The sequence below is a fragment of the Bombina bombina genome, chromosome 4 (assembly GCF_027579735.1).
Source record: "Bombina bombina isolate aBomBom1 chromosome 4, aBomBom1.pri, whole genome shotgun sequence".
NCBI classification, from domain to species: Eukaryota; Metazoa; Chordata; class Amphibia; order Anura; family Bombinatoridae; genus Bombina; species Bombina bombina.
Window position 1 is genome coordinate 426,872,140 of NC_069502.1, and position 72,089 is coordinate 426,944,228.

General features: G+C 39.2%; 1 long non-coding RNA gene across 1 annotated transcript; it reads right to left on the bottom strand.

The window, feature by feature from the left end:
* Window positions 1-7,241: 7,241 nt before the first annotated feature.
* Window positions 7,242-53,245, bottom strand: LOC128656377 (uncharacterized). The gene is made up of 3 exons (XR_008401999.1): window positions 52,962-53,245; window positions 52,127-52,866; window positions 7,242-7,272 (listed from the first exon to the last, which is right to left on the bottom strand). It is a non-coding gene; the product is annotated as an uncharacterized LOC128656377 (long non-coding RNA).
* Window positions 53,246-72,089: the final 18,844 nt, after the last annotated feature.

Consider the following 72,089-nt stretch of genomic DNA (forward strand, 5'->3'; position numbering starts at 1 on the left):
GGGAATGTTATCTTAGTTTAGAGTCTGCTAGCTGTGTAAATCCTGCTGTACTCACTTTGATCTAATGTGCAGACTGCATGGCCTCCTCTCTGAGATAGTATTATTACATGTTGGTTAACAGCATGACTCTTTGCAAAAGCCATTATGGTGCATCTTTGTTTTCATCTAGGGGGCCCACATCATGTTTTGACTCTGATGCTAGTTGTTAATTAGAAATATCAATTTTAATGGCAGATAAGAACCAAATGCCCCACTGAGTCTACCCATATTTCCGTCAAAAGTATAAAGTTCGTCTTATTCATATCTTAGGCATTCTTGAACCTACATACAGCTTTCTCCTCACCAACTCTAGTGGAAGTTTAGTCCATGAATCCACCACCGTTTCTCCAAATTACTTTTGATCTTACTAACCTCCATCTTGTGTTAATGACCTCTTGTTTATTTATCCATACACATAGTGATGCACACACACTCTCCAATGCTGCCTTTTACTGTCTAGCAAGGCCCATACTAATTATTTGCGCTCAGGACAGCTGTCTCACTTAGTAGATCCTTCTTCAGCCCCAGTGAGCCATTCACACATATCATAATCTGAATGAGCCTGGGAGCTTGACTTTGACTGTGTGTTTAACACATTAGCTATGAGGTTAATCATAAATTTACAGATAAAATGCTTAAACTAAAGAGGGCATTTTTAATCATGCTTTTAAAGGGACAGTAAACACCTTGTGATTTTTATATAAATTGATTAGTAATTGGTAATAAAACAATTTTACAATATATTTTCATTATTTATTTTTCCTTCTTTTCATGTAATTTAGCTCTGATAATAGAGCAATATCTAATTCTCAGAATTTAAAATGCACTCTGTTTACTTCTCATGGCTAACCCTGCCACATATGTCTCTAATTGGCTAAATCAGATAACAACTGCAAAACAATACACGTTATACTAACTTGACCGTAGCTAGCCTTGTTGTCTGTGGACTAAAGCCCAGATTGGCGCCTCCAAATCAGAAAAATGGTATTTGGAGTTTGGCTATTGGAAAGTAATTGCAATATAAAGGATGTTCGTTTGTTTTAAAAACATTTAGACTTGGCAGATGTTATTCTATAGCTACAAAACAGAAATGGCTGTTAATTACAAGGTGTTTACTTTCCCTTTAAATCTTTCTTTCTTTTCTTTCTATTTCCATGCATCATCAGCAACTTCCTCTTTTAGGGCATATGCTGTCAGGTCTGTGGATCTCATCCTTGCAAAGACCTTGATCACCCATCCACATCAGTAGCAGGTGCTGAGTTGTTCTTACGCGAGGTCATGGAAGACAGACATTCCCAAAATTCAGAGGCAGTGACCATGAAGCAAGATTGGTTGTTTGGGTTGGGAGCAAGACTGTGACATCAGTCTCCAGTGTAAGAGATCCTCAAACGAAGAAACACAGGATGTAATATTTATATCTGTGCTACTGTTCTATGCTTGCAATTACATGAGAATATTTGTATGAGCTCTGCCATAACAAATGCAGAAAATACTTTTAGAGCATTTAGAAGCAACCTACGACAAACAAAATTGGTCTTCTTAGTGCACATGTAATAGATCCATTCAGTTAGAGCAGAATGACCCAGACCCAGTGCCATGATACAAATTAGGCGTCCCTATTTGTATGCTTGCTCTGAAAATTTCTGAAGTAATGATATACAACAAGATAGTTGCAATTTAAGTTGAATTGACTAAAATGTGTACACACTTTATTCCTGATTTTAGTTACACTTGAATGTGTTGTAAAAGATAACACACACACACACTCATATACAACACACACACACTCTCATACAACACACACACACCACACACTCTCATACAACACACGCACACCACACACTCTCATACAACACACGCACACCACACACTCTCATACAACACACGCACACCACACACTCTCATACAACACACGCACACCACACACTCTCATACAACACACGCACACCACACACTCTCATACAACACACGCACACCACACACTCTCATACAACACACGCACACCACACACTCTCATACAACACACCACACACGCTGATATATAACTCACACTCTCATACAACACACACACACACACCACACACTCTCATAAAACACACCACACACACTCATATACAACACACACCACACACTCTGATATATAACTCACACTCTTATACAACATACACTCTCATACAACACACACACACATACAACACACATACACACTCATACAACTCACACACACTCTCATAAAACACACACACCACACACTCTTATATAACACACACACCACACACTCTTATATAACACACACACCACACACTCTTATATAACACACACACCACACACTCTTATATAACACACACACCACACACTCTTATATAACACACACACCACACACTCTTATATAACACACACACTCTCCTACAGCACACACAAGCGCAACCCAGTAAACATGGTAACATGGTGTTGCAACCCAGTAATGGGGCCCGAACTGTGGTTTGAAGAACCCTGAGTTAGAGCACAACGAAAGTATTACCACACAGTGTCACACACACACACACACATATATATATATATATATATATATATATATATATATATATATATATATATATATATACATACATACATACAGTATGGATGGATAGATAGTGGACCGTTGTATACATAATGGAGCAGAAAACATAGAAGGAATAAGCTATAACAAGTATGTATAAACTTGTAAAATTGGTGTTTGTTTAAAAAAAAAATACCTTTGAAATATGTCTTTTAACTAAGATCATACTTTTTACATGCCCTTATATTTGTGTATTCAATCATAATAAAAAGAATATTGAATGCTGTCCAAGCTGGTTATATGCAGAACATGGTTATGTACGTGTGCCCAGTAATATGGGTGGCAGCTAAGTCTGTGTTATAGCTTTTTTAATATTTGTTATCTTTCCTTTTCTACCTGTTAGAATCTAGCTGTGTGTTTCTATGTCCATAGTCACCCATATCACCAATGGTATGTAATTAAAAAAACTATTACTCACGTGAAGTTTATGGGAATCTTTGCATCATTGTATTGTTTAATGGAACTTCAAAATTTGTTTCCCATTCATGTGAATTAAAAAAAAATATACCGCTTAATAAAAAAAGCTAAGATACCTCTTGTAGAAATAATTGCAAAACCCACTGCTCTCTCCCTACCATCCTAAAACACTATTCCTAAAATATGCTAGAAGCAAACTTAATAGGATATCCTCCAGTTAGAGGTGTTTCGCCTTGTGGGTAAATGGTAGCGTGCAGCACTTTTGTTGTTTATGGCTGTGTATATAGCAGCAGGCTGCCCATCATGGTTAGCTTATTAAAGAGTTATCCAATTCCTTTATCTATTGAGAAATATAATACCTATTATTTTACCTGTATGAAATGAAGTAAAATAATTTAGTTGCTTACTTTTATCCATCTGGTTAAAATAGCATAAAAAAAAATTCAATTACCCATTAATCCTGTAAGGCCAAATACGTCTGTAACCAGTGATTTTTTTTTTTCATTAGCTTAAACCCTTTTAGACACTCCCCAAGCAATAGTGTAAAATTATACTCTCAGATTCTGTAGTCTCAGCTCTGACTGTCAGATTATACCTGCAGCTATTACAAGTTATATAGAAAATAGTTTTCCCACGGGAGTTATTTCCACATTTGTTGGACATCAAGCAATAATTTAATCTGTAGACTGGAATACTTCAGATCCATTTAGATCAGTGATTATCAGGCCAGGTCATACTAGGATGTCACAGCCCCAGGTGACTGTCACAGAGAATTAGCGAAGAAGTTAAAAGTTGCTTGTGTCTGGAGAATTATAAGGAAACATTAGATGATCTCTAAGAGGTAGTTTTCAATGAGATAATAGCAAATATTGTAATTTTGACATACAGCAAATCTGTAAGATTTTGTGTTCAGTGAAATCAACAACTCCTCCCATATTTTTCCAGGCATCAACCATTTTCATTTTACTGTTGACTTTATGGTGCATATGTATCAAGCTCCGTATGGAGCTTGATGCCCCGTGTTTCTGGCGAGCCTGCAGGCTCGCCAGAAACACCAGTTATGAAGCAGCGGTCACAAAGACCGCTGCTCCATAACCTGTCCGCCTGCTTTGAGCAGGCGGACACACATTGCCAGAAATCAACCCGATCGAGTACGATCGGGTTGATTGACACCCCCCTGCTGGCGGCCCATTGGCCGCGAGTCTGCAGGGGGCGGCGTTGCACCAGCAGCTTGTGAGCTGCTGGTGCAATGATGAATTACGGCGAGCATATTGCTCGCCGTATTCAGCAATGTCTGTCGGACCTGATCCGCACTGTCGGATCAGGTCCGACAGACATTGATAACTAGGGGCCTATGAATATATTTTTTTTGTATATATTGATTAGCATATTAATATAGTATATTTTCTTTTTTTCCATACAGGTGGTGAGAGTCCACAATCTATTACTCCTGGGAATTACTCTTCCTGGGCACTAGAAGGAGGCAAAGGTTTCCAAACCCTAAGAGCTCTATAATATGCCTCCCACCTTACTAGAAACTAGTCTTGTCTTTGCGCTGCTGGAGGTAGTTGAAGAATTAATGTGCTCCAGATGTTCTTTTGTGAGAGAGGTTCTCCGACTGAGTTAAGGCCCAGTTTCCCCTTAGAGTGCTGCTGATTGACGGGCGGATGTATTGGGAGTATTGGGTAGTGGCACAAATACACCTATAGTATACACCTTCCATTTCCTCTGCTCTTAATGTTTCAGCACTGGTTTGGCTTTTTACTAGATTTCACTTTATCTTCCAGTAGCTGGGTGCCTATAGGTAAGTATATTTTTTTATTTATAATTCTGGCACTTATCTAAGCCTATTGGGCTATTTAGTTTATACTTTATTGTACTTTATAAACTAGGGACAATATGTAATGTATATTTATATTTTGACTCCCTTAAGGTTATAAGGCTCAATTCCCCTTTACATTTTTTGCTCGCGCGTTGGCTTATTGAGTTTGCGCGGCACGTCTGTTTTTTGCTCGTCAGCTTATTGGGATATTGTACGTTGGTTTTATTTCACGCACAGGTATCTTGGCACTCTTCTGGTCTATTTGATCCTGTCATTAAGATGTGTGTTCCTTTGCTTCAAGAGCTCTTTCAGGGTGAATATAGCCTTATGGTTGTGTTTTCTACTTTGTTGTAGTTTTCACTTATTATAGAGCCTTCTGTGTCTGTCCCTGAAATGTCTTTAGAAGCTATCTCCTCTGAACACTTTGCTACCAATGTGAATTGTGTATATTGTAAACTCGATGTGTTGCCTCCAACTCGTGTGCAATTCTTGTTTAAATGTTATTTTGCATTGTTATCAGACTAATGCTGCTCTTGCTTCTAAAGGTATCTGCCCTCCTACTGTTTGTTTGTTCATTGGTTTTGTATGCTCCACTGTATCTGAAATGCTGACTGCTTTGTTCCTTTAAGTAAGCGTAGAAGGTCAGTTCATGATTTACCTTCTACTAGCTCTAAGCCTGTAGGATCCTGGTTCAGCTGATTCGTCCTCAGAGGGTGAGTTATAATCTGATGATCAGGGATCTTTTTTGTTTTTGTTTGTTTTTTAATGTTGATTATATTTAATCCATTTTGAAAGAGGTATTATTTTACTTTTGGTTTTCTGTATCCTAAGGTATCTTAGGACAAATCTGTTAAGCATTTGGATTTGATTTTTAAACCTACTGCTAAATCTCTAGATGTTTTTCCTGTGCCTAATGCTGTCTCGCAGATAGTTTCTAAGGATTGGTTTAAGCCTGGTGGCTATTTTAATCCTTCGGTTAGTTTAAATGGCTTAAACTTTGGCAAAAGAAAAGCTATAGCTGTTTCTTTGGCATCTTGGCTTAAGCTTTTGATTCAAAAGGCTTACTTGGAGGTGGGTCAGTCTCCTCCTAAACAGATTACTACCCATTCTACCAGATCAGTTGCCACATCTTGGACCTTTAAGAATGAGGCCTCTGGATCATATTTGCAAGGCAGCTATATGGTCTTCTTTGCATTCTTTTACTACATTGTACCATTTTGATAATGTTTTATTCTTCTGATGCAGTCTTTGGTAGGAAAGTCCATCAGGCTGTTGTTTCTGGTTGATGTAGTTTTTGCTAGGTCCTTTTTGCTTAATGTTCATGAAAAAGAAATATAAACTAAACATGATTATATATGATACTTGTCTTAGCTTCAAATAACTCATAATTTATGCTTACCTGATTAATTCATTTATTTCATGATGGTGAGAGTCCACAAGACCCCACCCTGTTTTTTATCTGGTGATAGCTTTATATTTTATTTCTTGCATATTTTCCCCTGCTCCTTTTTTTGCTTATTACTTTCCTATTTATATGTCAGACTAATTTCTAGTAAGGTGGGAGATGTTTTAATAAAGCTCTCTGGGTTTGGGAATCTTTGCCTCCTCTTAGTGGCTAGGAAGAGTGATTCCCAGTAGTAATGGATTGTGGACTTTTACCACCATGAAAGAATTTGATTTATCAGGTAAGAGTAAATTACGTTTTTTTTATCTTTTTACTGCTTCGTTGCAAACTTTGGGCTACCATGTGGATTTTAAATATTAATAGGAGATCCCATATTAATTTTAGAAACATATTAGGTGTATCACAAAGCACAGCAGGTTGAATTATGTTGATTTTTTTTTCTTTTGTTAATATAATGATGCTTCACATAGTAAACCTGCTACATATCACTTCCTAAAATTACTTCAGCATAGATAATGCAATAAGGAACTGCAAAACAAAAATTGTTTTGTTAACATAATGACTGTGGCTCGCCTTGTCTGTTTTAGTAAAAAGTCCTGGCTCTTCCAAATAAGGCAATTGGTGCGTGAAGTTTGGCTAATGAAAAGTAACAAGATATTTATGCATTCAGAACATTTTTATACTCACCCATTATGTTAATTTAGAGGGATATGAAAACAAAACATTTTTCTTTTGTAATTCAGAAACAGCATACAATTTTTTTAAAAATTTTCAATTTACTTATTTAATTTTATAAAATTTGCTTCATTCCCATTGTTATTCGTTGTTGAAGAGATACCTAGGTAGGTGTATGGAGCACGCATTTTCGCAGATCCCACATGGGATACTTTGTGATTGGCTGTAATGCCTGGTGGAGGCGTTGCTGGTTCAGGCAATTACATGCCTGATGGAGGCATGCTGTCTTCATTTCACAAGTCCATATTGGCACTAAATATATCAGAAAAATATCAGTAACATGTCTTATTATTCAAAGCAAAGGATTTGTCACATGAAAAATACAGCAGTAAATCTAGGGAACTAATCCGTATTTAACCTGTGCTGGAAGGAAACAATGTTTATTGCAACCCACAGGGGACTTACCATTTGGTGTGCAATTACAGAAAAATACTTGGCACATTTAAAAAGAACAAATGTATGGAAGTTCACGAATCATATGGGTGGGAGTACTGGGGAGCTGGGTGATGTCACTTAAAGGGACATTAAACACTATGAGATGGCAATATAAAATGATAAATCTTATATATAAAAAAAAACACTCTGCAATATACTTAATTGTTTATGCTCCCCCCTTTTCCTGTAATTCCATTCTGAAATTGCGCTAATACTGCTGAAAATCAACTTGTAATGCGCCCGCGATAGCACGCTTATTACAAGTTGAAAGTAAAAAATTAGCACAAGAGCAAAACCCTGCCCCTGCTAACTGTACGACTTCAGATATTGCGACTCCGCAAACTTCTCCACATAGACTTCTATAAAGAGCGCAACTTAAAAACAAAACTAACACCTATCGCTCACGTGCTAACCCGACACTGTGTTAGACCTTCAGGGCAAACCCGAAGTGAGTAATATTTTATATTCCTATGTTCTTTACATAGGATAAAATGTTCATTTTATTTATTAATTTTTCTTTTTATCTATATCTGATGTTTTTGTAAATAGCCTTTTCCATTCAAATGCCTTGTCATATACCTTTAACACTTATAACTTTTTAAATTAATATTTCTATGAATAGGTTTTATTAGATAGTGTATATATGAGTGTAACACATTATTTTGATGTATTTATGTTGTGTTTGGTGCAACTTTTTATTTAGCCCTAACCCTTTACACAAGGTCTTCAGTTGCGCTAACCAGAGGAGCGCAAATTTATTTTGTGCTTGTGCGGTCGCATTTACTTTCAACTTGTAATATTGGAGCAAGTTAACGAGCGTGTGATATTGCAAATATCGCCCCCGCGTTAAGAATTCCCGCGCCACTTGTAATCTAGCTCAAAATTTTTAGTTATACATGGTGAAACAACTTTGCATTATACTTTCATTATTCAGCTTGCCTTTTCCTGTAATATCTGAAAAATGTAGTTTTTCCACTGCTTCCAGAGGCTAGAGTGCTTTTACAGTGACCACTTGAAATGCACAGTTGCTGAATTTATTGCTGTCCCTAAATTGTCACAAATGAGAAATTATAAACAACACTCAAGATGTTTTTTCAAGAGGTTTGTTCCTGGACTGCAAACCAATGGTAACAGAACAATAATTTAAACTGTGCAGTGACTGTTTTGTGATGTGCTATATACAAAACAATGACTTTAATGTCCCTTTTAAGCAAACTTTTAAAGGTCCACTGTAAGCTCAATTTAACTTTAGCTTTTTACATTTCTACAATCTGTTATAAGCATATTTTCCATAGGATGTCATTATGATTTTTTTACCTAATCGCTGCAATCGTCTTTATTAAATATTAATTTTTCTGAACTTACTCCGTGTGTATCTGCCACTTCTATACAATCCTGTGTGACAACCGCAGTTTAAATATGGCAGGTAAAATTTCTCACTGTGCATGCGTAAGTTTGCGCAACATCATTGACAAAATCAGCTCTTTTACCTGTAAATAAAAAATACAAACACCCCCCCAACAGTAAAACCCACCACCCACACAACCAACCCCCCAAATTAAAACCTAACTAAAAAAACCTAAGCTCCCCATTGCCCTTAAAAGGGTATTTGTATGGGCATTGCCCATAAAAGGACATTTAGCTCTATTTCAGAAGCCCAAACCCTAATCTAAAATTAAAACCCACCCAATAAACCCTTAAAAAAGCCTAACACTAACCCCGAAGATCCACTTACAGTTTCTGAAGAGCCGACATCCATCCTCAACGAAGCGGCAGAAGTCCTCATCGAAGCCGGCAGAAGTCTGCATCCAAGCGGCCGAAGTCTTCACCCAGACGGCATCTTCTATTTTCATCCATCCAACGTGGAGCATTCTCTTGTTACGACGTCTTCTTCGGATTGAAGGTTCCTTTAAATGACATCATCCAAGATGGCGTGCCTTAGATTCTGATTGGCTGATAGAATTCTATCAGCCAATCGGAATTAAGGTTGAAAAAATCCTATTGGCTGTTGCAATTAGCCAATAGGATTGAGCTCGCATTCTATTGGATGTTTGAAATAGCCAAGACAATTTTTCAACCTTAATTCCGATTGGCTGATAGAATTCTTGGATGACGTCATTTAAAGGAACCTTCATTCCGAAGAAGACGTCGTAAGAAGAGGATGCTCCACGTCGGATGTCTTGAAGATGGAGCCACTCCGCGCCGGATGGATGAAGATAGAATGCCGTCATGGTGAAGACTTCTGCGGGCTTGGATGAAGACTTCGGCCGCTTGGATGAAGACTTCTGCTGGCTTCGATGAGGACTTCTGCCGCTTCGTTGAGGATGGATGTCAGCTCTTCAGAAACTGTAAGTGGATCTTAGGTGGTTAGTGTTAGGATTTTTTTAAGGGTTTATTGGGTGGGTTTTATTTTAAGATTAGGGTTTGGGCAGCAATAGAGCTAAGTGCCCTTTTAAGGGCAATGCCCAAACAAAGGCAATGGGGAGCTTAGGTTTTTTTAGTTAGGTTTTTATTTGGGGGGGGTTGGTTGTGTGGGTGGTGGGTTTTACTGTTGGGGGGGGTGTTTGTATTTTTTATTTACAGGTAAAAGAACTGATTTCTTTGGGGCAATTCCCCGCAAAAGACCCTTTTAAGGGCCATTGGTAGTTTATTGTAGGTTAGGGTTTTTTTATTTTGGGGGTCTTTTTTATTTTCATAGGGCTCTAAGATTAGGTGTAATTAGTTTAAATCTGATCATTTATTTTTTATTTTGTGTAATTTAGTGGCGGCAGATTAGGGGTTAATAAGTATAATGTATATGGCGGTGGTGTAGGGGGTGGCAGATTAGGGGTTAATAAATATAATGTAGGTGGGGGCAGTGTAGGGGCAGTAGATTAGGGGTGTTTAGACTCGGGGTATATGTTAGGGTGTTAGGTGTAAACATAACTTTTATTCTCCCATAGGAATCAATGGGATATCGGGCAGCAGCGAACATGAGTTTTCGCTGCTTTCAGACTCCCATTGATTTCTATGGCATCCGCCGCCTCCAGGGCGGCGGATTGAAAACCAGGTATGCTGGGCCGGAATAGTGGCGAGCGTACCTGTTAGATATTTGTTAACTAGCAAAAGTTGTCAGATAGTGCCGAATTTGCATTCGGAACATCTGTAGTGACGTAAACATCGATCTGTGTCAGACTGAGACCGGCGGATCGTATGTTATGTCACTAATTTCAACTTTTGACGGTCTGTAGGGTTTGATAACTAAGGGGAATCAAGCTCGCCACAATTACGCTGCAGAATTCCAGCGTATTTGCGGTTGACAGCTTGATAAGTAGGCCTCTAAGTATCTAAATCAGATATTAGCAAAATAATTAAATAAAAAACTATTGAATCAAGATATATATAATTATCAGATATACAGTATTCAATCTATATTAATTGTAAAAATATATAATGAAAAAAGGTATCAATAATAACTGCACCAACTTATAAAATAAAATAAAAATTCAAACAGTAATTTTGTTTTTTTTGGAAAAATTGATATAATATATAAGGCTTATTATATAAAAAGTACATACTTTAATGATGTTGAGCATATTAAATTTATTTGTTTATTGAAATCGATTGTATGTAAATAAGGTTTTACAGCAAACCTCAATACACAAATTTCGATGTATATATCATCTATCTAAAATTATAGAATGTTATTTGCACATCATTCATGATGACCACATTATATATATATATATATGTGTGTGTGTATATGTGTATGTATATATATATATATATATATATATATATATTTATATTTTGCCACTAGAAGAGATAGAGTTCTATATATTACTATAAGAACCAAAGAAGGACAAGGCTGCACTGGATGTCACTTAAACTAAACGTTTATTAAAGAGGTGGTAAAGACACCAGGTCTGCCTTTACAATTATAAAATATTATATACCAGATAAAAAGTGAGCCAGATGAATGACCTCCACAGTACAAATAAATACAATACAAAAATCCCCCCTACATGCTAGGGGAGAACCTACACTGCAGAAACTATTTATTTATTTATTTTAGAAAAATGTTTTTTTTTTTTAAAGTCTTTTATTTTAGTACTGGCAGACTTTCTGCCAGTACTTAAGATGGCAGTGACAATTGTGGGATGGGGGAGGGAATAGAGCTGTTTGTGAAGGGTCAGGGGGTGGGATGTGTCAGGTGAGAGACTGATCTCAAATCAGTCAGGTGAGAGACTGATCTCAAATCATCAAATTTGCTTAATTTCCATGATATTGTGTGTGGAAGAGATGCCTAGGTAGGTATCTGGGGCACCGCAAGGCAGGAAATAGTGCTGCCATCGCAAATTGATACCATTCTTGCAAAACTGCAAAGCTCCTAAAATGGGCCGGCTCCTAAGCATACGTCACTGCTTTTCAACAAAAGATACAAAGAGTTTGAAGAAAAATTGATAATAGAACTAAATTAGAAAGTTGTTTAAAATTGCATGCTCTATCGGAATCAAGAAATAAATTTGGGCTTCATATCCCCTTTAATGAAGACAGTTATTAGAACAAAAAGGTTAATTTCCTTATTTTATTTAAAGAGATATTACATGTATGGATGAGGAATCAAGATAAATAAAGATGTATTGCTAGTATGGACAGCATCTTTAGTTTACTTTTGTACGGTCTGCTGATGAAGCTGCAAGGTGGAAAACAACAAGCACGATAAAAACAAATATATAAGTTTAAAGACTAGAATTCCTGAATCTGACTAAGAACAACTTTACCTCGGACTGGTTGTGTTGTTAAACCAAAATAAATATTAGCACATTATATATCCTACACTGTTCTCTGACAATAGTACTAGAGCAGTGCTGTATAAATAATAAAATAGCCAAGCACTTAAAAGATAAATGGAAAAGAACATACATGCTGGTGGAGGAAACAAAATAATGCTGCTGTTTACAAACCTGCAAGCTGACCTAACTTAAACCTGCATCCCCCTCATCATCACAAACTTTGATCCGGGTCTGTATCTGCTGGATGTACCTTCCTAATCCTTAACATGAATTGTAATGGTCTTTGTATGCTGCCATTAAAGGGGCCTGGAAGTCAAATTAAACTTTCATGAATCAGATAGAGGATGCAATTTTAAAAGACTTTTTAATTTACTTTTATCAAATATACTTAATTCTTTTGATATAGTTTATTGAAAAGCATAACTAGCTCAGGAGTAACAATGCACTACTGGGAACTAGCTGGTGATTGGTGGCTATACCTATAACTCTTGTCATTGGCTCACCACGTGTTCAGCTAGGTCCTAGAAGTGCATTGCTGCTCTGGAGCGGATTTTAAAAGGACAGCAAACATATGAATTAATGTCATATAATTCTGCTCTATATGCAGAATTATGTAACATTAGGCTAGCTGCACCTAAAATTAAAAAAATAAAGCTAACACCCCAAAATTTTACTTACCTTACCTGCTCTGCTGTTTGTTTTTCAATACCGTATCACAGGTTCTCTGTCTAATCACAGTGTGCCCGATCGTGCCATTGAACTAAATGTAGTATGCTCCCATGCTGGGTAAAGCAGTCAACAACTGCGAATAGTCAGTGAGCCCATTGCTCAGTACTGAAAATCAGGGCTATCCTAATGTTACATAATTCTACAGAATTATGTAACATTAATTCATATGTCCTGTTTTTTCCCCTTGCGCAATAATTTAACACATAAGAAGTTTTATGTCCCTTTAAGCTTTGGTTAAGAGTCAGTTTTGGTTGAAAGGAGAGAGCATACACTTTTGTGATTGATTTTTAGAATGAGCAAATGGTTATAATTTTTTATATTATTTGTCCTATGCAAAATCTAACAACAGTCTCCCAGAGCTGCAAGCACTAACCCTCCATTTCTTTCACCACCACCCACCCAGGTGTTTACCTTAAAGGGACAGTCAACGCAGAATGGGTTCTAACTCATACATATAGACTTTCAAACAATTATTATTTTCCAATGTAGCCCAATTTTCCACAATATTTCATTAGCATGTAAAAAGACTTAATATTTTCGACTGTGCTGTTAAAAAATATCCGCCTGCCCCCTCCCCTATTTTGTCACCAGTCTGTGCTCGCATTAATTTTTCTATTTTACACGCTCCCAGCGTTTGCGGATTCGCAATGTGCCAATTTTTCGTCAAGGGGGTACTTTTGAATCTGGAACTCAGTACACAGCTTGTACCCCCTTGACGAAAATTGGCAAATGTGCAAACGCTGGGAGCGTGTAAAATAGAAAAGTTAATGCGAGCACAGACTAGTGACGAAATAGGGGAGGGGGCAGGCGGACATTTTTTAACAGCACAGCCGAAAATTGTAAGTCTTTTTACATGCTAACTAAATATTATGGAAAATTGGGCTACATTGGAAAATAATTGTTTAAAAGTCTATATGTATGAGTTAGAACCCATTTTGGGTTGACTGTCCCTTTAATATATAATCACCTCCTAACAGTAATTAGGTGCAGCTGTCACTAATAATCCAGGATAGAGAAACTACTTCATATTCACAGCCTCTGTACTGACACTTTGCCTTATTCTGTTACACTTTTTTTTCTTATTTTTTTTCCCTATGTCATCACTCACTCTGTTTACCCTGCCTTATATCAGACTAATTTCCCTTCTCCCTTATGTTCTGTGTCCATTCCCTTTCCCGCTCCTTTAGATTGTAAGCTTGAGAGCCACTCTACCTGTAGGCCACTTTGTATGTAAGTGAACTACTACTGATTGTGATGAAGGGCGGGGCATTTCTCTCCTTTTTGTATTACTCAAATATTGCACCTACAAATGTATTGTACCCCTACTGTTTGTGTATTTAATACATCGCTGTGATGTTTTATTCTTTGTATAATGCTGCGTAATCTGCTGCCGCTTTATAAAAAAATAACTGATATAATAATAATGAGGAACTGAGGCGTCTGCAGCTCTTATATACAGTAGGTGTCACCACCTAGAACATATGTTATCTGCAGACCAGCTGGGGTTCTGTGAGATGAAGGCAAAATTTTCTGGCACCAGAGATTATTCTTTAATTCAGATGCAAATCTTTGGGGTATCAAAATAATGTAAATCACTTTTATATCTTTGTTATACAGGGCTACTCATAATAATTATTACCATGATATAATGTAAATCATAGCATATATATGTTTAGTTACTATTTTGTTTATAATTATCTATAGTCTTATATATACAGTACGTTTCGAGTTTTATCATTTCTTCCATTTTCGGTAAAAATATGCACTTAGGTAAGATAAATGTAAGTAAGTAATCATAAATGAATTTGGTAATTTTAAATTTTTACCCTTTATAATACTGCATGAATTTGTCTTAACTTCCTGCTCAGTCCTTATGTAGTTACCTTCAAACAGTAACAAACGTGTTTTATATATGATATTTAAGAACAATAGCTAGCTTTTTAGAATAGCAATAAAAAAGTGGGAAAAAACATACTTTAATTTTTGCACTATTCACTATGGAGCTATATGTGTCCCCCCCTAAAAAAAGGGGTTAAATACAGATAAAGGCCAACTCTGTAGAATTAAGATAACTACTGGTCTAAACAGGAAACGGCTGATGAACCAATCAGCAGCAGCAGTCACAGAACCCTGCCAATCACCTGCTGTGTTCAGAGCTGGACTTTACCTATGTTTTTAAACACATACGGCTAGATTTAGAGTTTTGTCGGTAAAGACCCGCGTAGCTCACGCTGCTTTTTTTCCCAACGCACCCTTCCAACAACGCTGGTATTTAAAGTTGTCTGAGGGGCTGCGTTAGGCTCAAAAAAGGGTACGTTGAGCCTAACTTAGCTCCACTTCAACTCTCAATACCAGCGTTGCTTACGGTAGCGGTAAGCTGGGAAAATGTGCTCGTGCACGATATCCCCATAGGAAACAATGGGGCTGAGCTGGCTGAAAAAAAAACTAACACCTGCAAAAAAGCAGCGTTCAGCTCCTAACGCAGCCCCATTGTTTCCTATGGGGAAACACTCTCTAAGTCTGCACCTAACACCCTAACATGTACCCCGAGTCTAAACTCCCCTAACCTTACACTTATTAACCCCTAATCTGCCGCCCCCACTATCGCTATCGCTGACCCCTGCATATTATTATTAACCCCTAATCTTCCACTCCAGACACCGCCGCAAACTACATTATCCCTATGAACCCCTAATCTGCTGCCCCTAACACCGCCGACCCCTATATTATATTTATTAACCCCTAATCTGCCCCCCTAACGTCACCGCTACCTAACCTACACTTATTAACCCCTAATCTGCCGACCGGACCTCACCGCCACTATAATAAATGTATTAACCCCTTAACCGCTGCACTCCCGCCTCGCAAACACTAGAATAAATTGTATAAACCACTAATCTGCCCTCCCTAACATCGCCGCCACCTACCTACAATTATTAACCCCTAATCTCCCGCCCGCACCGTCACCGCTACTATAATAAAGTTATTAACCCCTAAACATAACTCTAACACCCCCTAACATAAATATAATTTATATTAAACAAAATAATATTCCTAAAATTAACTAAATTATTCCTATTTAAAACTAAATACTTACCTATCAAATAAACCCTAATATAGCTACAATATAATTAATAATTACATTGTAGCTATTTTAGGATTTATATTTATTTTACAGGCAACTTTGTATTTATTTTAACTAGGTACAAAAGCTATTAAATAGTTAATAACTATTTAATAGCTACCTAGTTAAAATAAATACAAAATTACATGTAAAATAAATACTAACCTAAGTTACAATTAAACCTAACACTACACTATCATTAAATTAATTAAATAAATTACCTACAATTAAATAAAATATTCTATAATACAAAAAAACAAACACTAAATTACAAAAACATAAAAAAGAATCATAAGCAGTTTAAACTAATTACACCTAACCTAAGCCCCCTAATAAAATAAAAAAGCCCCCCAAAATAAAACATTCCCTACCCTATTCTAAAATACAAAAGTAATGAGCTCTTTTACCAGCCCTTAAAAGGGCTTTTTGCGGGGCCTTGCCCCCCCTTGAAGACGACTCAAGGTAGGGAGATCTTCAGGGGGTTAGTGATAGGTTTTTTTTTAAGGGGGGTTTGGGTGGGTTAGAGTAGGGGTATGTGGGTGGTGGGTTGTAATGTTGGGGGGGTATTGTATTATTATTTTCAGGCAAAAGAGCTGATTACTTTGGGGCAAGACCCCGCAAAAAGCCCTTTTAAGGGCTGATAAAAGAGCTGATTACTTTTGTATTTTAGAATAGGGTAGGGAATTTTTTATTTTGGGGGGCTTTTTTATTTTATTAGGGGGCTTAGGTTAGGTGTAATTAGTTTAAACTGCTTGTAATTCTTTTTTATTTTTTGTAATTTAGTGTTTGTTTGTTTTTGTATTATAGAATAGTATATTTAATTGTAGGTAATTTATTTAATTAATTTAATGATAGTGTAGTGTTAGGTTTAATTGTAACTTAGGTTAGGATTTATTTTACATGTAATTTTGTATTTATTTTAACTAGGTAGCTATTAAATAGTTATTAACTATTTAATAGCTTTTGTACCTAGTTAAAATAAATACAAAGTTGCCTGTAAAATAAATATAAATCCTAAAATAGCTACAATGTAATAATTAATTATATTGTAGCTATATTAGGGTTTATTTGATAGGTAAATATTTAGTTTTAAATAGGAATAATTTAGTTAATTTTAGGAATATTATTTCGTTTAATATAAATTATATTTATGTAGTAATCAAAAGTCCACAGCACCAGATATGAATATATAGCTTCTTTATTTAATAGTTAAAAGCATACAAAGAACATATATTTATGTTAGGGGGGTGTTAGGGTTAGGGTTATGTTTAGGGGTTAATAACTTTATTATAGTAGCGGTGACGGTGTGGCCGGGAGATTAGGGGTTAATAATTGTAGGTAGGTGGCGGCGATGTTAGGGAGGGCAGATTAGGGGTTAATACAATTTATTCTAGTGTTTGTGAGGCGGGAGTGCGGTGGTTTAGGGGTTAATACATTTATTATAGTGGCGGCGAGGTCCGGTCGGCAGATTAGGGGTTAATAAGTGTAGGTAAGGTAGCGGCGACGTTGGGGGGGGGGCAGATTAGGGGTTAATAAATATAATATAGGGGTCGGCGATGTTAGGAGCAGCAGATTAGGGGTTCATAAGTATAACGTAGGTGGCGGTGATGTCCGGTCGGAAGATTAGGGGTTAAAAAAAATTATTAGAGTGGCAGCGATGTGGGGGGGCCTCGGTTTAGGGGTACATAGGAAGTTTATGGGTGTTAGTGTACTTTAGAGCACAGTAGTCAAGAGCTTTATATTCCGGCGTTAGCCCATAAAGACTTGTCGGTAGAGGCTTTACCGCTCACTTCTCCCAAGACTCCAAATACCAGCGTTAGGCAGATCCCATTAAAAAAATAGGATACACAATTGGCGTAAGGGGATCTGCAGTAGCCTGGAATCGCGGTAGGGAAGTGAGCGTTAGACCCTTTCCTGGCTGACTCTAAATACCAGCGGGCGGCCAAAAGCAGCGTTAGGACCCCTTAACGCTGCTTTTGACGGCTAACGCCAAACTCTAAATCTAGGCGATAGAGTTTCACTGTGAATAGTGTAAAAATGACACACTCTAAATTATTATTTTTTATTACAATGTCCTTTTATTTTCATATAATAAGCACTAATTGTTACTCTCATACACTTTTTTTCTTTAGAACAACACACTAATTCTTAACCTATAAATTTGATTTTCAGTAGCAGTTCCACCCTGTTACTAGAGGACACAATTCAGAAGTGTTATTGAGGAGACTACAATTTAAAATATTAGATAACATTTTATTTCAACAACAGACTATAGTTGCAGATTAAACATCTACAGTGACACAAAACCAACAAGCAGACAAAGAAGCAGTTGTTATCATGAACACTTATGACTGTGTAATCAGACAAAACATACTGGCAAACAGGGGACCAGGACCACCAGTAAATTTACTTCTAGATTTAAAATTCTGTTCAAGACAGGCTGGCAGAGATTATATCATCTAAACCAGCGGTCGCCAACCAGTAGTCCATGGACCACTGGCGGGCCACGAGAAGATATTGGTGGTCGTTGACACCATCAAGCAGGAATTAATCTCCTCTGATGGTGTCATCCCCATCGTGCCACAACTCCCTACAGTGCCAGGCTGGAAATCAGTGAAAACCAACGGAGAAGTACAATTACAATCTCCCTAAGCACGTTGTGTAGTACTGCTCAACTTGCGTAGCTAGATTGTATTTTTAACTCCTCCTGCCCGGCGTGCTGCTCGGAGAAAGATGCTTCCATTCTAAAGCCAGCAGAGGTTGGTATAGTCTTGGCTTGAAATAGTGGAATTAAAGTATATAAAAAAGAATTTCTCCAACATAGGTGTGTCCGGTCCACGGCGTCATCCTTACTTGTGGGATATTCTCTTCCCCAACAGGAAATGGCAAAGAGCCCAGCAAAGCTGGTCACATGATCCCTCCTAGGCTCCGCCTTCCCCAGTCATTCTCTTTGCCGTTGTACAGGCAACATCTCCACGGAGATGGCTTAGAGTTTTTTGGTGTTTAAATGTAGTTTTTATTCTTCAATCAAGAGTTTGTTATTTTAAAATAGTGCTGGTATGTACTATTTACTCTGAAACAGGAAAGAGATGAAGATTTCTGTTTGTAAGAGGAAAATGATTTTAGCAACCGTTACTAAAATCGATGGCTGTTTCCACACAGGACTGTTGAGAGGAATTAACTTCAGTTGGGGGAAACAGTGAGCAGACTTTTGCTGCTTGAGGTATGACACATTTCTAACAAGACTCGGTAATGCTGGAAGCTGTCATTTTCCCTATGGGAACCGGTAAGCCATTTTCTTAGTTTAAGTAAAAGAATAAAGGGCTTCATTAGGGCTTAAAAAACTGGTAGACATTTTTCTGGGCTAAAACGATTACTTTACTAAGTATATTTGGCAGATTATTACTTTTAATAGTTGTTAAATCTTGGGGATTGTTTTAATAAAAACGGCAGGCACTGTATTGGACACCTTTTTCACTGGGGGCCTTTTCTAGTCATAGACAGAGCCTCATTTTCGCGCCTCTAATGCGCAGTTGTTTTTGGAAAGCATGGCATGCAGATGCATGTGTGAGGAGCTAAGAACCACTGAAAAAGCTTATAGAAGGCATCATTTGGTATCGTATTCCCCTCTGGGCTTGGTTGGGTCTCAGCAAAGCAGATACCTGGGATTGTATAGGGGTTAAATGTAAAAACGGCTCCGGTTCCGTTATTTTAAGGGTTAAAGCTTTCAAATTTGGTGTGCAATACTTTTAAGGCTTTAAGTTACTGTGGTGAAATTTTGGTGAAATTTGAACAATTCCTTCATACTTTTTCACATATTCAGTAATAAAGTGTGTTCAGTTTGAAATTTAAAGGGACAGTAACGGTTTTATTGCAAAACGTTTTTTGTGCTTTGTTGACAAGTTTAAGCCTGTTTAACATGTCTGAACCATCAGATAACGATGTTCTATATGTATGAAAGCCAATGTGTCTCCCCATTTAAATATATGTGATATATTTGTGTCATAATGTCCAAACAAAGTAGGGATAATAATGCCATAGATATGATATTGCCCAAGATGATTCCTCTAATGAGGGGAGTAAGCATGGTACTGCATCATCCCCTTCTGTGTCTACACCAGTTTTGCCCACACATGAGGCCCCTAGTACATCTAGTGCGCCAATACTTATTACCATACAACAATTAAATTCTATTGCATGCATTTTTTTCCAAAATGCCTACTTATCAGAGAAAGCGTGATTGCTCTGTTTTAAACACTGAAGAGCATGAGGACGCTGATGATAACTGTTCTGACATACCCTCACACCTATCTGAAGGGGCCAGGAGGGAGGTTTTGTCTGAGGGAGAAATTTCAGATTCAGGGAAAATTTCTCAACAAGCAGAACCTGATATTGTAACATTTAAATTTCAACATCTCCACGCCTACTTAAGGAGGTATTATCTACTCTGGATGATTGTGACAATTGGTCATTCCAGAGAATTTAGGTGAGATGGACAAGTTCCTAGAGGTTCCGGTGCCCCCCGATGTTTTTCCTATACCCAAGCGGGTGGCGGACATAGTAAATAAGGAGTGGGAAAGGCCCGGCATACCTTTTGTCCTCCCCCTATATTTAAGAAATTAGTTCCTATAGTCGACCCCAGAAAGGACTTATAGCATACAGTCCCCAAGGTCGAGGGGGCGGTTTCTACTCTAAACAAACGCACTTCTATTCCTATAGAAGATAGTTGTGCTTTCAAGATCCTATGGATTAAAGGTTAGAGGGTTTGCTTAAAAAGATGTTTGTTCAGCAAGGTTACCTTCTACAACCAATTTCATGCATTGTTCCTGTCACTACAGCTGCGTGTTTCTGGTTCGAAGAACTAGAAAAGTCGCTCAATAAAGAATCTTCGTACGAGGAGGTTTTGGACAGAGTTCAAGCTCTTAAATTGGCTAACTCTTTTTTATTTTAGATGCCGCTTTGCAATTAGCTAGATTAGCGGCGAATAATTCAGGGTTTGCTATCGTGGCGCGCAGAGCGCTTTTGCTTAACATCCCTTTCAAGGGTAAAACACTGTTTGGCCCTGACTTGAAAGAGATTATTTCAGACATCACTGGGGGAAAGGGCCACGCCCTTCCTCTGGATAGGTCTTTTAAGGCTAAAAAGAAGCCACATTTTCGTCCCTTTCGCAGAAACGGACCAGCCTCAAATTCTACACCCTCTAAGCAAGAGGGTAATACTTCTCAAACCAAGCCAGCCTGGAGGCCGATGCAAGGCTGGAACAAGGGTAAGCAGGCCAAGTCACCTGCCACTGCTACCAAAACAGCATGAAGTGTTGGCCCCCGATCTGGGAAGGATCTGGTGGGGGGCAGACTTTCTCTCTTTGCTCAGGCTGGGGCAAGAGATGTTCAGGATCCTTGGGCGCTAGAAATAGTTTCTCAAGGTTATCTCCTGGAATTCAGGGAACTACCCCCAAGGGGAAGGTTCCACGGGTCTCAATTATCTTCGAACAGGCATTCTTACACTGTGTAGAAGACCTGTTAAGCATGGGAGTGATTCATCCTGTTCCATTAGGAGAACAAGGGATGGGTTTTTACTCCAACCTGTTCATAATTCCCAAAAAAGAGGGAACATTCAGACCTATTTTAGATCTCAAGATTCTAAACAAGTTTCTAAGGGTTTCATCATTCAAAATGGAAACTATTCGAACGATCCTTCCTACCATCCAGGAAGGTCAATTCATGACCACGGTGGACTTAAAGGATGCGTACCTACGTATTCCTATCCACAAGGAACATTTTCGGTTCCTAAGGTTCGCCTTTCTGGACAAGCATTACCTGTGGCACTTCCATTCGGATTAGCCACTGCTCCAAGGATTTTCACAAGGGTACTAGGGTCCCTTCTAGCGGTGCTAAGACCAAGGGGCATTGCAGTAGTACCTTACTTGGACGACATCCTGATTCAAGTGTCGTCTCTGTCAAAAGCAAGGGCTCATACGGACATTGTCCTAGCCTTTCTCAGTTCTCACAGGTGGAAAGTGAACATAGAAAAAAGTTCTCTGTCCCCGTCAACAAGAGTTCCCTTCTTGGGAACAATAATAGTTTCCTTAGAAATGAAGGTTTTTCTGACAGAGGCAAGAAAATCAAAACTTCTAAGCTCTTGTCAGGTACTTCATTCTGTTCTTCTTCCTTCCATAGCGCAGTCCATGGAAGTAATAGGGTTGATGGTTGCGGCAATGGACATAGTTCCTTTTGCACGAATTCATCTAAGACCATTGCACCTGGGCATGCTCAGACAGTGGAATGGGGATTATACAGACTTGTCTCCGACGATACAAGTAGATCAAATAACCAGAGATTCACTCCGTTGGTGGCTGACCCTGGACAACCTGTCACAGGGAATGAGCTTCCGCAGACCAGAATAGGTCATTGTCACGACCGACGCCAGTCTGGTGGGCTGGGGCGCGGTCTGGGAACCCCTGAAAACTCAGGGTCTATGGTTTCGGGAAGACTCTCTTCTCCCGATAAACATAATGGAACTGAGAGCGATATTCAATGCTCTCAAGGCTTGGCCTCGACTAGCAAAGGCCAAATTCATAAGGTTTCAATCAGTCATCATGACGACTGTTACATATATCAACCATCAGGGGGTAACAAGGAGTTCCCTGGCGATGGAGGAGCATCCGGGGGAGTGGGAACTCCATCTGGAAATCTTTGCCCAAATAACTCAATTATGGGGCATTCCAGACTTGGTTCTGATGGCCTCTCGTCAGAACTTCATGGTCCCTTGTTACGGGTCCAAATCCAGGGATCCCAAGGCGACTCTATTGGATACAATAGTAGCACCTTGGATCTTCAACCTAGCTTATGTATTCCCACCGTTTCCTCTCATTCCCAGGCTGGTAGCCAGGATCAATCTGGAGAGGGCTTCGGTGACCTTGATAGTTCCTGTGTGGCCACGCAGGACTTGGTATGCAGACCTGGTGAATGTGTCATCGGCTCCACCATGGAAGCTACCTTTGAGACAGGACCTTCTTATTCAGGGTCCTTTCGAACATCCGAATCTGGTTTTCCTCCAACTGACTGCTTGGAGTTTGAACGCTTGATTTTATCAAAGCGTGGGTTTTCAGATTCTGTAATAGATACTCTTATTCAGGCTAGAAAGCCTGTAACTAGAAAAATTTACCATAATATATGGAAAAAATATATCTGTTGGTGTGAATCTAAAGGATTCCCATGGAACAAGATAAAAATTCCTAAGATTCTTTCCTTTCTACAAGAAGGTTTGGAGAAAGGATTTTCTGCGAGTTCTCTGAAGGGACAGATCTCTGCTTTATCTGTTTTACTTCACAAAAGGCTGGCAGCTGTGCCAGACGTTTAAGCGTTTGTTCAGGCTCTGGTTAGAATCAAGCCTGTTTACAGACCTTTGACTCTTCCCTGGAGTCTTAATCTAGTTCTTTCAGTTCTTCAAGGGGTTCCGTTTGAACCCTTACATTCCATAGATATTAAGTTATTATCTTGGAAAGTTTTGTTTTAGGTTGCAATTTCTTCCGCTAGAAGAGTTTCTGAGTTATCTGCTCTGCAGTGTTCTCCGCCCTATCTGGTCCATGCAGATAAGGTGGTTTTTACGTACTGAGCCTGGTTTTCTTCCGAAGGTTGTTTCCAATAAAAATATTAACCAGGAGATAGTTGTACCTTCTTTGTGTCCGAATCCAGTTTCATAGAAGGAACGTTTGTTACACAATTTGGACGTTGTCCGTGCTCTAAAATTCTATTTAGATGCTACAAAGGATTTCAGACAAACATCTTCCTTGTTTGTTGTTTATTCTGGTAAAAGGAGAGGTCAAAAAGCAACTTCTACCTCTCTATCTTTTTGGCTTAAAAGCATCATCAGATTGGCTTATGAGACTGCCGGACGGCAGCCTCCTGAAAGAATCACAGCTCATTCCACTAGGGCCGTGGCTTCCACATGGGCCTTTAAGAACGAGGCTTCTGTTGATCAGATATGTAAGGCAGCGACTTGGTCTTCACTGCACACTTTTACCAAATTTTACAAATTTGATACTTTTGCTTCTTCTGAGGCTATTTTTGGGAGAAAGGTTTTGCAAACCGTGGTGCCTTCCATCTAGGTGACCTGATTTGCTCCCTCCCATCATCCGTGTCCTAAAGCTTTGGTATTGGTTCCCACAAGTAAGGATGACACCGTGGACCGGACACACCTATGTTGGAGAAAACAGAATTTATGTTTACCTGATAAATTACTTTCTCCAACGGTGTGTCCGGTCCACGGCCCGCCCTGGTTTTTTAATCAGGTCTGATGATTTATTTTCTTTAACTACAGTCACCACGGTATCATATGATTTCTCCTATGCAAATATTCCTCTTTTACGTCGGTCGAATGACTGGGGAAGGCGGAGCCTAGGAGGGATCATGTGACCAGCTTTGCTGGGCTCTTTGCCATTTCCTGTTGGGGAAGAGAATATCCCACAAGTAAGGATGACGCCGTGGACCGGACACACCGTTGGAGAAAGTAATTTATCAGGTAAACATAAATTCTGTTATCTTAAAAAAAAAAACAATTTCTCTCTTATATTTCATTTATTTTCTTCCCTTTACCTGTCTATTTGAAGTAGTTTTCCTAATTCCTTCAGATGGACTTACAACACTGTTTGTCTTCCTCCCCTCCATCTTCTTTTTTTAAAATTAAATATTAATTATTTTTTATTCTAATAATGTTCCCGCGCACATAGCCATTCCACCTGAATTTCAGTAATTGGCATCCAGCAGATCAGCCATATCCCACCAGTATTATAGTATTTGCCAGTAACATCAGTCATGGTTAGCTCACATCCATATTGAGAGCTTTCTGATATAAACTTAATTTATGACTCCAATGTCTGTCCATGATCATAAGTAGTTTTGAATAATTCCTAACTGGGGAGGTAACTTGGAAGTCTTGTGGTCCTTTTAAACATAATTCTTTTTTTCCCATTTTTTGCCTCTCTGTTTCCAGCTCAAAAGTTGGCACTCACCCTTCATCTGTCATTTGGAAGTATTCTCTCAGTTCTGTCATTCAGTTATTTAATTCCAAAAAGTTGTTCTTACAAATGTGTAAATATATATACATAATGTAAACTTATCTATGATTATACTAGTTATGTACAGTATGTGTGTATGTATGTATATATATATATATATATATATATATACACACACATAGAGGTGCATCATTTTTTAAAAATACATGTTAGTGGTACACAGTATTCAAAATTGTGAGTATAGTCGTCCCTGAGGTCCGAAAGGTTGGCAACCCCTGATCTAAACCTAGGAGGAGGACTTTTTATATGCTTCCAAAAATGTACAAGCTCGGGATCCCATGCAAAGCATTCATTGCACACATAGACACGATGACTGAGTAGATTCTGGCTTACTGGAAACTACTTGGTGTTAGGTGTTGAAAGGATATTTCAAACACCAAGTGTCACAAGGAACTAGAAAAAAACAGTGGTGAATTATTTATCAAACCTGCACTATTTGGCCACATCCGTAAATCTCCTTGAAAACTATGGCCATTGAGGTGGTAGGTTTGGAAACTGATGGTAAAAACATTTGTCTCCATTAAAGTCTATGGAGAATTTTTATGTTACAACCAGTTTCCAAACTTTACCACCTCAATGGAAACTAGGCCTATACGGGCTAAAATGTTGTTTTTTGCTTTTCATACGGTGGCAGTTTCCCATATTATGAGATACACAAATAATTTTCTATTAAAAATGTTTGCTCTGCTGAAGAAAACAAGGTATAATTTGTATGGGTACATAAAAACACATATATATATATATATATATATATATATATATATATATATATATATATATATATATATATATATATATATATTATACTAAGCAGATGTTTTGACATATTTGTACAAATAAGAACCCTTCATTAGGTCTTTTAACAATATATATAACTCATTATTTATTTTCTTGTTACATGAAGTGATTTGCAATAACTGCATTATAATTAGTCATGCTCGTTTGGTTACTGCTACTAGGTGTTAATAAATATACCTGGTATCAAATCATTCATTTCATGATAAAAAGCTTACATTTTAGCCACGTAGTCTATAAAATCACCCAGGTGACTTTTTGAATTTTAGTAAAGTCAGTTTGTTAAACATGCTTGTAGCAAATCTTGAAAGTAATTCATTCTTTATAAGAAATGACCTTGTTTGGCCTGAGGAGGTGTACCCAAGATAACCTATGCATAGTCTAAAAAAGACCATGATTCTTTGATAGCCTTAGGACATAGCATGAGATGACAAGTAAAAAAAAATCATACTGTCCTGTCAAATACATAAGTTTAAGGACATAGCATAAGATGAGAGGTATAAAAAATCAGTTTAGTTTAAGATATGCAGAATAGAGCACATACTGATTGTAAAAAATAAATAATGCCAGATTACAAGTGGAGCGCTAATTAACGATCCCGCTAGAGCGTAATGAGTTGAAAGTAAACTATTTTTGATCTTGCGCTCATCCTACCAGCACAAAAAGCTAAATTTATATAAATATCGCGTGTGCGTTCACGTATTCCCCATAGAAGTCAATGGAGCAAAAAAAGCTGAAAAAAATTACACTCCACTCTCACCAAAACCCAATCTCATATTCTCATGTGTGCTAACTCGACATGAAAATATGAATATTTCACATTCCAATGTTCTTCACATAATAGAATGTTCTATATATTCATAAAAAAATATTTCTACATATAGCTGATTTTTTTGTACAATATATATATATATATATATATATATATATATATATATATATATATATATACCGGTATATATAATTATATATAGGAATATCTATTCCTAAATACATAGAACATATTATGCTATGTGCAGAACATTGGAATGTAAAATATTAACTGTAAATACATAGTAAGAACCTTTATTAAATATGAATATTGAATAAATATGATTTTCCATGTTTTAATCTACTTAACTGCAAATATGCATCCATACATATGTATTTATGTGTTTATATGTGCATATATATATATATATATATATATATATATATATACACACATATAAATACATATATAGATATATAAATATACATACATATACATCTTTAGACATGTATATGTATGTATCTCAATGTTAAAGCCCTTTGCCTGTTTTTTCTTTTCTAACACCTGAGACATCCTATCTTTAAACCCTTATTACTTTTGTGTGCAATATTTTTTTTAAAATAATTTTTATTAGATAGTGAGTGTAACTTTACTTTGTAATGCTTTTTTGGTGTGTTTTGTGCAACTTTTATGTTTTTTAGGGCTCTGAAATCAAGGTAATTATTCTAGCGTAAATCGCGATTGGGCTCAAGCGATCGCATTTACTTTCAACTCTTAATACCACTGGCAAGCCCAACTAGCACAAACACCCACGATAAACCCTGTATCGCTCAAAAATGTGCGCTGCATTCGTAATCTGGCCCATACTGTCCTGTCAAACATAATTTTTCAGTGGTTTTACCTTTGGCAATACATAGGTAAAATCCTTTACGTGTGTGTGTATATACAGTGTGTGTGTGTGTATGTGTATATATATATATATATATATATATATATATATATATATATATATATATATTTATTGTATATCAATCTCTCTATATCCTCTTCTCTGGAATTTTATCTTAAGTTCCTATAGCTATTGATTTTTTCTGTGCTTTATCTGAATTGTTCCTTATCACTCGCAAATTATGCAAAGTATTATACCATTTTAAATGGGATATGGGTGTAAACTCCCTGCTTGTAAAATTGATTATAAATTGCATTAAAATGCAAGCGGTGTAGATTGTGTTCCAGTGATGCTTACAATCCATTGGGTGGGTCACAATCTATCAGCTTGAAATTTCCCCCTGTCCACTAATCGCAGAGGATAAAAAAAATTGTCTTTCTCCAACATTGGTGTGTCTGGTCCACGGCGTCATCCATAACTTGTGGGAATATTCTCTTCCCCAACAGGAAATGGCAAAGAGCACAGCAAAAGCTGTCCATATAGTCCCTCCTAGGCTCCGCCCACCCCAGTCATTCTCTTTGCCGTTGCACAGGCAACATCTCCACGGAGATGGTGAAGAGTATGTGGTGTTTAGTTGTAGTTTTTTATTCTACTATCAAGAGTTTGTTATTTTGAAATAGTTCTGGTATGTACTATTTACTCTGAAACAGAAAAAGATGAAGAGTTCTGTTTGTGAGAGGAATATGATTTTAGCAGCAGTAACTAAAATCGTTTGCTGTTTCCACATAGGACTGTTGAGATGAAGTAACTTCAGTTGGGGGAAACAGTTAGCAGACTTTTCTGCTTAAGGTATGACTAGCCATATTTCTAACAAGACTGTGTAATGCTGGAAGGCTGTCATCTCCCCTCATGGGGACCGGTAAGCCATTTTCTTAGTCTCAAACAGAATAAAGGGCTTAATATGGGCTATAAAACTGGTAGACACTTTTATGGGCAAGATCGATTGCTTTATTTGGGCATTTTAGACAGCTTGATGTTGAAATTCACACTTATAAACTTTGGGGAACGTTTTTTTACGTCAGGCACTAGTTTAGACACCTTTCCAGTCAGGAAGGGCCTTCTCTGTGGTAGGCTGAGCCTCATTTTCGCGCCATTATTGCGCAGTTACTTTTGAGAGCAGGACATGCAGCTGCATGTGTGTGGGTCTGAAAGTAGTTGGAAAGGTTCCTAGAAGGCTTCATTTGGTATTGTATTCCCCCCTGGGTTTGGTAAAGTCGCAGCAAAGGCTGTAGCTGGGACTGTAGAGGGGTTAAATCTGTAACCGGCTCCGGTTAACTCATTTTAAGGGTTAAAGGTCTGAAATTTGGGGTGCAATGCTTTGAATGCTTTATGACACTGTGGTGAAAATTTGGTACATTTTGAACAATTCCTTCATAGTTTTTTCCATATTCAGTAATAAAGTGTGCCCTGTTTAAAATTTAAAGAGACAGTAACGGTTTTGTTTTAAAACGGTTTTTGTACTTTATTGACAAGTTTAAGCCTGTTTAACATGTCTGTGCCTTCAGATAAGCTATGTTCTATATGTATGAAAGCCAATGTGTCTCCCCCTTCAAAATTGTGTGATAATTGTGCCATAGCGTCCAAACAAAGTAAGGACAGTACTGCCACAGATAGTAAAGTTGCCCAAGATGATTCATCAGATGAAGGGAGTAGACATAGTTCTACATCATCTCCTTCTGTGTCTACGCCAGTTTTGCCCACGCAGGAGGCCCCTAGTACTTCTAGCTCGCCAATGCTTATTACTATGCAACAATTGACGGCAGTAATGGATAACTCCATAGCAAATATTTTATCCAAAATGCCTGCATATCAGAGAAAGCGCGATTGCTCTGTTTTAAACACTGTAGAGCAGGAGGGCGCTGATGATAATTGCTCTGTCATACCCTCACACCAATCTGAAGGGGCCATGAGGGAGGTTTTGTCAGATGGGGAAATTTCAGATTCAGGTAGAATTTCTCAACAGGCAGAACCTGATGTTGTGACATTTAAATTTAAATTAGAGCATCTCCGCGCACTGCTTAAGGAGGTGTTATCTACTCTGGATGATTGTGACAACCTGGTCATTCCAGAAAAATTGTGCAAGATGGACAAGTTCCTAGAGGTTCCAGTGCACCCCGACGCTTTTCCTATACCCAAGCGGGTGGCGGACATAGTGAATAAGGAGTGGGAGAAGCCCGGCATACCTTTTGTCCCCCCTCCTATATTTAAGAAATTATTTCCTATGGTCGACCCCAGAAAGGACTTATGGCAGACAGTCCCTAAGGTCGAGGGGGCAGTTTCTACACTAGCCAAACGCACTACTATTCCTATCGAGGATAATTGTGCTTTCAAAGATCCTATGGATAAAAAATTGGAGGGTTTGCTTAAAAAGATTTTTGTACAGCAAGGTTACCTCCTGCAACCTATTTCGTGCATTATTCCTGTCACTACAGCAGCGTGGTTCTGGTTCGAGGAACTAGAAAAGTCGCTCAATAGAGAGACTCCGTATGAGGAGGTTATGGACAGAGTTCACGCACTTAAGTTAGCTAAATCCTTTATTTTAGATGCCGCTTTGCAGTTAGCTAGATTAGCGGCGAAAAATTCTGGGTTTGCAATTGTGGCGCGCAGAGCGCTCTGGCTAAAGTCTTGGTCAGCAGATGTATCTTCCAAGACAAAATTGCTTAATATCCCCTTCAAGGGTAAAACTCTTTTTGGGCCAGAATTGAAAGAGATTAGTTCAGACATCACTGGGGGTAAGGGCCACGCCCTCCCACAAGATAGGCCTTTCAAAGCCAAGAATAAGTCTAATTTTCGTTCCTTTCGCAATTTCAGGAACGGACCGGCCTCCAACTCTGCAGCCTCTAGACAAGAGGGTAATGCTTCGCAAACCAAACCAGCTTGGAAACCGATGCAAGGCTGGAACAAGGGTAAACAGGCCAAGAAGCCTGCTGCTGCTAACAAAACAGCATGAAGGAGTAGCCCCCGATCCGGGACCGGATCTAGTAGGGGGCAGACTCTCTCTCTTCGCTCAGGCTTGGGCAAGAGATGTTCAGGATCCCTGGGCACTAGAAATAGTTTCTCAGGGTTATGTTCTGGAATTCAAGGAACTACCCCCAAGGGGAAGGTTCCACATGTCTCACTTATCTTCAAACCAAATAAAGAGACAGGCATTCTTACATTGTGTAGAAGACCTGTTAAAAATGGGAGTGATACACCCAGTTCCAACCGTGGAACAAGGAATGGGGTTTTACTCAAATCTGTTTGTAGTTCCCAAAAAAGAGGGAACTTTCAGACCAATTCTGGATTTAAAGATCCTAAACAAATTTCTCAGAGTGCCATCGTTCAAAATGGAAACCATTCGAACGATTTTACCTACAATCCAGGAGGGTCAATTTATGACTACCGTGGATCTAAAGGATGCGTATCTACATATTCCTATCCACAAAGATCATCATCAGTTCCTAAGGTTCGCCTTTCTGGACAAACATTACCAGTTTGTGGCTCTCCCATTCGGGCTAGCCACTGCTCCAAGGATTTTCACAAAGGTACTCGGGTCCCTTCTAGCGGTTCTAAGACCAAGGGGCATTGCAGTGGCACCTTACTTGGACGACATTCTGATACAAGCGTCGTCTTTTTCAATGGCAAAGGCTCACACAGACATCGTTCTGGCCTTTCTCAGATCTCACGGATGAAAAGTGAACATAGACAAAAGTTCCCTGTCTCCGTCGACAAGAGTTCCTTTCTTGGGGACAATAATAGATTCTTTAGAAATGAAGATTTTCCTGACAGATGTCAGAAAGTCAAAACTTCTAAACGCTTGTCAAGTTCTTCATTCTGTTCCACGTCCTTCCATAGCTCAGTGCATGGAAGTAGTAGGGTTGATGGTTGCAGCAATGGACATAGTTCCTTTTGCGCGAATTCATCTAAGACCATTACAACTGTGCATGCTGAAACAGTGGAATGGGGACTATACAGACTTGTCTCCAGTGATTCAAGTAGATCAGAAGACCAGAGACTCACTCCGTTGGTGTCTAACCCAGGACCACCTGTCCCAGGGAATGAGTTTCCGCAGACCAGAGTGGGTCATCGTCACGACCGACCCCAGCCTAGTGGGCTGGGGCGCGGTCTGGGACTCCCTGAAAGATCAGGGATTATGGTCTCGGGAAGAGTCTCTTCTCCCGATAAACATTCTGGAACTGAGAGCGATATTCAATACTCTCAGGGCTTGGCCTCAACTAGCAAAGGCCAGATTCATAAGATTCCAATCAGACAACATGACGACTGTTGCTTACATCAACCATCAGGGGGGAACAAGGAGTTCCCTGGCGATGAGAGATCCCTGGCGATGAGAGAAGTGACCAAAATCATAAAATGGGCGGAGGATCACTCCTGCCACCTATCTGCGATCCACATCCCAGGAGTGGAAAACTGGGAGGCGGATTATCTGAGTCGTCAGACATTCCATCCGGGGGAGTGGGAACTCCACCCGGAGATCTTTGCCCAGTTGACTCAATTATGGGGCATTCCAGACATGGATCTGATGGCGTCTCGTCAGAACTTCAAGGTTCCTTGCTACGGGTCCAGATCCAGGGATCCCAAGGCGACTCTAGTGGATGCATTAGTAGCGCCTTGGACCTTCAACCTAGCTTATGTGTTTCCACCGTTTCCTCTCATTCCCAGGCTGGTAGCCAGGATCAAGCAGGAGAGGGCCTCGGTGATCTTGATAGCTCCTGCGTGGCCACACAGGACTTGGTATGCAGACCTGGTGAATATGTCATCGGCTCCACCATGGAAGCTACCTTTGAGACAGGATCTTCTAGTACAAGGTCCATTCGAACATCCAAATCTAGTTTCCCTTCAGCTAACGGCTTGGAAATTGAACGCTTGATTTTATCTAAGCGTGGGTTTTCGGATTCTGTAATAGATACTCTGATACAAGCCAGAAAACCTGTAACTAGGAAGATTTACCATAAAATTTGGAAAAGATATATCTGTTGGTGTGAATCCAAGGGATTCTCATGGAGTAAGATCAAAATTCCTAGGATCCTTTCCTTTCTCCAAGACGGTTTGGATAAGGGATTATCAGCGAGTTCTCTAAAGGGACAGATTTCTGCTTTATCTGTCTTACTACACAAACGTCTGGCAGCTGTGCCTGATGTTCAAGCTTTTGTTCAGGCTTTGGTCAGGATCAAGCCTGTTTACAGACCTTTGACTCCTCCCTGGAGTCTGAATTTAGTTCTATGGCAAGAGGAGAGGTCAAAAAGCTACTGCTACCTCTCTTTCCTTTTGGCTGAAAAGCATCATCCAATTGGCTTACGAGACTGCCGGACGGCAGCCTCCTGAACGCATCACAGCTCACTATACTAGGGCTGTGGCTTCCACATGGGCCTTCAAGAACGAGGCTTCTGTTGATCAGATATGTAAGGCAGCGACTTGGTCTTCCCTGCACACTTTTGCCAAATTCTACAAATTTGATACTTTTGCTTCTTCGGAGGCTATTTTTGGGAGAAAGGTTTTGCAAGCCGTGGTGCCTTCCGTTTAGGCAACCTGATTGGCTCCCTCCCTTCATCCGTGTCCTAAAGCTTTGTTATTGGTTCCCACAAGTTATGGATGACGCCGTGGACCGGACACACCAATGTTGGAGAAAACAGAATTTATGCTTACCTGATAAATTACTTTCTCCAACGGTGTGTCTGGTCCACGGCCCGCCCTGGTTTTTTAATCAGGTTTGATGAATTGCTTTCTTTAACTACAGTCACCACGGCACCCTATAGTTTCTCCTGTTTTTTTCTCCTGTCCGTCGGTCGAATGACTGGGGTGGGCGGAGCCTAGGAGGGACTATATGGACAGCTTTTGCTGTGCTCTTTGCCATTTCCTGTTGGGGAAGAGAATATTCCCACAAGTTATGGATGACGCCGTGGACCGGACACACCGTTGGAGAAAGTAATTTATCAGGTAAGCATAAATTCTGTTTTTTCCTTTATATAGCATTGAGTAGACTAGTAACTTTTTCTTTTGGGCTAGTACGTTTTTTAACTCTTGACTAGTAAACTACAGTGACATTTTTCAACCCCTCTATATATATGTGTGTGTGGGAAAAATATCACTATAGTTTACTAGTCAGGAGTAATAAGCTACAAGCCTTAAAGGGACAGTTTACTCAAAATTTTTCTCCCCTTTAATTTGTTCCCAATGATCCACTTTACCTGCTGGAGTGTATTAAATTGTTTACAAGTAGCTCCTTTAGCCTTATATTGGCATTTGAAATAGTTGATTTAGCATGTGGTATCCCCACCTATTCTGAAAGTTTGTGGCAGCGCGTACCAGCTATAGATAAGCTTTGTAAACACAGCCAGCAGAAGAAATTACACTCCCAGTGTTATAAAGCAGAGATAAGGTAATAAAATGTTGATTTTCCATTGTTCTCTCCAAGTACTGGTGATTGTTTAAGGACAGATATAAGATAAAGAAGCAGTTATATGTACACAATGTGATACAGTAATGAGATCTGATTATACCTACAAGCTCAACCTATTTTATTAGGTTGTGGCTTCAAAACACAAAATCAGATCTTTAATATACACAAAAAAAACCTTAAAAAGCTAATTTTCATACATTTTTTACTCTGCAGTTGGTAAAAAAAGCAATTGTAAACACATTAAGCGAAAAACTATTTTTCAGTATACTGTCCCTTTAAGGGAAAATTTTACTAGTCCACTCAATGTTAAAGATAGGAAAATATCCAATTTTTAACTCTGCTGCGCCAATTTAAAACATCATATATATATTAATGTATATATAATATAGCCACACATACAATTATATTCTTCTTAGTACCATATTGGCTATGTTAAAAGGACATACAATTCTTCATTACAATACAAATGCTTTCATTTTAAACATATATTCTTTCCATTCTAAAAAAAAATAGATACACTATATGGCCAAAAGTATGTGTACACCCATACTTTTTGTTGAGTAAGGAAAGGGTTAATTCTGGAATTAGGTGTGCGCACCAGTATTTAGTAACCTATTGTATATGTAGAATGAATGAGTTAAGTGTGACACCAAGACAGTGGAGCTGGGATGAAGTGTTAAAAATAAAGTCTCCATCTGTAATAGAAATGTCAGGTTTGGGATGTTTAGAAGAGGAGGTATTATGAAGCAGCTCAGTTTTGGACAAATTGAGTTGGAGGTAGTGTTTAGACATCCAAGAGAAAATAGCAGAGAGACAGGAAAGAAAGATTTGGATATCATCAGCATATATATGATACTGGAGAGGAGGGGTATACGTTTTCCAAGGGAAGGTGTATAAATAGAAAAATGCAAGGGACCCGAGACACAGCTTTGTGGTACTCCTAATGAGAGAGGCAAATGATCATAGGAATGGGATTGAGTGGACAGGTTGTGAGAAGAATATAGATAGAATAAAGACCTCTTCTTCTGTTACAGGAGAGAAGTAATAGAGAGCTTTGTTGCCAGAAGGGGTGGGATGAAACACAGTGAGCAATGGAGAGTGAAGCTTTGTCAAGTGTTGATTTTTGTGTAGAATTATATTGTAAGGCCACATGGGCTTAGCAAGAAAGGAATGAAATACTGAAGAGTAAAAATTTCAATTTGGAAGCAATGTTTAGGAGATCAAAGTCATTTAAATTCCTGTAAGGAAATGTTTTTTTAGGGGCTGATGAGGATGCAGCAATTAGAGTAAGAGAGAAAGGTAGGAGACTGGGGTCCGAGAGAGGAAAGGGGAAGTTAGAAAAATGCCACTAAGACTAGTGAAGACCAGGTCAATTGAGTTTCCTTCACAGTGTTTTGGGCTATAAGAGGTGGTAAGAGAGAAGTTTAGAGGCAGCAAGCATGTTAGTATTGTCAGTGGGTATGTTGAAGTCACCTAGGATGATGAAAGGGACATTAGAAGAAAGAAAATGTAAGAGCCATGCTTCTAAAAAAATTGGATGTTGGACCAAGTGAGCGACGAGGAGAGCTTCAGGAAATAAGAGGTAGGTATCATGAAAGTGAAAAGATGCAAAAGAAAGGGATGGTTTTGAAGTAATGCAGTGAAAGGTACAGTATGGAGACAGAAGAATGCCAAATCCCCCTCCTTATCTGTCTCCTGCCCTGGAACCGATGTGCAGGCCACCACAGGGCAGAGATGCTGCAGCAGTTGTGTTAGAGGTGAAAAGAAGTTAGCAGGGCTGCCACTAGAAATTTTGGGGCCCTTTACTTAACCATTGATCAGCCCCCCCCCCCCCCCCTTTGACATGTGCAATCTTTGACCAAGTGACTAAAACGTATATGCACTTTATTCTTAAGTGTAGTCAAACTTGAAAATGTTGAAAAGGTAGTAACACAGAAACACACATACACACTCATACACTGAAACACACACTCACACATAAGGATTCGGATATAGACATTCTAGCAGAAATGCAAAGAAACACACAAACACACTCAGACACAGAACAGACACCCACACAGACACTCAGCACTTGTTTACATTGACTTGACAAGTAATGAGGTAGACTACAGTTTTGTCAAAAAAGGAGATTTGCAAGACAAAATATGGAGTTCTGATTATCTATTTGTCAAGGAAGATGACAAATATATGATGACGACAGCATGCAGTGGCTGAAAGGAAGGGCCCTGAACTGCCTAAACAATAATTTAAAGGTTAAGTGGTGGATTGGTGACTTCCGGAAAGGTCTCATTAGTCTCAAAGTCTGTAGAAAGATGTGAATAATCAGTAGTAAGGTCAAAATGTCCTAAAAAGGAATAGATAATGGACACACACACACACACACACACAAACACAAACTTGCACATACACCCAAGCAAAAAAGCCACAGAGACAGCCTCAGAAAACACAGACATACATACACACAGACACCCACAGAAAACACCCAAAGACATTCATACACACACACACCCTCACTGAGACATCCACAGAAAACACACAACAACATACCCTCACAGCACCCACAGAAAATGCATAAAGACATACACACACATACCCTCACAGAGACACCCACAGAAAATACACAAACATACACACACACCCTCACAGAGACATCCACAGAAAACACAGACATACATACACACTCACAGAGACATCTGCAGAAAACACACAAAGACATATGCACACACCCTCACAGAGACACCCACAGAAAATGTACAGACATACGCACACCCTCACAGAGACATCAACAGAAAACACACAAAGACATACACCCACCCTTACAGACCCATCCACAGAAAATACACAGACAGACATACACACACACAGACACCCACACAAAATGCACAGACATACTCAGACACCCTCAGAGAGAAACACACAGAAAAATAAAACATACACACTCATAGAGACACCAACAAAAGCACAAAGACATAAACACAGACACCCACAGAAACACTCACATTGCCATCCCCTAAATCAACAGTGTGTTTGACATGCTTGATGAAAAAAATAGCAGAAATTAAGATAATATTTGTAAATGTGCAAACAAAAATACTTATGTGAATTCAAAATTGCACGTTATTGATCTGTCAGAATGGGTAGATAAAGAAAAGTACTTTTGAAAGGTTGACATTTGTTTGGGGGTTTTCCCCCTATCCCCATTTTCCCAACCAAGAGCACCACTTCGAATTTGGTATACAAATGTTCCCATTCGTCAGCTGTACTTATGTATTTTGAAAATGCTGTACTCTATATGGTCTTGGTGAAACTATAAGCTGTGGTAATTAAGTCAGCTGTAGTATAAACTGAACAGTGTTAAGTTAACCTGTCTCATTTCAAACACTGAGCAATCTTAGCCCGAGAGTATAGCATTTTATGCAGATGTAAAAATCTTAGCTAAAATGCCTCCTGGCATCTGGAAAGTCCTTGCATAAAGGGGCAGTAAACTCGAATGTAGTTAAACATATAAATACATAAAAAAATGATATCTGCCAAAAGGGCACCTAACATTTGTGTATTGAGGAGGAAACATTTCAGAATAGTTTTAAATTATAGAATTTCTACAGCATTGTCAAATAAATACACTGCTGCATATTGCAAAAAAAAATTGTCTTTATGGAACCCTGGCCCCACCATACAACTACCACACTGAAGTTACAATACAAAATTGCACAAAAAACATGTACTAAGTAAGTCCTAGCTACTCTGCAAATGAAAGTGATCCGTCATCTGACTCAAGCACACACTGTACAAACTGAAGTGCCAAGTCTGTCTCACACTGTGCATAGTGGTTTAGTGCACACTCAGAAATCCTATCAGATGCTAATGCTTTACTCCTTGTATTGACATTTCCCACGCTCAGTAGCACTCTGCTGTAGCACCCTCTGGTGACTGCCAAAATGTAAAAAAAAAAAAAATTTAATAGCTGTGCTTGCCTCATGGGGCCCACTGGGCCCCTGGCAGGAGTCATCCCTTTCACCCCCTGATGGTGGCCCTGTAAGTGAGCGTGTTGAACATAGAGCATGCATACCAAAGGGCACAAAAGAAATGTGGGGTATTGGTGGACGTGCAGTTAATGAGACTTACGTAGGTTTGATTTTGGAGGTGTCAGTCATGGTAGTGATCAGAAAGTATGCACCAAGCATCCGTGTTTTATTTTACATAATAATGGTATTATGCATAAAGGGGTGGGATTATATACAATCTGGGCAAATTTATAATACTTTGGGTTTTAGTTTTTGCCTTTCCCCCATAAAACAGAACAACTCTTGCTGTGCAAAAATATAGGCTATACAGTAAGTAGGAAACAAAGGTAATGCATTAATGTTGTGTCATTGCTGTTTGTCAGCTTTCAAAATAAATTTGCATTTCCTCAAAACAAACCACCTCTGTAGTGATAGTTGTTGGATGCTTTGAGACAGGTTGTGCTTGCAGAGCAGGAAATTGCTTTTGCTTCATCAAAATGGGTTGTAGAGGAGCAACAAGTATACCAATTTTATTTGCATGCCAAATTGATAACCACGAAAATACTTTATTCACTTTTAAATTTTCAATATTTATAGTCACAATATTAGATTGACCACAAAATAGTCGACTTTTAGAGAAATTTGTACATCTAATCCATAGCCCAAACATTGTTTATAGGAGGGCTGGCCAGTAACAGCTGGATTGGCTGGGGGCCACAATTATTTTAGATGGTAAACATTAGGCCATTAGTTACTATTATTGAATGTATCTGTATATACTACTAATTTACTTAATTCTGTATAGAATTCTTTTTTTTATTTTATTTTAACAAAGGACTGATGTCTTTTGGCTCAGTGGTGGTCCAGATATGGCTTTGGGTCATAGTTTGGACATCCCTGATCAAATTCAAAGTTATAAGCACCTGAAAAACAGCATTAAAGGGACAGTCAACACCAGAATTTTGGTTATTTAAGAAGATAGATAATCCCTTTATTACCTATTCCACAGTTTTGCATAACCAACACAGTTATAATAATACACATTTTACCTCTGTGATTACCTTATATCTATGCCTCTGCAAACTGCCCCCTTATTTCAGTTCTTTTGACATACTTGCATTTTAGCCAGTCAGTGCTCACTCCTAGGTAACTTCACGTGTATGAGCTCAATGTAATCTATATGAACTAACGCCCTCTAGCGCTGAAAACGGTCAAAATGCATTAATATTAGAGGCGGCCTTCAAGGTCTAAGAAATTAGCATATAAACCTCCTAGGTTTAGCTTTCAACTAAGAATACCAACAGAACAAAGCCAAATTGGTGATAAAAGTAAATTGGAAAGTTGTTTAAAATTACATGCCCTATTTGAATCATGAAAGTTTATTTTGGACTTGACTGTCCCTTTAACATATATATCTTATAATAAGATAGATAAGAGAGAGATTCTTAACTGAAGCATTACTCTCACAATTACTAAATAGAAGTGCTATTATATATAAGTAATGTTTAATTTTCTTTGCATGTGTACTTACATCTGGAAAGTTATGTTCCTGTGCTGTGTGTATTTACAGAGACCAGACAACAAAACTAACTGACAGCACTTTATTAAAAATATCTTCCTGCCCAGTTGTCCCTAAAAACGAGTTTGATATTAATGAATGATATATATTTATTTTATTTTTGTATTACTCTAAACATCTCTAAGGTTTGTAGTTTTAAATCCCTGTGAAATTACTTAACGGGACATTGTACTCTAAAGTTGTCCCCAATGGTCCATTTTACCTGCTGGAGAGTATTTAACCCCTTAAGGACCAGCGACGTACCCTGTATGTCACTGGCCTTTTTTTGGGACTTGATTGTTTTATAGCACGGTCTTGCCACCAGCGTTGAGACTGCTCTATTCCACAAAGCCTGCTGGAGGGAGGGTATTAAAAGCGTCTTCTTGCTAGACTTGTGCTATTATGTCCTGAAAAAAACCTTAACGACCAGTGACATACAGGGTACATTGTGGTCATTAAGGGGTCAATTGTTTGCAAACAGCTCCTTTGCCTTTATTTGTTATCTGAAATTGCTATTTTGTGCCTGTTTTATCCCTACCTACACTTAAAATATGGGTAACAAACTTGTTCTCTGTAGAAAAGCTATGTAAATAGACAGTAGCACTGATTAAAGGGACACTTGAGTCAAAATTAAACCTTCATGATTCAGATAGAGAATGCAATGTTAAACAAATTTCCAATTTACTTACATTAACAAAATGTGCACAATCTTTTTATATTTACACTTTTTGAGTCACCAGCTTGTAATGAGCATGTGCAAGAATTTACAGAATATATGTATATGGATTTGTGATTGGCTGATGGCTGTCACATAATACAGGAGTATGTTTGGCAGAAACAAATCTACAACTAATTTGTAGTTCAGACTAAGGGGTCAATTTATCAAAGGCTTTCGCCAGCCTTTGAGCCCCTACTGCTGCAGGTTCTCACACGAAAACCTGCACACCGTATTTAACAAGCTTTGCTAACCTCTTCGCCACCTCTTGTTTGTCGAAATTCAATCTCCCCAGTCTTTTCCGACCGGGGAGATTGACAGCTTCTGCCTGCTCGTGATTTGCTCTGTGCGGGCAGGGTCGGGATTGCACACAAGTGCAATGCTGAATTCCTCCAGTAGAATTCAGACCGCCAGAGGCGAGCTGCGGCGGACATATACGCGCCCCTGTCCACCTCAGTTTGATAAATTTCCCCCTATGTGCTATTGCATTGTCTTGTTATATTGCATTTGTTGATTATGCAAATCTACCGTATTTACTGGTTCTTTAATCTCCCAATGGAGGGGGGGGGAAGGGGTATGAGGGAGAGAAACATTTTGTATGTGAAATAACTGCTTGTGTTTATTTAAACCCTCCAGTCATAATTAGCTTTTCAATACCTAACATAAATTACAATAGCAGGTCTGCTTAAAGGGACAGTTTACCCAAAAATGTTCTCCCCTTTAATTTTCCCAATGATTCATTTTACCTGCTGGAGTGTATTACATTGTTTACAAGTAGCTAATTTACCCTTATTTTGGCATTTGAAATAGCTGATTTTACCTGTAGTATCCCCACATATACTAAAAGTTTCTATACTTAAAGTGAATGTCAATTTTGATGCTAAAGTGCCCGGTTTTTAAAAATTTTATTAAAAACAGGGGCACTTTAATTTATCAAAATTTACATTTCACTCCTGTTGAGAAACAAAACTTACATTTTAATCTTCACAGCAGCTTCAGCTTCCTCCGGTTGTTGCAAGCCATTTCTGATGTCAGAAATGATGGATAGGTCATCCTCCAATCACGGCTTCCCCCCAGAGGGAATCAGTGTCTGATTCAACGCCGTGATTGGAGGAAGCCGGATTCCTCATTTTAGACCCAGGAAGAGGCTTTGCAACTGGCGGAGGAAGCTGGAGCTGCTGTGAAGATTAAAAGGTAAGGTTTTTTTCTCAACAGGAGGGAAATGTAAATTTTGATGAATTAAAGTGCCCCTGTTTTTAATCAAATTTTTAAAAACCGGGTACTTTAGCACCAAAATTGACATTCACTTTAAAGGGATAGTATACTATAAAATAGTTTTTCCCTTAATGTGTTTCTAATTACTTTTTTTTTACCAGCTGCAGAGTATAACATTTATGAGATTTGATTTTTTAAGGCTTATTTGTGTATATGAATTAGCTGATTTTGTGTTTTGAATCCGCAACCTAATAAAATGGGTTCTGCTTGTAGGTATAATCAGATCTCATTACTTTATCACATTTGTACAAATACCTGCCTCTTTATCTTATATCAGTCCATAAACCAATCACCAATACTTGGAGAGAACAATGGAAAATTTACATTTTATTACCTTATCTCTTCTATAACCCACTTGGAGTGTAATTTCTTCTGCTGGCTGTGTTAACACAGCTTGGCCTTGAGGCCAAAAACTTTCAGGATAGGTGGGGATACCACAGGCTAAATAAACGTATTCAAATGCCAATATAAGGTTAATGGAAATACTTGTAACAACTTAATACACTCCAGCAGTAAAGTGGATCATTGGGAACAAATTAAAGGGGAGACATTTTTTGAGTAAACTGTCCATTTAAGTCCAGGCTATTGGACACAGCCAACAGAAGAAACTACACTCCCAATGTGGTGTAGAAAAGATAAGTAATACAATTATAATTCTCCATTGTTCTCTCTAAGTAGTGAGCTTTGGTTTATAGATAAATATAAGACAAGGAACCATGTGTGTCTACACACAGTGATAACATAATTAGATCTGATTTTTATCTGCAAGCTCAACCTATTGTAATAGGTTGTGATTTCAAAGCACAAAACCAGCTATTTCATATACACAAATAACCTGAAATGCAACAATACATTTTATACTCTACAGCTGATATAACAAGTCATTAGAAATACATTGCGGGAAAATCAATTTTACAGTATACTGTCTCTTTAACTTGAAGGTTCAGCCCATTGTTATTGGCATCTCCTAGGTGATGGTTTTAAATAAAGAAATAAACATGAATGAACAATTTCCCATAAATGTAATACTCTGCAGTAAGTATAAGTAGTAATTTAGAACACTTTAAGGGGAAACCAATGTTAAAGTACAGTGTTCCTTTAATATAGTAACCAAAGCCTAGACTAAATGAATGTGCCAGGTTGCATAGAGACTGGTTTATCTGATTTTTGTTTAGTTAATGAAAATGTTAAATGTATGCACTGTTCCTCCCCAGAATACTTTTTTTTTTTTTTTTTTTTTTTTTTTAAGTTTCACATTTTTGTTATTATTATGTCATCCTTCAGATGACATAAACATAATATCATATAGTTTGAAAACCAATGACTGTTGACCTGTGGCATATCTCATTTGTAACTCACTATATAGGATACATGCAAGTTATTCCAGTTGTCTATAGTCTATTAAAACCACAGGGTTGTTTTATAATCCCTGCATGTAAACATGCAATGCAATGTCTTTCTGATAAACACACTAAAACATACAATTAAGTGTATTGGTGGTTCTCAAACATTTAAATACTGTGGCGCACTTGGCAATGCAAATCTTTTGTGCGACACATCTGTTTCTAATGCTGGACTCTCGTGTAAAGCCGTAAATTTATACCATTTCACAGTTTACACTACATTAACAATATTCAAATGCTACTAATATATATATTTGACAAGGATAAATGTTTTGCTTTGAGATGACTTTTTAACTTACTTGGCACCATGGATTCATTCCAGTGTCTCAATACATACAAGACATTGTGCTTCATGCTTGTACACCATTTATATGAAGCCCATGCAGCATATGGATGTAGGTACTATGTCACACAGTACTTTGCCCAGCGTACAATGTGCCTGCAATGTTGCAGTCCCTGCTCTCAGTTTAGACAGCGGGCACTGCAACCAGGGGGCAGAAGGCATCTGCCCTCATATGGTAAAGGTGCACTAATCCGGCTGCCAGAAATAAATATGGCGGTGGGCAGTTGGAGCAGGGAGGGTTACGAGAGCTGTTGGGGGGGCGGGGGTTCAGGGAGATGAGAGGGTGAGGAGGGACTCATACACTACAGAAATTAAAAAATAAAGAAATAAATATATATATATTTTTTTTTTAAAAAGTCCTAATCTGCATACTGGCAGACTGTCTGCTAGCATCTAAGATGGTGATGACCAGTAGGGGGGGAGGTGGGAAGAGAGCTGTTTGGGGGGGATCAGTGGGTGGGTGGTGTCAGGCGAGCGGGTAATCTCTACACTACAGCAAAAAGTAACCTTACAAGCTATGATTAACCCCTTCACTGCCGTGAATTTAAGAAGTGTGGTGTGCAGCTGCAATTAGCTGCTTACTAATTGCCAAATACCAAAGGCAAAGCCATGCATGTCTGCTGTTTCTGAACAAAGGGGATACCAGAGAAGCTTTTACAACCCTCTGTCTTATGACTGCAGTAGCTGTGTGTAAATAATTTCAGTGAGAAACCCAGTTTGCTAAAAACGCAATTTTTTTTTTTATATGATAGTATTTGGCGTCCAAATAGTAGTATTAAATATACAAAAAGGGGCCTAGATCATTACCTTTGGTTGTCTACTTTAATATATTTTTATATATATATATATATATATATATATATATATATATATATATATATATATATTTGTAAATCATAAAAACAAAGGCTGTTTATATTTAAATGAAGCAACAGCAAATTTACTAAAAATTGGGCAAGTTTTTCTCCCAAATTCCTGGTAGTGAAGGGGTTAATCATATATGATTCTAGGTCAGCCTCTCATACCACACAATTATAACAAACAATATTAACCCAAACAGCCCACAGTACTTGATGACTAAACAATTGTCATATTACTGATGGTCAATTGGTGTCTAGCATTTGTAGCAAAATAAACGTGTGTGCGCGTGTGTATATATAGTTTTTTCACATTATCATTAACAGTCCCTAACTGTCAAAATTAAATTAATTTCATTATACATTTTTTAACATCTGTCTATTAAAAAACGTTACTTTACGTATCTTCAAACATTCTTTGTTGCTTTAAAATGTCGTAAGGTATTTATAAATGTGTATATCCCTGTTTTGGTACACATGCAAGCTTGTAAGTACCATTTATCACTTAAAAGATTAAGAAAGTTGTCATATGTCAGATACTGTGTATCCTAGAAAAACTTTAACACTCAGTGTGAAGTGTAAAATAATCATCACCCAGCAATTTATGCATTAGGAATAGCAGCAGCTTGTGTGTGGAAAACATCATAAAAAAGGAGACTGTTAGGGGTTAGCACGTCGTCAGTGAATGTTTTCACACTTCATGTTTAGGGATATGTACAATAGTGTACAGTGTTACTAGTGAAAAAGGGACGTATTACCAAACCTGCTTAGTGTTATTTATAGAAAAGAAACTCATTTTAGTTTTATTTATAAAACAAAATACTAATTCCATATTGTTGGATTTTTGTTACTAATTGCAGACTATATTTCTATCACTTTGTCTGTTACACAGTGGTACAATTTTATTATTTAGGCCCACTAGTATACATAAATAAGGTATATGCACTAAATGTGTGACTGACACACAGATTCCAAGTATTTTTCTAGACCAATATCTTGATATTGCACAAATACTGAGGTATAATGTAAGAAGTGTATCTATAAATCATCAGGAAAATAAAACATTGATCCATTTTATTTCTGATTTACCAAAATTCTCAACATTTATATGGTTACATATAAATTACACGCTTCTATAAATGGTATAAACATTTCTCCAACATAGGTGTGTCCGGTCCACGGCGTCATCCTTACTTGTGGGATATTCTCCTCCCCAACAGGAAATGGCAAAGAGCCCAGCAAAGCTGGTCACATGATCCCTCCTAGGCTCCGCCTACCCCAGTCATTCTCTTTGCCGTTGTACAGGCAACATCTCCACGGAGATGGCTTAGAGTTTTTTAGTGTTTAACTGTAGTTTTTCATTATTCAATCAAGAGTTTGTTATTTTCAAATAGTGCTGGTACGTACTATTTACTCAGAAACAGAAAAGAGATGAAGAATTCTGTTTGTATGAGGAAAATGATTTTAGCAACCGTAACTAAAATCCATGGCTGTTCCACACAGGACTGTTGAGAGCATTAACTTCAGTTGGGGGAACAGTTTGCAGTCCTTTGCTGCTTGAGGTATGACACATTCTAACAAGACGATGTAATGCTGGAAGCTGTCATTTTCCCTATGGGATCCGGTAAGCCATGTTTATTACGATTGTAAATAAGGGCTTCACAAGGGCTTATTTAGACTGTAGACATTTTTTTGGGCTAAATCGATTGATATTAACACTTACTTAGCCTTGAGGAATCATTTATTCTGGGTATTTTGATATAATTATATCGGCAGGCACTGTTTTAGACACCTTATTCTTTAGGGGCTTTCCCAAAGCATAGGCAGAGTCTCATTTTCGCGCCGGTGTTGCGCACTTGTTTTTGAGAGGCATGGCATGCAGTCGCATGTGAGAGGAGCTCTGATACTGATAAAAGACTTCTGAAGGCATCATTTGGTATCGTATTCCCCTTGGGTTTGGTTGGGTCTCAGCAAAGCAGATACCAGGGACTGTAAAGGGGTTAAAGCTTAAAACGGCTCCGGTTCCGTTATTTTAAGGGTTAAAGCTTCCAAAATTGGTGTGCAATATTTTCAAGGCTTTAAGACACTGTGGTGAAAGTTTGGTGAATTTTGAACAATTCCTTCATGTTTTTTCGCAATTGCAGTAATAAAGTGTGTTCAGTTTAAAATTTAAAGTGACAGTAACGGTTTTATTTCAAAACGTTTTTTGTACTTTCTTATCAAGTTTATGCCTGTTTAACATGTCTGAACTACCAGATAGACTGTGTTCTGAATGTGGGGAAGCCAGAATTCCTATTCATTTAAATAAATGTGATTTATGTGATAATGACAATGATGCCCAAGATGATTCCTCAAGTGAGGGGAGTAAGCATGGTACTGCATCATTCCCTCCTTCGTCTACACGAGTCTTGCCCACTCAGGAGGCCCCTAGTACATCTAGCGCGCCAATACTCCTTACTATGCAACAATTAACGGCTGTAATGGATAATTCTGTCAAAAACATTTTAGCCAAAATGAACCCTTGTCAGCGTAAGCGTGGATGCTCTGTTTTAGTTACTGAAGAGCATGACGACGCTGATATTAATATCTCTGAAGGGCCCCTAACCCAATCTGAGGGAGCCAGGGAGGTTTTGTCTGAGGGAGAAATTACTGATTTAGGGAACATTTCTCAGCAGGCTGAATCTGATGTGATTACTTTTAAATTTAAATTGGAACATCTCCGCATTTTGCTTAAGGAGGTATTATCCACTCTGGATGATTGTGAAAATTTGGTCATCCCAGAGAAACTATGTAAAATGGACAAGTTCCTAGAGGTGCCGGGGCTCCCAGAAGCTTTTCCTATACCCAAGCGGGTGGCGGACATTGTTAATAAAGAATGGGAAAGGCCCGGTATTCCTTTCGTCCCTCCCCCCATATTTAAAAAATTGTTTCCTATGGTCGACCCCAGAAAGGACTTATGGCAGTCAGTCCCCAAGGTCGAGGGAGCGGTTTCTACTTTAAACAAACGCACCACTATTCCCATAGAGGATAGTTGTGCTTTCAAAGATCCTATGGATAAAAAATTAGAAGGTTTGCTTAAAAAGATGTTTGTTCAGCAGGGTTACCTTCTACAACCCATTTCATGCATTGTCCCTGTCACTACAGCCGCATATTTCTGGTTTGATGAACTGATTAAGGTGCTCGATAGTGACTCTCCTCCTTATGAGGAGATTATGGACAGAGTCAATGCTCTCAAATTGGCTAATTCTTTCACTCTAGACGCCTCTTTGCAATTGGCTAAGTTAGCGGCTAAGAATTCTGGGTTTGCTATTGTGGCGCGCAGAGCGCTTTGGTTGAAATCTTGGTCGGCTGATGCGTCTTCCAAGAACAAGCTACTAAACATTCCTTTCAAGGGGAAAACGCTGTTTGGTCCTGACTTGAAAGAGATTATCTCTGATATCACTGGGGGTAAGGGCCATGCCCTTCCTCAGGATCGGCCTTTCAAGGCAAAAAATAGACCTAATTTTCGTCCCTTTCGTAAAAACGGACCAGCCCAAGGTGCTACGTCCTCTAAGCAAGAGGGTAATACTTCTCAGGCCAAGCCAGCTTGGAGACCAATGCAAGGCTGGAACAAGGGAAAGCAGGCAAAGAAACCTGCCACTGCTACCAAGACAGCATGAAATATCGGCCCCCGATCCGGGACCGGATCTGGTGGGGGGCAGACTCTCTCTCTTCGCTCAGGCTTGGGCAAGAGATGTTCTGGATCCTTGGGCGCTAGAAATAGTCTCCCAGGGTTATCTTCTGGAATTCAAGGGACTTCCCCCAAGGGGAAGGTTCCACAGGTCTCAGTTGTCTTCAGACCACATAAAAAGACAGGCGTTCTTACATTGTGTAGAAGACCTGTTAAAAATGGGAGTGATTCATCCTGTTCCATTGAGAGAACAAGGGATGGGGTTCTACTCCAATCTGTTCATAGTTCCCAAAAAAGAGGGAACGTTCAGACCAATCCTAGATCTCAAGATCTTAAACAAATTTCTCAAGGTCCCATCTTTCAAGATGGAAACCATTCGAACTATCCTTCCTTCCATCCAGGAAGGTCAATTCATGACCACGGTGGATTTAAAGGATGCGTATCTACATATTCCTATCCACAAGGAACATCATCGGTTCCTAAGGTTTGCATTCCTGGACAAACATTACCAGTTCGTGGCGCTTCCTTTCGGATTAGCCACTGCCCCAAGGATTTTCACAAAGGTACTAGGGTCCCTTCTAGCTGTGCTAAGACCAAGGGGCATTGCAGTTGTACCTTACCTGGACGACATTCTGATTCAAGCGTCGTCCCTCCCTCGAGCAAAGGCTCACACGGACATCGTCCTGGCCTTTCTCAGATCGCACGGCTGGAAAGTGAACGTGGAAAAGAGTTCTCTATCCCCGTCAACAAGGGTTCCCTTCTTGGGAACAATTATAGACTCCTCAGAAATGAGGATTTTTCTAACAGAGGCCAGAAAGACAAAGCTTCTGGACTCTTGTCGAATACTTCATTCCGTTCCTCTTCCTTCCGTAGCTCAGTGCATGGAAGTGATCGGGTTGATGGTAGCGACAATGGACATAGTTCCTTTTGCGCGCATTCATCTAAGACCATTACAACTGTGCATGCTCAGTCAGTGGAATGGGGACTATACAGACTTGTCTCCAAAGATACAAGTAAATCAGAGGACCAGAGACTCTCTCCGTTGGTGGCTGTCCCTGGACAACCTGTCACGAGGGATGACATTCCACAGACCAGAGTGGGTCATTGTCACGACCGACGCCAGTCTGATGGGCTGGGGCGCGGTCTGGGGATCCCTGAAAGCTCAGGGTCTTTGGTCTCGGGAAGAATCTCTTCTACCGATAAATATTCTGGAACTGAGAGCGATATTCAATGCTCTCAAGGCTTGGCCTCAGCTAGCAAGGACCAAGTTCATACGGTTTCAATCAGACAACATGACGACTGTTGCGTACATCAACCATCAGGGGGGAACAAGGAGTTCCCTAGCGATGGAAGAAGTGACCAAGATTATTCTATGGGCGGAGTCTCACTCCTGCCACCTGTCTGCTATCCACATCCCGGGAGTGGAAAATTGGGAAGCGGATTTTCTGAGTCGTCAGACATTGCATCCGGGGGAGTGGGAACTCCATCCGGAAATCTTTGCCCAAGTCACTCAACTTTGGGGCATTCCAGACATGGATCTGATGGCCTCTCGTCAGAACTTCAAAGTTCCTTGCTACGGGTCCAGATCCAGGGATCCCAAGGCGGCTCTAGTGGATGCACTAGTAGCACCTTGGACCTTCAAACTAGCTTATGTGTTCCCGCCGTTTCCTCTCATCCCCAGGCTGGTAGCCAGGATCAATCAGGAGAGGGCGTCGGTGATCTTGATAGCTCCTGCGTGGCCACGCAGGACTTGGTATGCAGATCTGGTGAATATGTCATCGGCTCCACCTTGGAAGCTACCTTTGAGACGAGACCTTCTTGTTCAGGGTCCGTTCGAACATCCGAATCTGGTTTCACTCCAGCTGACTGCTTGGAGATTGAACGCTTGATTTTATCGAAGCGAGGTTTCTCAGATTCTGTTATCGATACTCTTGTTCAGGCCAGAAAGCCTGTAACTAGAAAGATTTACCACAAAATTTGGAAAAAATATATCTGTTGGTGTGAATCTAAAGGATTCCCTTGGGACAAGGTTAAGATTCCTAGGATTCTATCCTTCCTTCAAGAAGGATTGGAAAAGGGATTATCGGCAAGTTCCCTGAAGGGACAGATTTCTGCCTTGTCGGTGTTACTTCACAAAAAACTGGCAGCTGTGCCAGATGTTCAAGCCTTTGTTCAGGCTCTGGTTAGAATCAAGCCTGTTTACAAACCTTTGACTCCTCCTTGGAGTCTCAATCTAGTTCTTTCAGTTCTTCAGGGGGTTCCGTTTGAACCCTTACATTCCGTTGATATTAAGTTATTATCTTGGAAAGTTTTGTTTTTAGTTGCAATTTCTTCTGCTAGAAGAGTTTCAGAATTATCTGCTCTGCAGTGTTCTCCTCCTTATCTGGTGTTCCATGCAGATAAGGTGGTTTTACGTACTAAGCCTGGTTTTCTTCCAAAAGTTGTTTCTAACAAAAACATTAACCAGGAGATTATCGTACCTTCTCTGTGTCCGAAACCAGTTTCAAAGAAGGAACGCTTGTTGCACAATTTGGATGTTGTTCGCGCTCTAAAATTCTATTTAGATGCTACAAAGGATTTTAGACAAACATCTTCCCTGTTTGTTGTTTATTCAGGTAAAAGGAGAGGTCAAAAAGCAACTTCTACCTCTCTCTCTTTTTGGATTAAAAGCATCATCAGATTGGCTTACGAGACTGCCGGACGGCAGCCTCCCGAAAGAATCACGGCTCATTCCACTAGGGCTGTGGCTTCCACATGGGCCTTCAAGAACGAGGCTTCTGTTGATCAGATATGTAGGGCAGCGACTTGGTCTTCACTGCACACTTTTACCAAATTTTACAAGTTTGATACTTTTGCTTCTTCTGAGGCTATTTTTGGGAGAAAGGTTTTGCAAGCCGTGGTGCCTTCCATTTAGGTGACCTGATTTGCTCCCTCCCTTCATCCGTGTCCTAAAGCTTTGGTATTGGTTCCCACAAGTAAGGATGACGCCGTGGACCGGACACACCTATGTTGGAGAAAACAGAATTTATGTTTACCTGATAAATTTCTTTCTCCAACGGTGTGTCCGGTCCACGGCCCGCCCTGGTTTTTTAATCAGGTCTGATAATTTATTTTCTTTAACTACAGTCACCACGGTACCATATGGTTTCTCCTATGCTATTATTCCTCCTTAACGTCGGTCGAATGACTGGGGTAGGCGGAGCCTAGGAGGGATCATGTGACCAGCTTTGCTGGGCTCTTTGCCATTTCCTGTTGGGGAGGAGAATATCCCACAAGTAAGGATGACGCCGTGGACCGGACACACCGTTGGAGAAAGAAATTTATCAGGTAAACATAAATTCTGTTTTTGAATTCACAGCCTTACAAATGTTTATTAAAATAACTAGAACATGAGGAACCAGCTACAAATTTTATAGGAGCTAGGCAATAGATTTTGTTTGTAGAATAATAGAAAATGATCCTTGACACCTAATATTTTTGTAATTACGGAGTCCTGTCTTTAATTATAATTCAAAACAAGCTGCAATATACTCAAAATACAATATCTTTTATTGTGTAGTACATAGAACTGCCACATTAACATAACACTTAGATTAGAAATCATATAAAGGAAATTACCTTTGAAACACAATATGGTATTTCACTATTTTAATATTAAAACTTTCTAGGCAATATATTACACATTTTTTCTACATATTGCCATAATTATAGTTTTTATATGATTAAAAACAGTCGTTCATATTAGAAATGATATCTATGCAAACTGTAAATTACCTGCAAGGTGTGCGAATGCCGTATATTATACATCATTTTTCCTTTATTTGTTGTTATAGTTACATCTCTGAAAATGTTTACATTACACTTTATAGAACAATAGAACCTCAGCAGTGGGAGGAGAAAAAAAAAAGCTATCCCATCCCACAATGTTGTAATACAATAATATCTTGGTTCAAGTAAACGTGAACACAAATTACTAAAGCAAGCAATAGTTGTGGACTTTTGTCATTTAAACAAGCATAGACTAGAATCTTAATTATGTTCTTAATACAATGTAATCAATATACATATTTGCTTTGCAATTAATTTAAATTATAGATCACAAAACATTTGAGTAAAATGAAGTTGGGAAAAACCCAATATATAAACCAGTTTCAATAATATAGCAAAAGATGCAGAATTTGGAATGTAAGAGAAACTAAATTAAAAAGAAATCCAATCTTCATAGTCCAATAAAGTTATTTTGCACTCACCGTTGGATGTGTGGATCTGGGCAGTATGATAAAGCTGTGCAAGGTGAAGGTTCAAAATTCATTTCCTTAAACTTATTTTGAAATAAATAGAGAAATAAATATGAAGTATGCATGCACATATAGATATAAAGCATGAAGACCTAAACTATAATGGCAGCTGCTACAAGAGATAGAAGTTTTTGACATTTGTAAATAGGCGGGACTTATCAGTTGCTTGACCAATTAAATCCAACAAATGACAGGAGCATCTCTTCTTACCAACTGGACACCTTTTCATGTATTTATTTGTTTTGCTTGGTATCAGTATCAGTCTTGGCACATACTAGTCACATTTGCTGCTGTGGAGCTTGTTGTAGTGTAAACGTTTGAACTGCTTGATGATTGGTTAAGCTGTGAATGACATCAGAATTTAATTTCAGTACCCTGGGGTTCTGTAACCGTTAAGCAGTTTGCACTATATGACTGTTCTTCCTGTGCTGTTGAGTCTCAGCAGTTTCTAGTTATAGAAAAGCTGCATCAGAAGCTGACAATATAGCTAAACCACAGATTGGGGATTTTTGTGGATTCTCTAAAGCTCCACCAATTGCTTATGGTCACCGTTTCCGCTTGGGGGATGCACTTTGGGGAAATTCCTTAGAGTAAGAGGTTAAATGTGTTGAATAATAAGAATGGCTTTCTCCCACGTGAATTTAGAAAGCTTTATTTGTAGGAATACGTCAAAAGAACTCTTTCTACTGTACCTAAAAACCAAAAGAGAAAATAAAGCATGAGCTGACAATATTTCCAAGAACAGCTACTTAATTGTAGTGGTCAGTTCTGTACAAGTGGAACTCACCAACTTACTGTATTCTGTAAAATACATAATACAATGTACGTTAGCAGTTCTGGTGAATTACTGATAAATGTTTCTTAAGTTTTTCCTAGAACGAAAGACAAGATGCATTCTGCTTTCTCTGTGCTTCTTTTTGCTTATCTGTTCCTCCAGAGACTCACACCCAAATAGTATGTGCTGTAAATCAATCTGGTTTTGTGGTTTGGAAGAATGAATGAAATATGAATCAGGATCTAAATTAAAACAGATTCCAAGAGGAAAAAATAGACTAGCTATGCAATACAAGAGTTGCATAGTATATCAGGAGCATTGATTTTCTGTGTACCTTCCCACAATGCACCTGAAAATTTGTGACATCAACAAAAAAATGTACATTCCTGGAACATGCTGGGGAATTTTAGATCCTTTGTCATTAATTTGTAAGGAGAAGATGTCATATGGAAAGTTCTTTTTCTTAAGCTGCCTTTGCCAGAGTGGTCAGAATGCTATTTAAAACTTGACATTCTCCACCCACAGTCAGCTTGATAGTTCCGAACATCTGTGAATTGTGAATCCTATAAACTTGAAGTCTTGAACACTAGCCAACTTGAATGCTTTGCATAACAACACAGGTTTCTTGCAAGACAATATGGGGAGCATACGTGGGAGATCAGTTTCAAATTAATTATAGAATTGTTAATTGGCATTAACTCCTATTGCATTATTTTCCTACAGGATGATTGTTATTATGATGCCATTACATTTTTAAGCTTGTATCTGACTTTGCTTGCCTTGCATAATGGTGTTAGCATGGATTTGTAAATGGTGACAAAGCATATATGATAATAGAGAACAGTCTATACCCAATATTGTTCAAACAATATTGATGTTCAAACATAAAAAAATATATACACAATACAAGAAATATAAGGGACAATTGCCTACTGAGAGATCTGCGCATCACACTGCATCTCCTTTTTGTGTATATGACCTCCGCATACATCTTCCATTCATACACTTTGTATCATTCTATTGTAACTTTTGTTCTTTCACTATGTTGTCTCTCAATAAAGCAAAAAAAATAATAATTGTGTGGGTGTGTATGTATATGTGTGTGTGTTTAAATATATACACTTACATACACACACACACACACACACACATACATATGCATCAGTCCTGCCACGGCCAAATGTGTCCGATTCTACTCACGCTCCAATCTGCATGGATTATTACTATTACTTTATTTCAAATAAACATTAAACAAATGTACTGTATTTCTAAATCCACTAACATAAACATTTATTAGAATATATTGATGTATAGTGCAAACTTTGTTTAAATTATTACAAAAAGCACAATTTAGATTTTATAATATATTAAAGGGACATTAAACCCAACATTTTTCTTTCATGATTCCAATAGAGAATACCGTTTTAAACATCTTTCTAATTTACTTCCATTATCTAATTTGCTTAATTCTCTTGATATTATTTCCTGAAAAGCATATCTAGATAGGCTCAGTAGCTGCTGATTGGTGGCTGCACATAGATGCACGGTGTGATTGGCTGACCCATGCGCATTGCTATTTCTTCAACAAAGAATATCTAAATAAATTAAGCAAATTAGATAATAGAAGTAAATTGTAATGTTGTTTAAAATTGTATTCTCTGTCTGAATCATTAAATAAATGTTTTGGGTTTAATGTCCCTTTAACTTACATATGTATTTATTTTTTATAATATACTACCTTATAATTATATGGGGAATGTATTAAAGCACCTCCTGGGGGCTGGGACCCATGGATAGATTCCCAGAGGCGGTTGCAGCTCTCCGGGCACTGATTATAACAGAATTCTCTTGAGCATCAACGTTGACTCGGAATATAGTCTCTCGGACATATGTCTGACAGACAAATGTGCTTAGGCATTCTGTCCGAGAACCATCAGGAATGGCCAACTTCATAACACATGTGGCTGCAGGTTAATATTTTGGAAGCCATAAGGTCTGCATATAAACTTGTGATTATTAAACATGCACATAATAATATACCTCCTAAACATGTCCAGTGGCACAGGGGATTTCAGTAAGGTTGAAGGGTACCCTCTATCCTCTGTTCTCCCCTCAAAAGGGCTCTTTTGAATTTTGGCCTTCCATAATATACATTTTTATTTCTATCTTTTGATGGGGCCACAAAAAAATATGTCACATATTCTTAGTTCTGCTTTTCCCCTGGGGCTGCAAAAACTAATGCAGGTAGCCGAACATGGCCCTTGCTAACGTACAACGCAAAGGCAAAGCATACTGAACAGAGGCCCTTTAAATAATAAGTTATACAAGAAATTTGTGTCAAACTGTTTTCCTGGCTTTTTATTAAATACCAATAAAAGTGTTTTCTATTCTGCACCAATGCTACTTACTCTTCTATATCTTATTTATGTTTTATATTCTCACTACACTCACTTATCTCTTCTTATCTGACTCACTACATATAACTCTTTTTGCCATCTAAAATCTGTTTATTTCCCTTCTAACATTATTGTTATTAATCTCCAACACTTTAATATCCCTGTCCATTTGCCCTCTACTGTCAACATCCAATTAATAACAGAAAAATAGTTTAGACTGTGTGATTGGTAGGGTGTGTGATTGGTAGGGAATGTAGCTCACCTTTAAAAACGTTATCCCATAAGTTTACAAGTGAATTATTATATAAGGTGGCACAATTTAGCTTGCTATTCCCAATGTGAGTGTAAAGATATTTTAAATGTTGCAGGTCACTATACATACACACCTGAATCTATATATTCCTCTTGGAAAAATATGCAAAAAACAATGTTAAATTAAAAAATACACAGTTTTATTGTTTGGTAAATCCTCATAAAAACAAATAATCATATATAGTATATGTATTAATATAAAACTGGACACCGGTGTCTATTAAAATTCAATGCATGAATAGTAAAAATTGTAAAATATATCCTTTTTCTTTACAAATGTATCCAATATAGTTGGGTTTTACAATGTTGCTAACAAAAATATGTCTGTAATTCTAAATAGCCTGTCTGCTTTGAGATATCTGAATTCAAATAAACTCCAAAGTTATACAATCTTGTACATATATGTTCAGGTTTAATATCTGAGTGAATGCACTATTACGGTGAATCCGTAGTGGAAAAAATTGTTGTATATATATCCCCAACAAGTCTCCGTTGAAAATTGAGCTTCTATTCTTTGTGTTCGCTTTTTATTTGTAACGGTCTTTCATTCACCGTTCCTGTGGGTCCTTGCTCCGTGACTTTCAATGCTGATATTGCTTATTCCTTAGTGGCTTACTTCTTTCGGTCTGTGACCAACCACTTCCTGCTGTTGTGACCACTCCTGTTTAGTGAGCCCCTCGATGTTAGGGGTCGCTCCTTGCTACTGACCTTTGCACCTCGAACAGTGTGGCAGGTTCTTTGGTATATTCCTTTGCGGTTTTCTTCTTGCGGTCTGTGGCTAACCGCTTCCTGCTGTTATGACCGCTCCTGTTTAGTGAGCCCCTCAATGTTAGGGGTCACTTCTTGCTCCTCAATGCGGTCAGGTTGTGTACCGCTAGTAAATAGGAGTGGCGGTTTTCCTCAGCGGATGTCAGGGTGCCAGGAATCAGACTGAGACGAGAATTCCAAAAATAATCACAACTTTATTAATAGCAAAAAATAATAAAAAGTCCACAAGTCAAATAACAAGCCAGGAATCAAAACCAGAGCTTGTAGTCAGACGAGCCGAGTCAGGAGCCAAAGCGAATAGTCAGACAAGCCGGAATCAGGAACAAGGAAAACAGCAGAGTCAGGAACAAGCCAGGGATCAGGAACCAGGAAGGACGTCAGGCAGCCAGGTAATACACAGGAACTCTCACAAACAGGTCTCAGACAACGCAAAGGCAAAGCATACTGAACAGAGGCCCTTTAAATAATAAGTGATGACATCACAATTCTGAGACTGCATCCTTTCTCACATGGATGATGCACAGCAGTTTGGCCATAAAAGGAAGTGCAGGAATTGAGCAGCATCCCCCACAATGCACCATAGTCAGGAAGAGAGGTGAGTAAAATGGCTGCCAGCAGCACATGGCAAACACAACAGGGAAAAAACCCTGACAGTACCCTCCCCTCAACGACCCCTCCCCCGCGGGAGGACAAAAGGCTTATTGGGGAAACGGGTATGGAAGGCACGGAGGAGGGCGGGAGCATGAACATCAGAGGAGGGAACCCAAGAACGCTCCTCCGGACCATAGCCTCTCCAGTGCACCAAATACTGTACACGGCCCCTGGACATACGAGAGTCAATAATGCTGCTGACCTCCTACTCCTCATGGTTGTCAACAAAGATAGGACGGGGACGAGGCAACACAGTGGTAAACCGATTACAAACCAATGGTTTCAAGAGGGAGACATGAAAAACATTGGAGATGTGCATAGCAGGAGGAAGGTCAAGAGCGTAGGCCACAGGATTAACCCGTCGGAGTATTCGAAATGGACCAACAAAACGGGGAGCCAATTTATTGGAAGGCACACAAAGATTCAAGTTGCGGGAGGACAGCCAAACTCTCTCACCAACCTGGTAGGAAGGTGCGGGCAGACGCCTACGATCAGCCTGGAACTTTTGGTGCTGCATAGAACGATGAACGCAATCCTCAATCTGCACCCACGTGGAACGGAGTTGCCGGAGATGCTCCTCCAAAGCCGGAATACCCTGAGACATGAATGAATCGAGCAACAAGGATGGTTGAAACCCATAATTCGCCATGAACGGGGATATCTTGGAGGAAGCATTAATAGCACTATTATGAGCAAACTCTGCCCAAGGTAACAGTTCAGACCAATTATTGTGGTGATCTGAAACATAGCAACGGAGGAACTTTTCCAGAGCTTGATTAGACCGTTCCGCAGCCCCATTGGATTGAGGGTGATATGCCGAGGAGAAGGAAAACTGGATCCCCATTTGAGCACAAAAGGAATGAAAAAATCTGGAGACAAACTGGCTACCCCGGTCCGACACTATCTCCTTGGGTAACCCATGTAAACGGAAGACCTCCCGGGCAAAAATTTAAGCAAGCTCCTGAGCGGTAGGCAGCTTAATCAAGGGAATGCAATGTGATATTTTAGAAAAACGGTCAACCACCATAAGGATAACAGTGTTGCCATTGGAAACAGGGAGCTCGACAATGAAGTCCATGGAAAGATGTGTCCAAGGACGCTCACCATTAGCAATAGGTTGAAGAAGACCCACAGGAAGATGTCGAGGAGTCTTATTCTGTGCACAAACTGAGCAGGAGGCAACATACGCAGCAACATCAGAACGAAGACCTGGCCACCAGAATTGTCGAGTGACAGACCAAATCATTTGGTTCTTTCCTGGGTGACCTGCGGCTTTAGGATAGTGGTAAGTGTGCAAAAGTTTAGTTCGAAGATTCTCAGGAACAAAACACTTACCACTAGGTTTCTCAGGAGGTGCATTGGTTTGTGCAGCCAGGATCTCCTCCCCCAAGGGAGAAGTCAAATTAGTACGTATGGTAGCCAAAATATGGTCAGGAGGTATAACTGGAGTAGGTACAGACTCCTCCTTGGACAGAGGCGAAAATTGTCGAGAGAGGGCATCAGCCCTAAAATTCTTACTACCAGGCAGTTAGGAGACCACATAATTAAACCGAGACAAAAATAGCACCCATCTGGCCTGTCGGGGCGACAAACGTTTTGCTTCAGATAGATAACTTAAATTCTTGTGATCAGTAAGAATGAGCACTGGCATGCTAGTACCCTCAAGAAGATGCCTCCATTCCTGAAGTGCCAAAATTATGGCCAGTAATTCCCTGTCGCCAATTTCATAATTGCACTCCGCTGTAGACAATTTCTTAGAGAAGAAACCACACGGATGCAAGGAACCGTCAGGTGTAGGACGTTGAGACAAGAGGGCACCTACTCCAGTCTCAGACGCATCGACCTCAAGAACGAAAGGCAGGACAGGGTTAGGATGAGCCAGAACTGGAGCGGCAGCAAAGGCAGTCTTAAGACTATCAAAGGCGTTAATGGCAGTAGGTGACCAATGGAGTGGATCATTCTCTTTACGGGTCATGTCTGTGATAGGTTTGACCAAGGAAGAAAAGTTTTTAATAAACTTTCTATAGTAATTGGCGAACCCCAAAAAACGTTGAATAGACCGAAGACCAACTGGGCGAGGCCACTGCAGAACTGCAGATAACTTGTCAGGATCCATGGAGAACCCTGCAACGGAGATAACATAACCTAGGAAGGTTACTTGAGTCTGATGGAACTCACATTTCTCGAGTTTACAAAACAGGCCGTTCTCACGTAGTCTCTGAGGAACCCGTGTAACATCAACACGATGAGCCTCAAGTGTGGGTGAGTGTATGAGAATGTCGTTTAAGTACACCACAACACACTGTTGCAACATATCTCGTAGGACATCATTAATAAATTCCTGAAAACAGCAGGAGCATTACATAGGCCAAAGGGCATTACAAGATTCTCATAATGCCCGCTCCTGGTGTTAAATGCTGTTTTCCATTCGTGGCCCTCCTTAATCCTAACAAGATTGTACGCTCCTCTCAAATCAAGTTTAGTAAAGACCGTAGCTCCCGTGAGGCGGTCAAAGAGTTCCGTAATAAGCGGAATAGGGTAAGCATTCTTAATGGTAAGACGATTAAGACCCCTATAATCGATACATGGTCTTAACTCGCCACCTTTTTTCTTCACAAAGAAGAAGCCAGCCCCTGCAGGAGAGCAAGATTGGCAACATACTCCTCCATAGCACAATTCTCTGCAACAGACAGAGGGTACACCCGGCCCTGAGGAGGAATGGCTCCGGTTTGCAGGTCTATGGCACAATCGTAGGACCGGTGAGGAGGCAACGTACCAGCACGCACCTTGTCAAACACATCTAGGAACTCTTAGTACTCCTCTGGCAATTGAGAAACCGAAAAAGTGCACAAGACTTTAACTGGTTTCCGAAAATAAGAGGAAATACATTGCGGGGACCACGACAAAATTTTGGACCTGCGCCAGTCGAGACTGGGATTGTGCTTTTGGAGCCAGGGATAACCCAGAACAACCAGAAAATGAGGAGAGTTTATCACCTGGAACTGGAGGGTTTCAAAATGGAGAGCCCCAACAGCCATGGACAACGGAGCAGTTTTGTGAGTAACGAGTGGGGGCTGAAGGGGCCTGCCATCAATGCCCTCAATAGCAAGCAGAACGGACCGAGGCAAAACAGGAATGGAGTGCTTTGATACAAAAGCACTGTCAATGAAATAGCCCGCAGCAGCAGAGTCAACAAGAGCCTGGGTGACTATGGAGGAGTACACCCAGGAAAGGACAACCATGACCAAAGGTTTCTCCTTAAGCAGTTCCGGGGACGAGGATAAACCACCCAAGGTCTGCCCCTGACAGGACCTTAGGTGTGAGCGTTTCCCAGCCGTGTAGGACAAGACTTCAAAAGGTGACCCTGTAACCCACAATAGAGGCAGAGCCCCTCCCTCCTCCTAAAGGCCCTCTCCGCCGTGGAGAGGCGCGTGAATCCCAGCTGCATCGGCTCAGCAGTACCTAGTGACTTGGGACCAGGAGGCATGGGAGGAGAGGGAGGTATGGGTGGGAACGAACACATAGGAGACAACGGAACAGGAGGCTTCCGCAAGTTCTCCTTGAAAGAGGGACTCTCTCTGAGTCTGATGTCAATTAGGATCAAAAAAGACACCAATGCCTCGAGATCCTCTGATAAATCTCTGGCAGCAACTTCGTCTTTAATCGCATCAGAGAGCCCATGAAAGAAGGCGGCAACAAGGGCTTCATTGTTCCAACCTACCTCTGCAGCAAGCGTATGGAACTCAATAGCATACTGAGCAACAGATCTTGTACCTTGCTGAATGGACAAGAGTTGTTTTGCAGCAGAGGAGGAGTGAGCCGGAACATCAAATACCCTTCAAAAGGATGCCACAAATTCAGGGTAATTTGAAATCACAGGTTTATTAGTCTCCCACAAGGGATTAGCCCAGGCAAGAGCTGTGTCAGAGAGTAACGAGATGAGAAATCCCACCTTAGCTCTGATAGAGGGAAACGCCTGAGGTAACATTTCAAAGTAAATGCCCACCTGGTTCAAAAACCCTCTGCACTGAATAGGATCGCCCCCATATCGCTGAGGTAGAGGTGCAGAACCGGACATGCTCCTGGTAGGCATAGGTGCAGCAGCGGAAACAGGAGCAGCCATAACTTGCGGGACACTTTGGTTCAAATGTGCAGTGCGAGTCAGCAGGGTTTGCAGGGCTAGTTCAAATTGATCCAAGCGGTGATCCTGTACATCCATCCTGGAAATGATGGCAGGTAAAGGTGGATTATTAGCAGGATTCATGGCCTTTGCGTAATGTCAGGGTGCCAGGAATCAGACTGAGACGAGAAGTGCAAAAATAATCACACCTTTATTAATAGCAAAAAATAATAAAAAGTCCACAAGTCAAATAACAAGCCAGGAATCAAAACCAGAGCTGGTAGTCAGACGAGCCAAGTCAGGAGCCAAAGCGAATAGTCAGACGAGCCGGAATCAGGAACAAGGAAAACAGCAGAGTCAGGAACAAGCCAGGGATCAGGAACCAGGAAGGACGTCAGGCAGCCAGGTAATACACAGGAACTCTCACAAACAGGTCTCAGACAACGCAAAGGCAAAGCATACTGAACAGAGGCCTTTTAAATAATAAGTGATGACATCACAATTCTGAGACTGCATCCTGTCTCACATGGATGATGCACAGCAGTTTGGCCATAAAAGGAAGTGCAGGAATTGAGCAGCATCCCCCACAATGCACCATAGTCAGGAAGAGAGGTGAGTAAAATGGCTGCCAGCAGCACATGGCAAACACAACAGGGAAAAAACCCTGACACCGGACTTAAGATGGAAGGTGTATTTTGATTTTCCAAAGTTGGCAAATAGTTCCGTTTGTTCTTTGTTCACCTGTGCACCACAATCAGTGTGGCAGGTCCTCTTGTGAACAAAGAACAAACAACTATTTGCCAACTTTGGAAAATCAAAATACACCTTCTATCTTAAGTCCGGTAAGGAAAACCGCCACTCCTATTTACTAGCGGTACACAACCTGACAGCATTGAGAAGCAAGAAGTGACCCCTAACATTGAGGGGCTCAATAAACAGGAGCGGTCATAACAGCAGGAAGCGGTTAGTCACAAACCGCAAGAAGAAAATCGCTAAGGAATATACCAAAGAACCTGCCACACTGTTCGAGGTGCACAGGTCAGGAGCAAGGAGCGACCCCTAACATCGAGGGGCTCACTAAACAGGAGCGGTCACAACAACAGGAAGTGGTTGGTCACAGACCGAAAGAAGTAAGCCACTAAGGAATAAGCAATATCAGCATTGAAAGTCACGGAGCAAGGACCCACAGGAACGGTGAATGAAAGACCGTTACAAATAAAAAGCAAACACAAAGAATAGAAGCTCAATTTTCAACAGAGACTTGTTGGGGATATATATATATATATAACAATTTTTTCCACTACGGATTCACCGTAATAGTGCATTCACTCAGATACACTATAAGGTAACATTGGGCAAATTTGTCTCAAAACGAATGACATTTCCATAAACTGTGCCCCTAAACATTGGGTGCACTGTGATATTAACCCTGAACATATATGTACAAGATTGTATAACTTTGGAGTTTATTTGAATTCAGATATCTCAAAGCAGACAGGCTATTTAGAATTACAGACATATTTTTTTTAGCAACATTGTAAAACCCAACTATATTGGATACATTTGTAAAGAAAAAGGATATATTTTACAATTTTTACTATTCATGCATTGAATTTCAATAGACACCGGTATCCAGTTTTATATTAATACATATACTATATATGATTATTTGTTTTTATGAGGATTTACCAAACCATAAAACTGTGTATTTTTTAATTTAACATTGTTTTTTGCACTTTTTTCCAAGAGGAATATATAGATTCAGGTGTCTATAATGACCTGCAACATTTAAAATATCTTTACACTCACATTGGGAAAAGCAATCTAAATTGCGCCACCTTATATCACAAAACATCCAATTAATGAATATACTCTATTCAATTGAAATAAATTGATGGATATTTAAATGTCTGTGTTTATATAAACATTTTAAAGGAACAGAAAGGTCAACTAGAATGTGTATGGGTGAATTTCAGTTTTAAATAAAAACATTTTTGCAGTATCCTTATGTTAGCAAAAAATATTTATATATAAGTTTATATATAAGTTATTACTGTTTCAGCAGTAAAAGCACATATGCTTGACTAGAGGACTCATATACTATGCCTTCTTAGAATGCTGTCGGTGGTGTGCATTGCATCAGTGAAGATTTAAAGGGATAGTCTAGTCAAAATTACATTTTCTTGATTCACAGAGAGCATGCAATTTTAAGCAACTTTCTAATTTACTCCTATTATCAATTTTTCTTTGTTCTCTTGCTATCTTTATTTGAAAGTAAGCTTAGAAGCTGGCCCATTTTTGGTTCAGCACCTGGGTAGCGATTGGCGGCTACATTTAGACACCAATCAGCAAGCACTACCCAGGTACTGAACCAAAAATGGGCCGGCTCCTAAGCTTACATTCTTCCTTTTTCAAATAAAGATACCAAGAGAACAAAGAAAAATTGATAATATGAGTACATTAGAAAGTTGCTTAAAATTGCATGCTCTATCTGAATCATGAAAGTTTAATTTTGACTAGACTATCCCTTTAAAGAGACAGTTCTTCTATGATTCAGACAGAACAATCAGTTTAAAACATCTTTCCGATTTACTTCTATTGTCTAACTTGCTTTGTCCTGTTTGCATCCTTTGTTAAAAATCATACCTAGGTGGGCTCAATAGCAACAATGCACTACTGGGAGCTAGCTGGTGATTACTCAGTGTGTCCAGCTACCTCTCAGTGCTGTATTGCTGTACCTTTGAAAAAGAATAGCAAGATAATTAAGCAAATTTGATAAAAAAAATAATAATTCAGATTTATGTCCCTTTAATGTGTGTCATACAACCTACCACTGAGTCTCTGATAAGGTGTGGTGCACAGGGCATATGTGCGTATGCCAATTGAAAATATTAAGGACTTTTACTTAAAGCATATATGCTTATGGAAGTATATTGCAAAACTGTTTCTATTAAAAATTGAATTGCGTTCATGCACATTTCTATTCCTTTAAAGGGACAGTCAACTCCAGAATTTTTATTTTATAAATATAAATATATATATATATATTTATAAATACTTAGAACATATTCTCCTATGTGCGGAACATTGGAATGTGAAATATATACAGCAAATGCATAGTTAAAACTTTTATTAAATATGAATATTGCATAAATATGCTTTTACATTTTTTCACCCACTTAACTGCAAAGGGCTCCAATGCACGTATATATATATATATATATATATATATATATATATATATATATATATATATATATATATATATATATATGTATATATGTTTATGTATGTATACATATGTTTTAATATGTTTACATGTGTATATATGTCTGTAAATTCATATATACACATATAAAATACATATGTATACACACACACACACACACACATATATATATATATATAGATATAGATATATATATATAGATATAGATATATATATATAGATATAGATATATATATATATAGATATATATATATATAGATATATATATATAGATATATATACACACATACACTCACAAGCCATTTCATTAGGTACACCTTGCTAGTACCAGCTTGGACCCCCTTTTGCATTCAGAACTGCCTTATTTCGTGGCATAGATTCAACAAGGTGTTGGAAACATTCCTGAGAGATTTTGGTCCATATTGACAAAGCATTACGCAGTTGATCTTGTATAGCTTCAGACGCTCCTTGAAAACCCACCTATTCAGAGAGGCGTACCATATCTCCTCCATCCCTCATCCGAACCAAACTAATAAATGAACTGCCTGACTCACTACTGCAACTACAACTGATGTAACAAGCTACCCCAACCTTATGTCTCTGCACCCTAAACCTGTAGACTGTGAGCTCTCTGGAGCAGGGCCCTCTTCCTCCTGTACTAGATTTGTTTAGTTTTATGTTTTGTATTTTTATCAAAATGTTGTCATTGGATACCCATATCATTGTACCCAGCGCTACGGAATTTACGTAATTTGGCGTCCCTTTACAAATAAATGATAATAATACAAATAATAATAATAATTTGTCGACTGCACATCCACGATGCAAATCTCCCGTTCCACCACTTTCCAAAGGTGCTCTATTGGATTGAAATCTGGTGACTGTGGAGGCCATTGGAGTACAGTGAACTCATTGTCATGTTCAAGAAACCAGTTTGAGATAATTTGAGCTTTGTGACTTTGTGCATTATCCTGCTGGAAGTAGCCATCAGAAGAAGGGTATACTGTAGTCATAAAGGGATGGACATGGTCAGCATCAATACTCAGGTAGGCCGTGGCATTTATAGGGTGCTCAATTTGTACTAAGGTGCCCACAGTGTTCCAAGAAAATATTCCCCACACCATTACGCCACCACCAGCCTTAACCGTTGATACAAGGCAGGATGGATCCATGCTTTCATGTTGTTTACACCAAATTCTGACCCTACCATCTGAATATCGCAGCAGAAATCAAGACTTAACGTTTTTTCCATCTTCTATTGTCCAAGTTTGGTGAGCCTGTGCAAATTTTAGTCTCAGTTTCCTATTCTTAGCTGACAGGAGTGGCAACCGGTGTGGTCTACTGCTGCTGTAGCCCATTTGCTTTAAGGTTCAAGTGTTGTGCATTCAGAAATGATATTCTGCATACCTTGGTTATAACGAGTGGTTATTTAAATTACTGTTCACTTTCTATCATCTAGAACCAGTCTGCTCATTCTTTTCTGACATCAACAAGGCATCTTCTTAAATGGGAAGATTCCACAGCTGCATTCATTACTTTTGGGAATTCAGAACCTGGCCAGCAGAAGGAGGCAAAGATACCCCAGCCAAAGGCTTAAATACCTCCCCCACTTCCCTCATCCCCTAGTCCTTCTTTGCCTTTCGTCACAGGAGGTTGGCAGAGAAGTATCAGAAGATTTTCGATAGTCTCTTATGGAGGGTAGTACTCTTCAAAATGGGACTGGAGTTTTAAGTAATCCTGTCAGCCTCTCAGTGAGAGCATGGATGAATGTTAGAGTCTGGAGATGCAGGGAGAGTCTTTCTGTAAAACCATCCCGACTTATATTAACAGCTCCTTAGCAAGCAGTGTTGACGAGTTTTGCTGCCTACTTTCTTCTCTCAAGTCCATGTCAGAAGCGAGGCTACTATCTGTCACACTTGAAGGGCCGTGTTCCTGTTCCACAGCGTTGATTCCAGTAAGATCGTTTCATTTTACTTTGATGATGTGATAAGTAATGTAAATGAAGTAGTCAGGGACTCAGTGGGACTCCTTTATCTTTTATGAACAATTGTATTAACTGGCACTGTGCAAGTAATTGTGGAATTAAACTAGTGAAGACCCCTACATAGGGAATCTAAATTAGGTGCGCCCTACCTCTAATAGTCACATATATCAATTTACAAAAAGGAGAGGAGGTTTAAGAAGAAAAAAAAAATGAATAGAGGTTTAAGGGGTGCTATCATCCACTATAAAATATATACCTTTATTAATTTTATCATTAAAATTATCCAGGTTAGGAAGAATAATTTTGATTCTCGGCTAATAAGGAGTATTACAGAAATAACTGCAGTTGCACATATAATGGTTACCCTAGTACCTTTAATATGTATATGCTAAACTGCAAAAAGGAAAAATATATAATACAATTATTTACACTCCTAAACCAGTTAGCTCATAGTGATACACATTCCAAGTATTAAAAAAAAAATAAAAAAATACAATCAGATGCGCCTATTTGTAGAACATACAGTGTATCAAACTAATGTCTCAGTGATACCCCTATAGGGTAGTGATAATACAGTATATAAATATATAATTGTATAATTCCCAATGACTGTTTTGAAAATAAAACAAACGAACCACAATGTCCATAGAGTTAGATCAATACAAACTTTCACTGCATTGGCAGTCTTGATATAAATGTCCATACTCAAGGAGTAATAAGTAGAAGTCTCCAGGCAGCAAAACTCGTTCCAAAGGTAAAATTGGCCAATTACACGATCTCCTTGACATATTAGTTGATTGTAGACTGAGTGGGAGTTACCCGTTGTGTAGAGAGATAAGTATTAGATGTGTTATTTTTATAACTTTTTATTTTATTTCTCACACAATTGTCGATATGAATATTGTCCTCCTACATTTATATAACATAATATTTGTATATGTATATGTCAAAATTTATTTTTATATTCTTTCATATTTTACATATTTTGTATATTTATTTGTTTGGTTTCTTTTGAGCAAATGAATTGTTAATGTGTGAACAACATAGTGACATCTAATCAGTACCTTTTTATATTTATTTTAAATATTAGTATCTAAGATATCCGTTTAGTATTTAACATCACTATTATTTTTGGATTTTATGTTTAATTTAATATTACTAGACCCGAGGTTTTATTTAGTAGAAGGATCTAAGTGTCCGATTAGATTTGAGGCATATAAATTTAGGCTTGCATTTTTTTAGTAATATTATAATGGCAGGACCGTTAACACTTTAAGTACGGCATTTATATACTTAGCCTTACACTTTTTATTATTGCCAGCAAAATATGCTGCTAACATTAAAGATACAGCTGATTGGACAATAATGAAGGTGTATTCTACCAAGCCCCTCATTTTGACCTATCGATAATCTGCCGGTTTTTAGTGGTTCTGATTGGGTGTTCACGAGTTTGGTTGTTCACGCATGCGCTCCTGGTTGAGCTAGACGCCGACTCAGGCTTTATAAACTGTGTTACTGTTATGTTGAATTACACCTGATGAAACGGTCATAGATACCGGGAAACACGTTGTGGTTAATTTGTTTTTAATAAAAATAGTTATTTTCAGTAACACAGCTTTTCTTCTGTTATGTGCGATCAGTCCACGGGTCATCATTACTTCTGGGATATAACTCCTCCCCAACAGGAAATGCAAGAGGATTCACCCAGCAGAGCTGATATAGCTCCTCCCCTCTACGTCAGTCCCAGTCATTCTCTTGCACCCAACGACTAGATAGGATGTGTGAGAGGACTATGGTGATTATACTTAGTTTTTATGACTTCAATCAAAAGTTTGTTATTTTACAATAGCACCGGAGCGTGTTATTACTTCTCTGGCAGAGTTTGAAGAAGAATCTACCAGAGTTTTTTACTATGATTTTAACCGGAGTAGTTAAGATCATATAGCTGTTCTCGGCCATCTGAGGGAGGTAAAGGCTTCAGATCAGGGGACAGCGGGCAGATGAATCTGCATTGAGGTATGTAGCAGTTTTTATTTTCTGAATGGAATTGATGAAAAAATCCTGCTATACCGTTATAATGACATGTATGTATACACTTCAGTATTCTGGGAATGGTTTTTCACCGGAACTACTCTGTTAAAGGTCACTAATCCTTTTAATAAATATTGTCATGTTAAACGTTTTTGCTGGAATGTAGAATCGTTTACATTGCTGAGGTACTGAGTAAATAAATGTTTGGGCATTATTTTCCACTTGGCAGTTGTATGCTTTAAATTGTGACAGTTTCGTTTCTCCTCACTGCTGTGTGTGAGAGGGAGGGGCCGTTTTTGGCGCTCTTTTGCTACGCATCAAAAAATTCCAGTCAGCTACTATTATATTTCCTGCATGATCCGGTTCACTGACAGATCTCAGGGGTCTTCAAACTTCTTTGAAGGGAGGTACATTCTCTCAGCAGAGCTGTGAGAATTTTTATTGACTGTGAATAAAAACGTTACTCTTTTTATGTCAAATTTAGTTATTTACTAATGGGAACAAACCTTTGCTAAAAGTTGTGTTATTTTAAACTTGATGCTATAACTGTTTCAGTTCATTATCTCAACTGTCATTTAATCGTTTAAGTACCCCTTTGAGGCACAGTACGTTTTTGTTAAAAAAGATTATAACCAGGTTGCAAGTTATTGCTAGTGTGTTAAACATGTCTGACTCAGAGAATGATATCTGTGTCATTTGTTCCAATGCCAAGGTGGAGCCCAATAGAAATTTATGTACTAACTGTATTGATGCTACTTTAAATAAAAGTCAATCTGTACAATGTGAACAAATTTCACCAAACTGCGAGGGGAGAGTTATGCCGACTAACTCGCCTCACGCGGCAGTACCTGCATCTCCCGCCCGGGAGGTGCGTGATATTATGGCGCCTAATACATCTGGGCGGCCATTACAGATAACATTACATGATATGGCTACTGTTATGACTGAAGTTTTGTCTAAATTACCAGAACTAAGAGGCAAGCGTGATCACTCTGGGGTGAGAACAGAGTGCGCTGACAATACTAGGGCCATGTCTGATACTGCGTCACAGCTTGCAGAGCATGAGGACGGAGAGCTTCATTCTGTGGGTGACGGTTCTGATCCAAACAGATTGGATTCAGATATTTCAAATTTTAAATTTAAATTGGAGAACCTCCGTGCATTACTAGGGGAGGTCTTAGCAGCTCTCAATGATTGTAACACCATTGCAATACCAGAGAAAATGTGTAGGTTGGATAAATACTTTGCGGTACCGGCGAGTACTGACGTTTTTCCTATACCTAAGAGATTAACTGAAATTGTTACTAAGGAGTGGGATAGACCCGGTGTGCCGTTCTCACCCCCTCCAATATTTAGAAAGATGTTTCCAATAGACGCCACTACTCGGGACTTATGGCAAACGGTCCCTAAGGTGGAGGGAGCAGTTTCTACTTTAGCTAAGCGTACCACTATCCCGGTGGAGGATAGCTGTGCTTTTTCAGATCCAATGGATAAAAAATTAGAGGGTTACCTTAAGAAAATGTTTGTTCAACAAGGTTTTATATTGCAACCCCTTGCATGTATCGCGCCGATTACGGCTGCGGCAGCATTTTGGATTGAGTCTCTGGAAGAGAACCTTAGTTCATCTACGCTAGACGACATTATGGACAGGCTTAGAGTCCTTAAACTAGCCAATTCATTCATTTCGGAGGCCGTAGTACATTTAACCAAACTTACGGCTAAGAACTCTGGATTCGCCATACAGGCACGTAGAGCACTGTGGCTAAAATCCTGGTCAGCTGATGTTACTTCTAAGTCTAAATTACTTAATATACCTTTCAAGGGGCAGTCTTTATTTGGGCCCGGGTTGAAAGAAATTATCGCTGACATTACAGGAGGTAAGGGCCACGCCCTACCTCAAGACAAAGCCAAAGCTAAGGCTAGACAGTCTAATTTTCGTCCCTTTCGGAATTTCAAACCTGGAGCAGCGTCAACCTCCACTGCACCAAAACAGGAAGGAGCTGTTGCTCGTTACAGGCAAGGCTGGAAACCTAACCAGTCCTGGAATAAGGGCAAACAGGCCAGGAAACCTGCTGCTGCCCCAAAGACAGCATGAACCGAGAGCCCCCGATCCGGGACCGGATCTAGTGGGGGGCAGACTTTCTCTCTTCGCTCAGGCCTGGGCAAGAGATGTTCAGGATCCCTGGGCGCTGGAGATCATATCTCAGGGATACCTTCTAGACTTCAAATTATCTCCCCCAAAAGGGAGATTTCATCTGTCAAGGTTGTCAACAAACCAGATAAAGAAAGAAGCGTTTCTACGCTGTGTACAAGATCTGTTATTAATGGGAGTGATCCATCCAGTTCCGCGGTCGGAACAAGGACAAGGGTTCTACTCAAACCTGTTTGTGGTTCCCAAAAAAGAGGGAACTTTCAGGCCAATCTTAGATTTAAAGATTCTAAACAAATTCCTAAGAGTTCCATCGTTCAAAATGGAAACTATTCGGACAATCTTACCTATGATCCAAAAGGGTCAGTACATGACCACAGTGGATTTAAAAGATGCTTACCTTCACATACCGATTCACAAAGATCATCAACGGTATCTACGGTTTGCCTTCCTAGACAGGCACTACCAGTTTGTAGCTCTTCCATTCGGATTGGCTACGGCCCCAAGAATCTTCACAAAGGTTCTGGGTGCCCTTCTGGCGGTACTAAGACCGCGAGGGATTTCGGTAGCTCCGTACCTAGACGACATTCTAATACAAGCTTCAAGCTTTCAAACTGCCAAGTCTCATACAGAGTTAGTTCTGGCATTTCTAAGGTCGCATGGATGGAAAGTGAACGAAAAGAAAAGTTCTCTTTTTCCTCTCACAAGAGTTCCATTCTTGGGGACTCTTATAGATTCTGTAGAAATGAAGATTTACCTGACAGAAGACAGGTTAACAAGGCTTCAGGATGCATGCCGTGTCCTTCATTCCATTCAACACCCGTCAGTAGCTCAATGCATGGAGGTGATTGGCTTAATGGTAGCGGCAATGGACATAGTACCTTTTGCACGCCTACACCTCAGACCGCTGCAATTGTGCATGCTAAGTCAGTGGAATGGGGATTACTCAGATTTGTCCCCTACCCTGAATCTGAATCAAGAGACCAGAAATTCTCTTCTATGGTGGCTTTATCGGCCACACCTGTCCAGGGGGATGCCATTCAGCAGGCCAGACTGGACAATCGTAACAACAGACGCCAGCCTGCTAGGTTGGGGCGCTGTCTGGAATTCTCTGAAGACTCAGGGATTATGGAATCAGGAGGAGAGTCTCCTTCCAATAAACATTCTGGAATTGAGGGCAGTCCTCAATGCCCTTCTAGCTTGGCCCCAATTAACAACTCAGGGGTTCCTCAGGTTTCAGTCGGACAATATCACGACTGTAGCTTACATCAACCATCAGGGAGGGACAAGAAGCTCCCTAGCAATGATGGAAGTATCAAAGATAATTCGCTGGGCAGAGTCTCACTCTTGCCACCTGTCTGCAATCCACATCCCGGGAGTGGAGAACTGGGAGGCGGATTTCTTGAGTCGCCAGACTTTTCATCCGGGAGAGTGGGAACTTCATCCGGAGATTTTTGCCCAAATACTTCGACGTTGGGGCAAACCAGAGATAGATCTCAT